General features: G+C 36.0%; 1 long non-coding RNA gene, 1 other non-coding gene and 1 pseudogene across 2 annotated transcripts; all 3 read right to left on the reverse strand.

Annotated features, from left to right (window-relative positions):
* Positions 1-22132: 22132 nt before the first annotated feature.
* On the reverse strand, positions 22133-22239 carry LOC128286379 (small nucleolar RNA R71). Its single transcript, XR_008276921.1, has one exon. It is a non-coding gene; the product is annotated as a small nucleolar RNA R71 (small nucleolar RNA).
* An 11232-nt stretch (positions 22240-33471) lies between these two features.
* Positions 33472-34860, reverse strand: LOC128285309 (uncharacterized). Its single transcript, XR_008275806.1, has 2 exons — positions 34790-34860; positions 33472-33628 (listed from the first exon to the last, which is right to left on the reverse strand). It is a non-coding gene; the product is annotated as an uncharacterized LOC128285309 (long non-coding RNA).
* Positions 34861-70697: 35837 nt separating this feature from the next.
* The window catches only part of LOC128279357 (choline/ethanolaminephosphotransferase 1-like), a 2200-nt pseudogene continuing 808 nt past the window's right edge, over positions 70698-72089 (reverse strand).

Raw genomic sequence — 72089 nt, forward strand, 5'->3', positions numbered from 1 at the left:
TCTTCTTCACAAACAATACAAAAGCGCCCCATGGAGAAAAACTCGATCGAGCGAAACCTCTATCATCAATTCTTGCAATTGAACCTTCAATTCCTTTAATTCCGTTAATGCCATACGACACGGGCTATTGAAATCGGCGTAGAACCCGGTACAACTTAGATGCCGAATTCCACTTCTCGAACCGGTGGCAATCCCGGTAACTCCTCAGGAAAAACATCTGAATACTCACAAACCACTGGTACCGATTCGAGTTTCCTTTCCGTCTCTTTACTTCCAAACACATACGCAAGGTATGTTTCACACCCCTTTTTCACATATCTTTGAGCGGTCATAGAAGATATTATCGCTGGCACTCCTTTTAAATCAGTAGACTCGACTCGGACTACCTCATTATTTGCACTCCTCAAATCAATGGTTTTCCTTTTGCGATCCACCACCTTGCATCATGCACGGTCACCAATCCATACCAAGAATAACATCAATTCATGAAATGGTAGAAGCATCGATCGGTAGGAAAACAGATTCTCGAATTATTAGGGGCATCTCTTGCACACTTTATCAACAAGCACGTATTGACCCAAAGGGTTTGACACTGAATTACGAACTCGAGAGACTCAACGGTAGAGTCTTCTTTGGATGCTAAGGTTTCACATACATATGAGTGAGTAGAGTCGGGTCAATCAATGCAATCACAATAGTATCAAAGAGAGTAAAAGTACCGGTGATAACGTCGGGGAGGATGCCTCCTCTCGTGCGCGGATGGCATATGCTCTAGCAGAGCACGGGTCTCGGATCGGACGGCCGATTAGAGGCTCCTCTCGATTACCACCCCTACCTCCAGAGATTCTCGGGGCCTACCTCCGGCCGTCGTTCCACTAGGTCTTGCACCTTGCGTCTTATTCCTCTCATCTAGCTCGTGCAATCTCTAATGAAGTGGTCCTTCAAACCGCATCCATAACAGGCCCTATTAACAGTCTTACCCCAACATTCACCTAGGTGTCGTCTTCCACATTGAGGGCATTCAGGTCTCTCTTGACGACTATTGCCCACACTAGCTATCAAGTAGCTCGGAGTCCGTCAATGGTCGGCCCTAATGGAAATTCCGCGGTCATCCTCGACTTCTTGGTGTCCTCCCCGAACCTCTTTACACCAAAGCGGAGCTTTACTCGTCGATCTTTTACGGTAATCTCTTGCTTCACATTCAGCCTTCTTCTTCTCCTTCCCAAGTTCTTCCGCCTTGCGTGCTCGTTCGACTAGTGTCACGAACTCCTTTATCTCCAAAATTCCACTAGTAACTTTAACTCTTCATTCAATCCTTCTTCAAATCTTTTGCACATCGCAACCTCATCAGCCACACACTCCGAGCATACCGACTAAGTCTTACGAACTCATGTTCGTATTCGATCTGATCATCCGGCCTTGCTTGAGTTCCAAGAATTCCTTACGCTTATTATCGATGAACCGTTGACTAATGTATTTCTTTCAAATGCGGATTGAAAGAAATCCTGTAACTCGTTCATTTGGGACTATGGAAATTAAAGTCCTCCACCAATAGTAAGTCGAGTCTCATAACAAGGATATAGCACACTTAAGACATTCATCGGGTGTGCATGAGTTCATCTAACACTCTAATGGTGTTATCGAGCGAACTCGGCCTTTTCGGCATCATCAAGTAACTATGGCCTTGAACTCCTCGGCCCCGCTTCCTAATCAAGTCCACGGTGGTTTACTCAGCCTCACGGGATCAATAACTGGAGGCATTGCGGGCTCTTGGGGTGGAGTATTTAAATTGGGAATGGTTGGACAGCCGGGTTGGTTCGGGCATATTCGCGACCCACTCATTCATCATAGTGAAGAAGGCTTGTTTCGCCCTTCATTTTGATTATTCGCGGATGACCGAGGCTCAACAGCGGTGTCCCTTGCGCAGAGCAGCCGCTACACTTTCAACGTCATCCGCCAAGGGTCTCTCTACCCGGGTTCCATCGCTAATCAAAACAAAATTTCAACCGTCAAGTCATCACATTATTAAGCACTATCAATTTGGCATGTATAGCTAGACTCACACGCCTATGGTAGTCCTAGAACCGACTAAACCATAGCTCGATACTAATAAAATTGTAACACCTAACTCGTGACCGACGCCGGTGTCGGACACGAGAGGTTAACGCCAAATCCTCTCAAGATACCAACCAATTTGACATTACCGGGTCAGGCTGGAAAACTGCGTCACCGTCGCCTTAAAATCATATCTCGAGTTTCAAAACTCGGAAACTGGTTTCGTAAATTTTCCTGAATTTAGACTCATATACCCATCCATGGATTTATTTTAGAATTTTGGTTGGGCCAATTGGTACAGTTTATTAGTTAAAGTCACCCATATTACAGGGATCGACTGCTCTGACCTTCATGCGTTACAACTTGGATATCTCTCTGTACAGGGCTTTAATACTGGTGCCGTTTGTTTCTAATGAAACTAGACTCAAAATGGAATCTGTACATATAAGGCATGACTCCTAATTCTTTCTGGATAATTTATGGGAAATTTTCAAAGTCGCGACAGGGGTCCCAGAAGCCGTTCTGGCCCTGTCTCACGAGAACTTTAATATCTCTCAATATTGTAACACCCCTAACTCGTGACCGACGCCGTTTCGGACACGAGGGTTAACGCCAAACCCTCTCAAGATACCAACCAATTTGACATTACCAGTCAGGCTGGAAAACTGCGTCACCGTCGCCTTAAAATCATATCTCGAGTTTCAAAACTCGAAACTGGTTTCGTAAATTTTCCTGAATTTAGACTCATATACCCATCCATGGATTTATTTTTAGAATTTTGGTTGGGCCAATTGGTACAGTTTATTAGTTAAAGTCACCCATGTTACAGGGACCGACTGCTCTGACCTTCGCGTTATAACTTGAATATCTCTCTGTACAGGGCTTTAATACTGGTGCCGTTTGTTTCTAATGAAACTAGACTCAAAATGGAATCTGTACATATAAGGCATGACTCCTAATTCTTTCTGGATAATTTATGGTAAATTTTCAAACTCCCATGTAACATTTTCTCTCGGAAAAATAGAAGTTATGGTATTCCACCACTGGTAAGTTGTGTCTTTCAATAGTGATACAGTACATTTTAAGCACTCAACTCGTGTGCATGATAATTCATCTAAAACCCTGATAGTACTTTCCAGCCAAAATTTATCCCTCCCCGAATCATCTTCGAAAGTAGCCCTAAATTCTTCTACCCTATACTTACGGATTTTATCTACTGGAGGCTTACTAGTTCTAACAGGTTCAGTACCTAGTGGCATGTCAAGAACTAGTTAAGGAGAATGAAGGGGAGGTTGTTGTACAACAGGATTTGTTCTCAAGTATTCAGTGAACCACTCATTCATCATTTGAAAGAAGGATTCTTTTACGTCATCACCTTAGCCCTTAGATACGAGACTTCTACTACAACTAGATGCAGCTCTTTGTACAAAAGCTTGAGCAGTGCTCTTAGCTTCCTCGGATTCAGCTCTAGCTTGCTTGGATGACATTACCTTATGAAAAACACATTTAAAATGGTTAGGACTTATCACACTATCGCAATTTATATAATGAAATGTATAACTAAACTTATACTTGCTATGTTAGTCTGAGAGTTGGCTAAACCGTAGCTTATACTAAAAAATGTAACACCTCTAACCCGTATCCATCGCCAGAACAGGGTTACGGGGCATTAACGAAGTTTACAATTCAATTACAATTAATTTATGTCATTTACTATTCATTTTCAAAAATCGATCACAATCAATCATAATGTCCCTTATATGGATTTTCAAGGCCCAAAATATATATTAGCATCGAGATGGGACTAAATTGGGATCACATAAATTTTTTTTGCGAAACCTCAAAATATTTCTTAGGTGTAGGGGACACACGTCCGTGTGGCCAGGTCGTGTGGCTCACACGGCCAATAACACACCTGTGTCCCAGGCCGTGTAGGCATTCGATGTAAAGCATACGACCGTGTTACAACCCGTGTCCTTACCCATGTAACTCTCTGACTTGGGTCACATGGCTAGTCACACGCCCATGTGCTAGACCGTGTGGACAATTTAATTTTCAACAATTAGATGCAGGGGTTAGATGGCCAGGACACACGCCCATGTGCTAGGTTATGTGTCTCACACGGTTGAGACACTCGTCCGTGTGCTCAATTTTAAGCATTCTGTTTTTCAATTTTTAAGATGCAGGGGCACACAGCCAAACCAGATGCCCATGCACATGGCCATGTGTCACACACGGTTGTGACACACGCTCGTGTCTCTACCTATGTGGCCAAAACAAAGCCATTTTGCAAACCTCGTTTCTCACCCTTTTTAGCTTGCACATACATAAACACTTCAATTTATTCAACAACCAATTCAAGGCATATAAATCAAACTAATATTCAAGTTTTATACATGTCATGTTGCTCACACTTTCAATTATTCATCTTACCATTTTCTCATAATATATTTACCTAAGTGTGATTATGTCAAAGTTACTAATCCAATCATATATACATACCAAACAAGATATAACTTGACGCATAAATATATTAAATATGTTGTCACTAGCCAGTCCAATGGCTAATTACAACCAAAACATTTACATACCCTTACTTGTCATCATTAGCCTATACATGCCATTATACCAAAGTAAGTTTCCTATTCATACCAAAACGAGCTGGAGGATAGTGTGATGATGCTCCGACTACTCTCCAACCTTTACGCGCTTTTGAGTACTATAAAACAAAGAAAAGAAAACCGAGTAAGCATTTAAAATGCTTAGTAAGTTCGTATAACAGAGATTTAACTTACCATATATTTTCATTTAAGATAAGCACACAAAAATCCATCCAAGCAATTTGGCTAATAGCCTAAAACACAACTTCATCAATCATGTTAGTCAAGTAATTCACATAATACCATGAACATGGATGAGCTCATCATTTAATGATTTTCATATTAACATGCTTTCTATATCATTATTCTATATTACAAGTACATTTCCATGAAAAATCATTTCAAATTCTTTTTAACAATGTCAGAACTTTACCTTTTGAATTTCTTTGAAATATCGATGGATACACTTATTTAGTACACTTAGAGTGTACAAAACGCAATTTATATCCAGGGGCACCCAATTAGGACATGTAATCAGGAAGCACACTCTCAAGCCATATATCAGGATGCTCAGATGAGCCATGTAACAAGATGTTTATCTGGGCTAAACAGGAAACTCCTAAGAGTTTAGAATAGGAAACTCGTTGCGCTTAACAGGTAACTCTGAAGAGTTATTAACAGATAGCTTCGGATAGCATAACAAGGAGTTCAAGTGAGCCATGTCAGGAAGCTCATAAGAGCCTGTATTAGGACATTCACAAATAGCTGCGTTTGTGTTTGCAATAAATGCTAGATCACAACACATGCAGAATCACTACCGATCAGGATGCTCGCATGAACTATATAAAAGGACGCTCGAGAGGGCTTATAACAGAATGCTCGTCTGAGCTATAATGTTCACAACATATGCAGGACTATAATTAATACAGGAAAATATTGTATCCATCGTATTTTATTATTCAAACGGAACATATCATTTATGGAGCAATATTGGGCATGTGATTAATTTCATACATTAAACATTAATGAAATTCACACAAATACAACATTTGATTCAGACATATTAATACACAGAATTAAGTTACACGAACTTCCTCGTTACTTGTTCGTATATAAAAATCTACTAATCTGACACTTTTTCTTTTCCTCGATCTAACTTCGTATTTGAGTTTTTTGGATCTAGATAAATGAATGTAACATCAATTTAATCCATTTCATGCTCAACTGAACTGGATTCATTTCCTAGGTAAAATTACTAGTTTTGCCCTATACTTTTCATAAATGACGATTTCGTCCTTAAGCTCGAAAAATGAAATTCATGCAATTTAATCCTTATTTCAAGCCAAAAAAAATTTCATGTTACAATAACAGCCCATGAATTTCACAAAAATTAGAATTTTTCCATGGGTTTTACTACTTTTCAATTTAGTCCCTAAATCATAATTTCATCAAAATTCTCTTTGTAAAAGTTGTTTATCTACTAACAACCTTTCATTTTCTACCATATATTTCAAATTTTCAGCATATTCATCCATGGAAAATTTTCAATATTTTCATAACTTTACACATTGATCCCAAAATAGCTAGCTTAGGTTATTCCGATTTCAAAAGTATAAAAATTACTAAAGACGGGACAAGATCATTTACCCAATTAGGCTTGCTTGACTTTCTTTCGCTTTCCTAGGGTTTCCATAGAATTTAGGGATGAATATGATATAAAATGATGATATTAAACATTTATTTAATTTATCATCTTTTATTTATTCCTATTTCCAATTTAGTTCTTTTCTTTTTCTAATTTTCCATGGATGAATCATAAAAAATATCTACTAACTTTTCTTAATGTTCTAATTACCATATAAGGACCTCAAAATTTGAATTCCATAGCTAGTTGATACTTATAGCTCCTAGAACTCAGCTTTTGCATTGTATGCAATTTGGTCCTTTCCATAATTAAACATGAAATAAGCAAAATTTTCTTAATGAAATTTTCATATGTCATTTCTATCATAATGCAATTCATGTAATAATGTTAAACTAGATTTTCTTTCTAACTCAAATTTGTGGTCCTAAAACCACTGCTCTGATTACACTGAAAATGGGTTGTTACAAAATGTTCTGACTTTTGAATAGAGAGTAAGTCAGAGTTTACTTGCATCTCAAATACCTGGATGTAAGTATCATGGTACCTTCTTCCAAATTATGAATGATACTTACATCTCAAATACCTGGATGTAAGGATCATGGTACCTTCTTCCAAATTATGAATGAGTGCTTTACTTAATTCATGCGAGCTAATCCAATGGCTCCACAACCCCACCTCATCCTGTGCCTCCCCCAACACCTATTCGTCCTCAAAATCTGAATTAGGTAACTATTAACCAACCTGCTACAAATAAGATCCATAAATGCAAAGCTGAAGAATTCCAAGGGTCATATAATGATGATCTAGAAAAAGCTGAATACTGGATGGAAAATACTCAACGTGTTTTTGACAAGTTGATTGCCCACCTAAACATAGTTGAAAGTGTGTTGTTTCATTGTTTAAAGAAGATGCGCAACAGTGGTGGATTACATTAATATCAGTAGTCCCGAGAGATTGAGTAACATTGGAATTCTTTCAGACCGAGTTTAGGAAATAATATATCAACAAAATGTATCTGGAGGATAAGAAATAAGAATCTATCGATCTAAAATAGGGGAACGTGACGGTTATTGAATATGAAAGTAAATTTTTTCATCTGAGTAAATATGCCTGGGAGCAATTAAAATTAGAGGCTGGAATGTGCACAAGGTTTGATTTGGGTTTAAATAAAAATATTCGAGCAATGGTAGGAGCACTTACAGTTAAATAATTTGTGGTGTTACCCGAATGTGCTCAAAAAATGGAAGCGATCTGGAATAGAAAGAAATGAGCAAAAGCTAAAAAGAAAAGCTCATGCAAGCGTAGCATGTCCAAAACTTTTTCGACTCCCCTACCTAAGAAATCAAGAGATTTCAAGAGTCAACCTATTCCTTCTATTAGGAATACGAGAAAGAGTACATTCTGACAAGCTCCTTCGAAGACTCAGGCTACTTCCGGCAAGCTCCTTCGAAGACTCAGGCTACTTTAGTAGTGAGTACAGCTAGCGTTCAAAATACAGACACACCTATTTGTGTTCATCATAAGCTTCACAAATTTGTTGAATAAATATCGTTTTAGCTTTTAATTCAACTAGAATCGAATTATCATCAGGCAAGGTTAGTTGTGTATTCATCGCTCGCAAAACGAATAATGATTTTCTACTCAGAGCATTCGCGACTACGTTTGCTTTCCCTGGATGATAATCAATCACCAATTCAAAGTCTTTCAACAACTCGAGCCATCTTCATTGACGCAAGTTTAGATCTTTCTAAGTCATTATATATTTCAAGCTCTTGTGATTGGTAAAGATATGGCACTTTTCACAGTACAAATGATGTCGCCAAATTTTCAATGCGAAAACAATAGCGGCCAACTCTAAATTGGGCATCGGATAATTCTTTCCATGCGGCTTCAATTGTCTGGAGGCATAAGCTATCACTTCGCCCTCTTGTATCAAAATACAACCCAAACCATTCAATGATGCGTCGCTGAAAACCACAAACTTTTTACCCGACTCAGGTTGAACCAACATTGGTGCCTCAGTTAACAACGCTTTCAACTGTTTAAACCTCTAGTGACATTTTTCGGGCCACTCAAATTTCACATCTTTCTGTAGCAATCTAGTCATCGATGTAGCAATCATTGAGAATCCTTTTACAAAATGCCGATAATAACCAGCTAACCCTAGAAAGCTTCTGACTTTGGATACATTTCTTGGTGGTTTCCAATCAACAACTGCAAAAATCTTTTTCGGATCAACACGTATGCTTTCAGCAGAAATAATATGTCCCCAAAATCCAACTTCTCGGAGCCAAAACTCACATTTGCTAAAACTAGCGAACAATTGCTTATTTTTCAAGGTTTGTAACACAATCCTCAAATGCTCAGCAGACTCAGACTCATCTCGTGAATAGATCAGAATGTCGTCAATGAATACAACCACAAATCCATGTAAATATGGTCTAAAAATTTGATTCATCAAATCTATAAAAACTAGTCAATGGTAGGACATACAGACCAGCACCCAAAACAATAATAACCCCTAATGACATGTCATTCGTATCCTAATCTATTCCTAAGGTTCAACCGGGATTTCTCATTTGCCGAATCATCGTCGAATATGTCTGCAAGGTTGTTTTACAATTTATGCAATATCAAATCATTTAAAACACAATTATAATAAAGCTTATTACATACAAACTTACCTCGAATGCAAAAATGGTGAATTAAGTCGATTAATCCAAAACTTTATTTTTTACACGATCTAAATTCGTATTTCGCCTTTCTTGATCTAAATATAATCAAAATTAACTTATTTAATATTCTCTCTATACATTTTAATCCAAAAACATACATTTAGGGAAGATTTACATTTTTTCCCTAATGTTTCAACATTTTTACAAATTAGTCCTTATTTCATAAAATCACAAATTCATGCAATTTAACCAAAACCCATGCTAGCAGAATTTCAATTAGGTCCCTAGCAGCCCATTTTTTTATTTATTTCATAATTTAACCACAAAAAATTTACACATTTCACAATTTAATCCCTAATTGTAAATTTTACTAAAAATCACTTAACAAATGTTGTTTATCTAACAACCTTGCATTTTCTACCATTAAACATCAAAATACATCAATATATATCAATGGAAAAACCCTAAACCTTTAACAATTTCGCAAATTAGTCCTTGGGCTAGCGAGATTAAGATGCAACGATCACATAGAAATCATGAAAAATAGGACAAAAATCATACCTTAATGAGCTATGAAACCTTGGTCGAATATCAAGCCCTAAAAATGCCTTTTCTTCTTGTTAAGAATCGGCTAAGAAGATGATAGCCTTAAAATTTTGGTTTTATTTATTTATTTTACTTTAATAACCAAATTACCTTTTTAACCTTAATTATAAACTATTAAAAACACTTAATACACATCCATAAAAGTCCACTCATTTTAAAAATGGGATATTTATCACATAAGGACCACCACAATTTAATTTCACATCCATTTAATACCTTTAACTAATGGAACAATACTTTTGCAGTTTATACGATTTAGACCCTTTTTATAAAATTAAACACTCAAACGATAAAATTTCTGAACAAAACTTTCACACAATCATTTTATTATTCTATAAACATTGAAATAATAAGAAAATAATTATTTTGACTTCAGATTTGTGGTCCCAAAACCATTGTTCTGATTTGACTAAAAACGGGCTGTTACACCACCATTTTGATAGAACAAATGCTTTTATTGTATGCGATTATGACAAAAAAGTCTATCAATGTTGGGAAAATTATTCTCAAGGAGATTCAAGACTGGTCTAGGAAAAAGGAGGGAAGTGCCTGCTTTCCATCATTGATTACTTCGTTTTGCTTAAGGGCCCAAGTAAGAACAAAGGCAAACCTAAATGACCATTATGTTTAAGGTTGCATAACAAGGCATGAACTTGAGAGGTTAGTGGAGAATGTTGGATTATTAAACCAAGTTGAACCAAATGAGCCAAACGAAATAGAATCAGAAGGGTCATCAACCAAATTTGAGCCAAAAACTAACTCAGTTGATGAGATAGAAAAAGTAGAAACTGAAGAGGAACCAAACAACCCTAAACCGAGAGTGGAACCAATTGTTGCTAAACTAGTGGAGCCAAGTTTGAGATGACTATTCCTACTTCCTCAAATACTATGAAGAATTTAGAATTTTCAACTATGATGGATATGCGAAAATTCATGTATAACCAACAACAAGCTTATTGGAGATATTCAAAAGTTAGAGATGATACCTTACAAAATACTTTAAAGAATATCTCTAACACTTTTGGCCCCGAGTTCCCAGATCATATCTTCGAGACATGGCAAGAAGAGATTGTGGGATCAAGTGCAACAAAGAATAGAAAAGGAAAAAGATGTGGACAATGACACAAATAAAAAGGGGGAAATTTTTTATCCTTAGTATTTATTTTTAGGCCTTTATTTCTATTCCTTAGTTAGTATTTTGCTTTCATATAATAAATATGATATTGCAAGCATGGATCAAATAAGCTCAATAGAAAAAAAAGCAAAATGATGTGGTAGTGAGAATGAACATGTCTAGGATTAGATTATTGAGAATGACTTGGTATTTAAGCAGTCTTTATGACTCACCTCTCTTTCTTACTATCCTAATTGGTATTCAGTTTTCATTCATTAATTCATTTTCACAGTGAGAACATTGCTTCTTTTTAAAGTGGAGGTAAGGAAAATATTTGCATAAACTTTTAAAATTTCAAGTTTGTTTCAATCTTTTTATATAAGTATGCTGAAATAAAAGAATGTTCAGAAAGAATTTTTGTTTTTAAGTTAGTCTAAATGCAAACATTATTTTTTATTTTATTTGAGTTTTTTTATGTTATCTTGAGTTATGGAATGCATGTGTATTCTTAGGTCTTATGTAGCCTTTTACCATTAAAATTACATGTAACATCCCTTAGGGCCTAGTCAGAACAGTGGTTTTGAGACCGCAAATCTGAGATAGAAATAATAATTTTATGATTATTATGATGTCTATGATATGTATGCATGCTAGTGTGAAAATTTCTTGAAGAAATTCTATGCATAAAATGTCTAATTAAACTTTAGGGACCATAGTGAATAAGATGCAAAACTTATGTTCTAGAAGCTTTTAGCATGAAATTTCTTTATATTAGAAATTAGAAGGTCCTAATTAGCAAATTGACCAATTTCTAAATGTTTGGACAAAAATGAACATGCATAGCAAAATTTTGAAAGAAAAGCCTTACGGGCATTTTGGTCATTTGGTAATTAAATGAATTAAAAAGGGAAAATCAAGTGAAAATATTGTCCATCTTCCTCCTTAGCTAGCGAAATTTTTGTAGAACCATAGCTAGGGTTTTCAAACTTTTCACGCTTAGAAGTAAGTGTTCCCTAGCCCCGTTTTTAATGTTCTTTACATTTTTAAAATACTCGTATCATGATGTACTCGTTCCTAACTATATTTTAAGCTAGGGTTCATGTTGGAATTTTGACCCATGCATGAGAATTTTGTATTTTGATGTTTAATGGAAGAATATGATAGTTTGATATGTGTTTAACATCTTTTACTAGGTGATTTTGCATGAAAACACCTAAAACGGACCATTTTGTAAAAGATGTAAAATAAGTGATAAAAATATAATTTTGATGAAAATATGGGATGTTATAAGTACAAAGAAAATTCAGCTAGGCTTGGGTAACAAAAAAAATGCATGCATTTCATTTTACGAGCCTAGGGACTAAATTATAAATAAGTGAAAAGTTAGGGATAAAAAGGTAATTTCATCAAAGTATGAATTATGAATTGATTTGGACAATGTTATTATTAAACAAGTTAAATTTGGCATTTTAGATCAAGAAAAGCGTGATACGGGTCTTGAACGAGGGAAGAATAAAGTTTTCGACGAATAGGCTCGTTTATCATCATTTTGTATCGAGGTAAGTTCATGTGTAAATAATGTAATGTGTTACATATTTTAATGCTTTAATGTTATATGAATTTAAATGCTTATTTTCTATCATGAATTATATGCCTTAATGTTCCATGAATATATGGTTGGTATTGTGGATATCGTGAACGACATTACAAGCAAGTTCGACAGTGATGCGATAAGCAAGGAAACCCCGTTTTAACCTTAGGAATAGTCTAAGATACAAGTGACATGTCACTAGGAATTAAAGAATCCAAACTCATTGAGTGGTCTGAGTTCATGATATATATGTGATATCTGAGTTTATTGAGTGGTCTGAGTTCATGATGTACGAGATACATGTAATTTAGTTTTGGGTATTGGTATTGTGTGTCCTACCGGTGGCTAGGTAGTCCTGAGTGGTTTGGATACCTGGCATCTTTTGTGAGCAGCCCGCGTAGTTACACCCTAATCGATATCTTATGCTAGCGAGCCCATGAGTAGCTCTATTTTGAGCGCTACATGTTATGAGGTAGCTTTGGCTGCGTAAGTATATGTGGCACTTATGTGCAAGTTTTCCGTGTATCCAATAGTATTCTGAGTGTTCAACGAGTAATACAATGGATGAGGTGATAAAAGTCCCAAAGAGGGCATGTTAAAGAAGGTATTATCATATCATATACTACGGGTACGTACAGGTATGTATGTTAAACTCATGAGCAATGCCTTGATAAAGGATGAATTGTGATGAGAAAGTATATATATAAACACTTGATAAATAAGTCAAAATGCTTGAATGATGAATAATCTTTATGGTTATGTTGTTATGTCTTTGTGTGATAATTGCTTACTATCATTGCATATTATTTGCATGTGGACTTACTAAGCTTTAATGCTTACCCCCTTTCCTTTCCATCCTTTGTAGTTCCGCCAAGCTAGCTCGAGGGATCGGAAGCTATTAGAGTATTCGATCACACTATCAAAAGAATATTGGCTATAGTGAATTTGATAACTTGAGTATGGCATCTATACGGGATTTGGTTATTTTGTGATATGTGTCACGCAATTTTGGCCAAATTGTAAGGGCCTCTAATGTTGATGATTCATTTTGTATCAGCCATGTGATATGGCTTATATTTGATTATTGGGTTGTAATCTAATTACCCATGCATGCATGTGCTAATGACATGATGATGTGATATGTTATTGCTTGGTGAATGTATGATGAGGTGTGGAATAGTTGCTGGAAGATAAGAAATGACTTAATGACTTAATATGATCATAGTCATGAATATGTATTATGGAATTTGGATAACAAATTTGGTTATGCATGAAATTGGTGTGGAATGCTTCTAAATGGTGTGACTGATTGAATATGCTTTAAGATGATAATTTAAAGGCATGAAAATGTTGCAGCACTGGATATTGAGTGTTTAAATATGCTATGCTGCATGCTATGAAACATGTTGGAGAATGTGGATGAGTGAGGATGGAAATTGGCTTAGAAAATAGCCTCTAGGTGGTCCACACGGGTAGACAAATGGGCATGTGTCTAGGCCATTTGAGACACACAGTATGCCCCCATGGGGGAGTTGAATGGTCGTGTGTCCCCTGCACCCTAATTTTTCAAGTTAGTATGCCCAGTAGTTAACACATGGGCTAAGACACGGGCGTGTGTCTTGACCGTGTGAGAAACAATGTGCGTGTGCTCTGGCCGTATGAAGTCTGCACCATTTTATGAAAAATTCATTTATTTTTAATGTACCACATGGTCTGGACACACAGGCGTGTGATACGGCCATGTGACATTAATTTGATGATGACGTTATAGTCAGAGAGTTACACGGGTTGAGGACATGGGCATGTGTGACCACACGGCCTACCCCCACGGGCGTGTGACTCTCCAAAACAAGAAAATTTGTTAAGTTGCCCAAAATCTTCTAAAGTTCTCGATTTAGTCCCGAACCTCTTCCAATGGATGTTTTGGGCCTCGTAGGCCCATACAAGGGATAAATTGCTTATGTATGAATGAAATTGATTTGAAGAAAAATTTTATAGCCCATTTTGCATGAATATCTGAGTACAAGTTCGGTAATGCCTCCTACCTTGTCCTGGCGTCGGACACGGGTAAAGGGTGTTACATTAAACTTGTTTTGAAATAATCATGCATGAAGGTTTAAGTTCTTAGAATTGACTTAATAACTTTCTTCAGGCAAAATCCTAGGAGGCATAAGAATTTAAACATGATTTAGGCACATTTTCTTTGGATCATTTGAGCCTTTCAAACCTACGTTATACAAATTTGACCCTTGAAACCTTAATTTGAGCCTTAAAGCCTATTTTATTGTTATTTACCTACATCATAAGCCATGCTACCATCTTTTTGAATTTTATCTTATTTTTGCACCTATCTTAACTATACTTGTCTTGATGAGCAAAGATCGAGGAAAAATTCAAAAAGATGTACATGTTCTTCATATGTTTAAAAAAAAGCTTTATTCAAATGTCAAGAAAAAAGAGCAAAATAAATACTCAAAGTATTGAGAAATATTGGGCATATGTTTCAAAATTAAGTTTGGGGGGGGTAAAAACCCATTAATAGGAAGGATGTACCTCGAATTGATCCAAGGAAAAGATAGGGCTAAGATTACTAAACCTAAAACTTCACTTCTCTTTATCCCTACCATAATCCTAACCTCATTACAACCTTATAAAAAACCTATTGATTGGGATGATTATACCAACTACATTAGAGGAGATGAAGTGGTAAGTTCAACAAAGTTCAACATATAAGGACCATTAATTATACCTTGTGATTGCATTGTTTTATTGATAAGGAAACTTTGATCGAATGGTGAATGTTATGTAAGATCTTGAAAAGCATGCACTCTATAACTTATGTTAGCATTTTCCCGCACTTAGAATAAAATTTTGAAATAATGTTTACATATGAGTGACTTATCAATGAAAAGAGTCTATGAGCATGATTTTGTTGATGCATGGTTATGTACAAAGATTAATGATGCTTAATCTTATTACAAAATTACTTTAGGAAAAGTTGTGCTCTACATGAAATATTACTCGGAACGAGCAACGGATTCAGTTTGGGGGTGTGTAAACCCTAAATTGTATAGGGTTTTTCTAGTCATTTTAACCATGTTTTTACCTAATAATAACATTAATATCGAGCAATTGTTAATGAATTTAGTGAACTTTCCTTAAATATCAATCATGGATATGAATTTATCAAATATGCAAATTTGTGCTTTATTATATGAATTTCGTGCATAAATTAAATCATTTTCACGTTACGTATTAATGTGCTATGTTTTAATAATGTAGTGGGATCATGAGGAGATATAATATGGAGCTCAATGCAATTCTTGCATGGACATGAACAAATCCACCCTACTTAGACGACAAAACCATGCAAAATTGGGTCATAAGGATGTTAATTTGACCTAGTTAAAGTGATTTTACAAGGTGGACATGTCTAGTTATTTATTAGGTCATCAAACTGTCCAACAAGTGGGAGTCAAGCCCAAATTCGGCACAAGCCTGTGGCTGCCCAAAAATAAACTTTGAGACAATTATTTGGAGGTCCCTACATTGTGAAAATCATTCAAACTCAACACATGAAGATTCCTCAAGAAACCGTCCACCCCATGGCTAAATTTAGCATGATTCCATGCTTAAATCAAGCAACCAACTCACCCTCATTTCCACTTGTTATGGTCGACCATTAATGGGAGAGAACCAAGGGATCTTTGACTCCATTTTTAGTAAATTCAGCCACTAACCTCAAGTATAAATACCACACTCCTCTCACACTTTCACTCATTCCTTCATTCCTTAATCATCCTTACATCCCTCATTCAACTATTCGCTCGTTTCCTCTCTTCATTCCTATGCATAGCATCTTATTTCCCTTAGGCAGCAAAACCTTAAGAAGATAGTCTCTTGATTGACCACTTGAGGAGCCATTAGGAAAAGAGCAACACAAGGATCAAAGGAGAACATCTTCAATTAGAGTTCATGAGACTGTTGATTCGACAGAGTTTATTCTTCCTTCACTTTGTTATTTTATTTTAATCATGTTTGCAATGTGCTTTGTTATCTTTTCATCAACAATGGTAGCTTAATCTGTTGAGCTAAGATGATTGCACTTATTCAATGAAGTTTGTTAAATCATGTTTATAATGTTTGTGCCTCAGTCAATCATATTTTCAATTAAACTCAAGTATGTATTTCATTCATGCATGATTGGATGCATTAGAATTAGCTGAGCGATCTTGAACAGACGACGGCTAGTGGACACAATAATTGAAAAATGCATGCTTAATTTAGATCCTGATTCGACTAAATTAAAGGTTCATGGTAACTTTGACGAGCTCTATTATCTTGCATAGTTTTTAGATTTATGTGATTAAATTGTTTCAAACATGATTTGTCCCTATTACACATGAATTCTAAGAAACCCTCAGTTTAATATGGTTAGTAAAATGCATATTTCACAAAGTAAAAGATTTTGAAAGGAGTTAATTAGGTTTCTAAAGTCATGAAAGATCGAGTTGCCATGGAATGTTTTCCGACACTGTTAAGCATGAGAAAAATAAACTAAGTTGAATACTATAATTATCCTAACATATTCATGTTATTGATTGTTGAATTTTGTGTTTTTGCTTCTAAACTCATCTCATACATTTCATATCATATTTTGCATTTAGATTAAATTGCATTAGGATCATCTTGCATTTGGATAATTCAATTTAGTTTAATCATCATCACTCAAAATATTTTTATCACCAAATTGTTAACTTTAATTTTACAATTACTTGGTTAGCATTCACAGCCCCTATGGAGACAATAACTCTTTTACTTACTTTATTACTTGATAACGACTGTGTACACTTGCACAAACTTGAGCGTTATAGTTATATGTGTGATTGAGTTCAAAGCCTTATATGTTTAATGATGTTGTTTGAATCTTGATAGGTATACTTTTGTTATATAATGATATTATATGTGATAAGAAATTGACGTAAGTAATTGTTATATGTATGAGCTTACTAAGTATTTTAAATACTTACTCGTGTTACTATTTTGGGATTATGCATGTGAATTGAATTGTGGTATGAAATGGTGTAAGGCTTTGGATTGAATTGTAATAGATTTGAGTTTAATGCATCGTTGGTGCCAATGAGGGCATATCGCTTATATGTTTATATGAATATGTGAATTGAGGTTTTGGTCTTCAAGTAGGTATGATTTGGAGTAAAATTGAATGGTATAATATTGTAATATAAGTCACTAGGTATGGATGGTAGGTAACTTGCACAATAAGGGTCTTTTATGTTGCACATGGGCTACCACACAACCGTGTGTTCAACACATTCAAGTTAGTTTTTAATTCACTTGGTCACAATTAGTTACACGGCCTAGTGATATGGCCCTTTGACTCTGAATTACACAACATTAGTATGTTACACGGTTTGGGGATGCGATTGTGCGATAGCACCACACTGCCTCAACCTTATCGCAGGACCATAAGACCCCTATTTTACTCTTTTTACCTATCTTTTCGTAAATGTTTCAAAATTGTCCTAATTTGGTTCTGAGTCAGTTTAAGGGTTTTCGTTAACTCGATTGTGACTCAAATTTGTTTGCAATGCATGTCTAACATGGAATTAACTCGTATATATTGATTTATTGAATTTTGTTGAGTAAATTGTATGTGAATATTTCTGTTTACTGTTGTAGCATCCTGTAACTTGGGTCCAACAACTGGATTGAGTATGGGGTGTTACATTGTTGGCATTTTGAGCCGATCAATCCTGTAGGAGTATGGCTTATCATGGAAATTTTATTATTTATTCCTTGTACTTTCTAATCTTTTCAATTTGGTCCCAAAAGTGATTTCTATCACACCATTACATTTTCCAACTTATTCTAATGCCAATTAATCAAAACTAGCCGTTTTCTCATTTTAGTCAAATTTTCACTGTAATACTCAAATTTTTTTGAAATTTTCACTTCAGTCTTTTTTGTGACACATTCTCACTTTTAAAATTCTTTTCATTAATTTCCATATCCAATAAAAATATTCATTTCATAAAAATTCTTTATCGACTCATATTCTAACTTTCTCACAAATTCACTATATTAGATCTCAAATTAATGCCATGTGTCTTATTGAAAATTTTGGGGCATTACAAATTTAAAGAGTAAATTTTTCAATAATAATTCTCATAGTCCTAGTAATAATGAAATAATATTAAATTGTTATAATAGTAACATCAATAAAATAGATACATTACAATTGTGATAATTTTAAGAGTAGAAGCACTTCGAACTTTGAAATCTATAATTATACTCAAATAAAATATGGTGTCTATAGGTGTGTATAAATAGATTCAACTGATGTAATACAAGTTTAATTGTTGAAAGAATATATAACTCAACTCTTGATTTATTAGTTTTTGTTCATTGGTTTCTTTTATTCTTAGCTTTATTTATTTATAAATCCATTCATGGAATTACAATTCTTGATTTTTTTTAGCAATCTTACATGATGTCATCGTGTCATGATCTCATAATTTGGTTTTCAAAATCCATGGATTTGGTTACATCTTTATCCAATCAAGAAAAGGGATATTCCTCCATTGCAATCAAATTCATCAAGCACCACAATGGTGCTCTTCAACAAAAAGATTACTCAATTGATTGATGATAGCAATTATTTTTTTGTGGAGAGGTAACCTTGATTCTAAAGACACATTGATTGTAGAGTTATATAGATGGAACAATTACTATTCCTCATTTTTTCTTGGCATGTGAATAGAAAGGCTCAACTCTTGCTTCTTGGCTCATGTCAGCAAGTCCCTCATTTTATAGTCGCATTATAGGGAAAAACTCTGCTTATGGGATCTAGAATGTGTTGACTCAATTTATCTCATCACACTCTTGTAGAAAAAAACACATTTTTGATGTTTGTTGCATAATACCAAGAAGCATGATAAGCTCATGAAAGTATATTTTGCAAGAACCAAGATGTTTGTTCTAATCTTTTGGGTTATAGTTAATTTATTTATTTTTTATTATAAGTATCAATCAAATATCTTAAATAGGTTACCACTAGGGTATAGAAAAGTATTATCAATTATAAGAATGAGACAATGACCCTACAATCTATAAGTTGTTATATTATATTTGTTAGATGTAGAAGCTCACCAAAATCATCTAGGTTCTCAAGTGAGCATTTCAAAAAAAAGTGGTCATACAACGATCTATTCCTACCTTGAATATAAAACAACCTATTCTAATATTGCAAAAATCAATCTACCTCACCACATTGGTGTGCCTCTTCACTACAGACCACCTAGACCATATTCCAATTTGTTCGTGACAAAGGAAGGGGAAGGTTTGGTGCAACCTTAGACCCTAATGTCAAATATGTGGAAAAATTGGCTATAGAAACACCAAATATTTTTTAGTTTTTGATCATTTAATTATTCGCTCATATCCTTAACCAAGTCAACCATCCTTTAGTAACGTGCAACTATATTAGAGCTTGTGTCCTATTATTTTTCATATTCAGGGGTTTGTATACCTACCATGAATTAACCTATCATTCCAAATGTCAATTCTAATTTTCCTACACATTTGTTGAATCCCAATTGCCTTCAATTTACACCTTCAGCCTACTCTATAAATCCATCATTTTTAAAATATACATCTCTTACGTTTTTCCCTAAATCATCTTTTTATCATTCTTCATCTTCTTTTGCCCTATACCCTTAACACAACTCTCTTTACATCCAATACTGTTGCAGGTAACAATACAACTATGGCTAGTGTTCCTATCTAGTACCCTGAGTCTATGGCTACTGATAAACCGTAATTTATACATATTTTTCCCCCATGTTTAACGCATTTTATGGATGATTTTCCATTAGAATTGGTGAATTCGATGCTCCTAATGCTTTAATTTCATGTTTTACACTTAGGAGAGCATAGGAGAGTGAAAGGAATGAGAAACGGGCCAAAAATGGAGAAAATGAACCAAAGTACGAAATCAACACAGGCAGACCACACGGCCGTGTCAATTTGGCAGGCTTGAGCACGACCTGAAGTAATCGCACACGGGTGTGTCACACAGGCGTGTCCCTACCGAGCCCAAGTTGAGTCCAATTCGGAAAAGGCTAATTTTGAGGGCTTTTAGGCATTCCAAAGCCTATAAATACACCCGAGAGAAGGAAGAAAAGAGGACGGAGGATGGGAGAAAGGAATTACTCCAAGGAAATCGATTGATCCATCTTAGAAGCCGGATTCATCATCAAGACTGAAAATCTCTCCTCAATTTCCCTTCAGGAGTTTTGGGTTTTCTTTATGTTTTGTATTCTTTATCATTCTGAGACATCTTCTTATTTAGTAATGAACTAAATCCCCTAAATAACTAAGGGGAATGAAACCTAAGACGAATCTTGTTATTATTTTTTGAATTGTATGATAAATATTTAACTTGTTCTTAATTATGTGTTCTTAATTCTTATTTTGATATCCCAGGATACTGATTCATGATAAGCTCTTATTCAGAGGAGGAATAGACCCTGTTTAAGAGTACATTTGTCATAATTAAGCAGAGTTGATTATGCGTCTAGCCATAGGGTGACAAGATTTTGCAGGATTAGGGTGAAACCTAATAAGGGGATCCATAGATCGAGTTAATGCAACACTAGAGTGTTAATTAGAGAAAAGTCTCGATTATTAAATCTAGGGGTTAAACATTATTAGTCTTGAGTAGGGATAATAACATAACTTAGGGATCTCTACGAACAAGTTAAATGAATAAATCATCCGATTCGGAGCCAGAATAACAAGTATAGTCTAGGTGGATTTTTCCTTAGGTATTGTCTTCATTCAATCAATTTTTCCAAAAGCAATTCCCCAATTCCATTCTCTGTGCGTTCTTAGTTTAGATAATTAGTTAGTTAAAACAAAAACCTCTTTATTTTTAGGCTAGATAATAAAAAAACATTCATTACTAGTACTTTTAGTTCCTTTGGGTTCGACAATCCGGTCTTGCTAATACTATACTACTGTTCGATAGGTACACTTGCCTACATCGCGATAATAGTTAGTTCAAGAACGAGTAATTATAAATATTTAAAAACCTATCACGAAATCACACGATCAAGTTCTGGCGCCGTTGTTGAGGAACTGAAATATTAGGAAAACTCAATTTTTATTACTTTAGCCATTTATTTTTCGTGCACTTTAATTTATTATTATTTATTAATTTACTTTTTCCTTCGCTGCAGATTTTTATAGTTTATGACTAGAAGAAATCCGCCAGGACCATTACTTTTTGATGAAGAAATCGATTGTACAGTTCGTAGAAATCAAAGAGAAATAAGGCGAAGCTTAAGATACACAGAGAATGAGCAAGAAGACGATACTCAACCCCCAACCGAAAAGATGGCTGAAAACCAAGGCAATCAGCTACTTCCTGCAATTGCGGTTAATCAAAATCCTGCTCCACGCACTATGTATGATTATGCTAAACCTTCTTTAACAGGAACTGAATCGAGCATAGTTAGACCTGCTGTAGCTTCAAATACTTTTGAATTAAAACCTAACACTATTCAAATGATACAGAAATTTATTCAATTTGATAGTTTGCAGGATGAGGGTCCCAACGCTCAGTTAGCCAACTTCTTAGAACTATGCGATACATTTAAAATTAATGGTGTCTCTGATGATGCCATTCGTCTTCAATTATTCCCTTTTTCATTGAGGAACAAAGCTAAATAGTGGTTAAACTCATTACCACGAGAGTCAATTACTACATGGGAACAAATGACCGAAAAATTTTTACTAAAATATTTTCTACCGGCTAAAATGGCTAAATTACGTAATGATATCTCTTCTTTTGTGCAAATGGATTTAAAAACACTCTACGATGCATGTGAGAGATACAAGGGCCTTTTGAGAAGGTGCCCTCACCATGGGTTACTACTTTGGCTACAGGTTCAAACGTTCCATAATGGCCTGAATCCTTCGATCGAAAAATGGTTGACGCAGCTACTGGCGGAGCCATCAATAATAAAACACCTGAAGATGCCTATGAGTTTATAGAGGAGATGTCACTGAATAACTATCAGTGGCAAGTCATGAGGACAAAGCCAACGAAAACAGTCGGCGTTTATAACATCGATTCGGTCACCATGCTCTCTAATCAGGTAGAACTCTTGAATAAAAAGATTGATGGTTTTCTTAGTTCTTTGCAGGTTCACCCAATAATGCAGTGTGAAGCAAGTAGAGGTGGAACAAGCCATTCAGAATACCAACCTTATGGCCACAACATGGATAACGAGCAATTAAACTACATGGGTAATAATCCTCGACCTTAAAACAATCCTTATAGTGACACTTACAATGCAGGTTGGAGGAACCACCCCAATTTCTCGTGGAGCGGTCAAGGAAATCAAAGACCACAACCACCTCCAAGCTACCAACAACCACCCTACAAATAGGAAAAGAAGCCGAACCTTGAAGAGAAGCTCTCAAAGTTTATTTCAGTGTCAAAAAATCGTTTCCAGAACACCGAGGCAACACTTAAAAATCAGCAAGCGTCGATCCAAGGGCTCGAAACTCAAATAGGCCAGCTTTCCAAACTAATTTCCGAACGACCACAAGGTAGCTTGCCAAGTAATACTGAATCCAACCCAAGGGAACAGCTAAACGCAATTAATATTCAAGATGAAGAAGGAGTTGTTGAGCTTAAACCAGAATCGGGGCAAGAAACTATGGTAAGAAAAGGTCAAGGTGAGGTAGGTAACAATAAAAACAAAATGGTGAATGTCGAATATAAACCTCGTGTGCCATACCCCAATGCGACAAGGAAAAACCGCTTAGATGAACAATTTGGTAAATTCCTTAAACTCTTAAAAAAATTACATATTAACTTATTGTTTATTGAAGCCCTGTCGTAGATGCCAAACGCAATGAAATTCTTAAAAGAGCTTTTAGCAAATAAGCGAAAGTTGGACGAGGCGTCGCATGTGGAGCTAAACATAGTGTGCTCAGCTATTCTGAAAAATAAGCTACCAAACAAACTAAAAGATCCAGGGAGTTTTATGATTCCTTGCTTAATTGGTAGTTTAGATGTTAATAATGCATTAGCTGATTTAGGGGCTAGTATCAACTTCATGCCTTATAAAATGTTTAAAAAACTAGGTCTCGGGAAACCCAAACAGGCTAGGATGAGCATTCAAGTAGCAGATAAAACTATAAGATTTCCTAGGGGTATTATTGAAGATATGCCAGTAAAAATCGATAAATTTATATTTCCCGTTGACTTCATTATTTTAGACATAGAGGAGGATAGCAACACTCCTTTAATTCTGGGAAGGCCCTTTGTAGCAACTGCTAAAACGACTATTGATGTTGACATAGGTGATCTCACACTTCGCGTAGGAGACAAAACACTCACTCTTCAAGCTTGCAATTCTGACAACACATCGGAAATTGAAGGTGATCGTCTAAACCATTCTATTAAAGCTGACCACATGATACAACCCACTTTGCAGGAGATAAGTCTGAAGGAAGTACATGAGCCACTCTCAAACAATAGTAAAGGATCTATTCATGAAGAACGAAGGCTGCAAATAGAGGAGCTAGATGAATGGCGAACACATAAATCAAGAACACACGATAAACTGAAACTACGCTAGAACGAGCTTGATACCTCTCCAAATCAACTTAAAGTTGGAGAGAAAGTCTTATTAGATGCCACAGATCCCCACATTGTCACTACCACACCGAATGAAGATCCCTCTTACGGTACTCAGCATTTTTCCATTCGGTACGGTGGAGGTGAGTCATTCCAAGTTTGGCACTTTTAAGGTAAACAACACCTGTTTAAAACCTTATTTTAAGATTGATAGCATAAATGAGGAATATAAACTCCTCGAACCACCATAATCATTCAACAGAGAGGTAAGTCGAGCTTAGACTATAAATAAGTGCTTCTCGGGAGGCAACCCAAGCACTAACTGTATTAACTTCTTTAAAAATTTAGTCTTCAACATCTAACTTACTAACGGAGCTCTCGAAGCATAGGTTCCCAACACCACACGGCCAATCACACGGTCGTGCTTAAGGCTGTGTAACCAACACGGACGGAAACACGGCCGTGCAATACGGCCATGCCAAAATAGGGTAAAAGATTTCCCCAAACATGGGCTGCGATAAAATGCCACGGCCATGCGACATGGCCGTGGCCGAATCTGCCAAATGAAAACGGGCATGCGACACGTCCGTGTCTAGCACCGTGGACAACACTATCAAAATAACACGGGTGTGTGCAGAGCTACACGACCGTGGGAGAAGCGAATCACATCACACATGGTCGTGTAACATGATCATATAACCACATAGCCTATACACACGGGCGTGCCAGAAGGCCGTGTGATGACACCTTAATTTACGACGAACACGACCGAGCCACGACCCACACGGGCATGTGCACCGGCCGTGCCATTTGAGAAATTAGAATAATTTTTTTTTTCTTTCATTAAGTTTTTAAGATTCATTTGTTTTCCTTTTAAATAGGGCTTATCTTTGTGACTACTATCAAGATTAATCCCCTCACTCTCTTTTTATCATCCAGAATCATGCTTGACATCTAGATTAATTCCCAATACTCGATCTTGCCAATCCAAGAATATCATCCATTCTTAATACAGGAAGTTTCACTTCTCCCTCTATCTTATTTTTATACTTTAATATATAGCTTTGTACATTGAGAGCAATGTACATCTTAAGTGTGGGGGGGATATTTATTTCATTATCAAAAAAATCCCTAAATGATTGCCTTGTTCTCTTGAAAAGTTTTCATATCATATTTAGGATAAATTTTAATTGATTTATGATTTTGATTGATATATCTTGAATTAAAACATAGGCAATTATGCATTGATTGTTTAAACTTTAAGACATTAGAGAATCAAGCATGATGAGTTGATTTTTAAGAATTTAAAATCTTAGGCTGTTTCCCCAAGGTTTAGGTATTACTTTGAGTTGGGATTCACAAGTTTTAAACATCAAAAAGCCATAATTTTTGTGAGATTTTTGAGCCTTTTGAGCATCTATTAATTCTTTCATTCTCACTTTTATTATTGCTTTGAGTGCGTCAGTAGTGAACTGTTATTCTAGAACTTGCTTGATTATTCATGTTGAGACCGCACCATTTGATTTGATATGTCAAAATGATTAAGGCAGTTAGGATTAACCTACTCATGCCATGAAAAGCCTACCTCCACAATTAACCCATAGTGAACCCCCTTGAGCCTAACAAGCCATTTCTTGTATTACCCTTAATATTAACATTTAACCCATTATTATTGAAATCCCCTAAATTAATTTAAGCCCCATTTTTTGTCGAGATTTGAATTGAAATAGTTACTTAGCTATGTTTTATTCTACTCTGTAATTTGACTTGTTCTTAAAAAAAAAAAAAACATGTATACATATTAGTAGTGATCTTTTGTTTGTAAGCTTCAGAAGTTAAATTTCTTAGTCTGAGAAGAAGCTCTGTTGTACGCAAGTGATGATGAACTCTTTTTCTAATTAGGTAATTTTTCAATTCAATCTCGATTTTAACCCTTTCTTTCAGCTTGTGACCACACCCCCTAACCAAACCTCATTACAACCCTCTAAAAACCTTTTGATTGATGTATCATCTTAAATTATAGTGGTGGAGATTTGATTTTCATGCAAGCCTATGGTAATTACTTTTCATTATTGACTATTGAATGCTTCATTTATTGTCCTTAAACACCTCAAGTGACTTGAGTGAATCTGTAGTGAAGATGTGAAACTCTGTGATATTTTGAATCAAAGGTAATTACTTAAATGAGGAGAGACACCTATATTTTCATGATTAAATACTCAACTTGGAATGTTTGAAACTTTTATGTTCTTTTAGTTGAATTCTCAATGTATGATTACTTATGGATTATTCTGAGATATTATCGATAAAAATTATAAGTTGAGAAGAATTTATTTTGATTATGAGTTGAGAATTTTGCTTAAGGACAAGCAAATGCTTAAGTGTGGGGATATTCGATAAACCTTAATTTATACATATTTTTCCCCCATGTTTAACGCATTTTATGGATGATTTTCCATTAGAATTGGTGAATTCGATGCTCATAATGCTTTAATTTCATGTTTGCACTTAGGAGAGCATAGGAGAGCAAAAGGAACGAGAAACGGGATGAAAACGGAGAAAATGGGCCAAAGTAGGAAATCAACATGGCTGGACCTCCTCACATGGGCAGACCACACAGCCGTGTCAATTTGGCATGCTCGAGCACGGCCTGAAGTAATCGCACACGGGCGTCTCACATAGGCATGTCCCTGCTGAGCCCAAGTTGAGTCCAATTCGGAAAAGGCTAATTTTGAGAGCTTTTAGGCATTCTAAAGCCTATAAATACACCTAAGAGAAGAAATAAAAGAGGACAGAGGAGGGGAGTAAGGAATTACTCCAAGAAAACTGATTGATCCATATCAGAAGCCGGATTCATCATCAAGACTGAAGATCTCTCCTCAATTTCCCTTCAGGAGTTTTAGGTTTTCTTTATGTTTTGTATTCTTTATCATTCTGAGATGTCTTCTTATTTAGTAATGAACTAAATCCCCTAAATACCTAAGAGGAATGAAACCTAATACGAATCTTGTTATTATTTTCTGAATTGTATGATAAATATTTGACTTGTTCTTAATAATGTGTTCTTAATTCTTGTTTTGATATCCTAGGATACCGATTCAAGATAAGATCTTATTCAGAGGAGGAATAGACCCTGTTTAAGAGTACATTTGTCATAATTAAGCGGAGTTGATTGCGCGCCTAGACATAGGGTGACAAGATTTTGCCAGATTAGGGTGAAACCTAATAAGGGGATCCATAGATCGAGTTAATGCAGCCCTAGAGTGTTAATTAGAGAAAAGTCTCGGTTATTCAATCTAGGGATTAGACGTTATTAGTCTTGAATAGCGATAATAACATAACTTAGGGATCTCTACGGAACAAGTTAAATGAATAAATCGTCCAATTCGGAGCCAGAATAACAAGTACAGTCTAGGTGGATATTTCCTTAGGTATTGTCTTCATTCAATCAAGTTTTCCAAAAGCAATTCCCCAATTCCATTCTCTGTGCGTTCTTAGTTTAGATAATTATTTAGTTAAAATAAAAACCTCTTTATTCTTAGGCTAGATAATAAAAAGACAGTCATTACTAGTACTTTTAGTTCCTTTAGGTTTGACAATCTGGTCTTGCTAATACTATACTACTGTTCGATAGGTACACTTGCCTGCATCGCAATAATAGTTAGTTCAAGAACGAGTAATTATAAATATTTAAAACCTATCACGAAATCACACGATCAGCTACCAATCATATAACCAATGATGTCAACAATCTAACAAACAATGCTCCTTACACTGATTCATATATTGTTCAAGTAGGAAATGATGCCAATTTACATATTTCTTATATAGGTTAATCAACTTTGTTAACTTAATCAAAGGTGTTACATGTCAATAATTTGCAACATGTTCCTCGCATTACTAAAAGTATTCTTTAAGTGTTTAAGTTCATTAGAGATAATGGAGTATTTGTTGAATTTGACCTCAGTCATTATTATTTTAAGCATAAATCAACACATCAAGTTCTTATGCAATGAGTGAGAAGAGAGGTCTATATCACCTTCAAGTTCTAGAAACCTTGATTGATTGTGGAATTTCTCAACCAACAGTAGTTCTACATTCTAATTATCGTTAGTTCATGTGATAATACTTAGACTAGTGATGTTCAGGGTTGTGGTTATCAACTTTGGCATCAGAAGCTAGGTTATCATTTCTTTAGTATATTTTCCAAAGCCTTATCTTCTTGTAATATTCTTTTTTTCCAATGAATAAAGATAAAGTTCTGTGAAAAAGTTGTTAGTTTGGTAAAAGTCATATGTTTCCTTTTCAGAAGTCTAACACTATTTATTATGCTTCTTTGTAGTTGATTGAGGCCAATTTATGGGGACTCACTCTTTTTCATTCATCTGTGTTTGAGTATTATATATATGTATATATCTTTTTATGCCAATTTTAGGCATGTTTGGATTTGTTTTTTCAAGATTAAGTTTGAAGTTCGATGGAGGGGATGAATTTCTTAGTTTCGTTTTTCAGTTTTAAAACTTTGGCATCAAATATCATTATACATATAAGCCAAATGGCTTTGTTAAATGAAAAAATAGACACATTTTTGAAATTGGCTTCACCTTGTTGGCACAAAAATCATTTCCACTTTCGTATTGGTATAATACGTTTTCTTCTTTTGTATTTCTTATCAACTGGTTACCTAATAAAGTGTTGGGTGGATCATCACCAATTGAAAAAATCTATCATAAAAGGCCTAACCTAAAGTTCCTTAAAGTGTTTGGGTGCTTTACTATCCTTTTTTTAACTTTTTACAATAGGACCAAGTAGACTTATAGATATGCTCCTTATACCTTTCTTCATTATAGTGAGCATTATAAGGCTTATAAATGTATGAATTCCACTGGTAGGGTGTACATTACTAGGCATATTTAATTTGAAGAGACCATATTTCCAAAAGGGCTACTATCAGTAACACTAGAGTAGCTGCTTTAGTCACCACACAACTTTCTATTGTTTCTAGGATATCTCCTTTGGTAGCTTTTTCTTTAGAAACAAGAGAAGTTCCTACTGCTATTCAAAGAGTTCCAAGTATATTAAAGAATGTTCTAGCTAAGTCTGTAGATAGCTACTAGGCTCCTCATGAGTGTACTACTTTTGTAACACCCCAAACCCGGCCCAGACATTATGGCCGAATCCAACGTGTCACATTGAAGTTTTTAAGAAATCCCATACCTCCTTCAACGTCCTTCTTAGTGTTTTAAAAGATAGTCTTTGCTAAGTTAATAAAGTGAATGGAAGCTGTGCACCAGGTAGGTATCCGAAACAGAGGAGGTGAGCCATGAAGGTTGCTTAAGTACCAAGCTCTTGATTGGATCCAATCCTAGACATGCCCACAACCATTGCCACACTTTGGTGCTAGGTTAGGTTTTGAGAAAAACGAGTTGGAATTCATTTAAGTAGATATTTTTGATAAACCGATTAATTGTATCGTTGCGTTATTTTGAAAACAATTATCATTTTGGAAACGCGCCCTAGGTTTAACTCATATTGTTATCAGAAAAATATAGGGTATAAGATAAAATAATCCCAAAAAAATAATTAAAATGGCCTTATTACAACCCAAAACCAAATAATAATATTAATAAGATAAAACTTATAAAGAAATAAATTGGCTACTTATTGCAATTAAAAGAAATAGAAATAGTAGTGTGGCCATCTCCGAGTCCCTCGCAGCTCCAAACCATCTAAGCTTAGGGATTACCTGTACAGTTACAAACAGGGTGAGTTTATGAAAACTCAGTGTGTAATCCCCAACAACAAACAAACAGTGAATAACACAGTGTCAGTACAATCTGGGCCAAAGCCCTATTTAGTCTTGACATATACTAGGCCAAAGCCTTTCCATAAATCATATCACTGGGCCGAAGCCTTTTCATAAATCATATCACTGGGCCGAAGCCTTTACTGTAAATGGTATGGCCCTTAGGCCTATTTCAATGTCACATGTAATGTCAATGGATGTATGCAGGCCCATTTGGGGAGACTACTCGACCCACCATCCGCAACTCTCCACCCGTACCAACCAACACACCATGTGGGGAATAACTCAACCCACCCAACCAAACTCTCCACTGGCAGCATAGCTGCTTTATCATATAACTGGAGGCCTAGCCTCTTTTAATAACTCGGGCAAAGCCCTTTTTGATAAACTGGGGCAAAGCCCTTTTCGGTAAACTGGGGCATAGCCCTTTTAGCACTTCTTCCATTTATAAAACCCAACCCATGCAACATGTCATGTATGCAGAATGTCATGCCCATATTTGAATCAAACAATCACAGCCAAGTCATTCATATCATCAACATATATTCACAATCAAATCCATCAACCACACAGTCCAAGTCAGTCATTTGCCCACAAGGGCAAAACAGTCATTTTTCATATTATAAGGGTAATTTTGTAATTTTACCAAATATCAGGGTTTTCCATGTTCATTAACAATTATCAATATTTTCGAGTGTTTAAACAATGATCTTTAACCCACTTTATCAAATTCAGGCTTTTGGGCCCAAAACCTCTAATGGGCCCTACGAATGCTAATTTAGCCCACTAAGCTTGGTTAATCCAAATTTTACAACAGTACTAACCGTGTTATCGTGCAACTTTTCCAAATTCCATTTTCCATCAAATTTACCCAAATGGGCCCAAAAGCCCATTTGGCCCAATTCCTGCCCATTAAGGCCCAACTTACCATCGTACACAAAATTGAGTCCTTACCCGTTCCATCGATCCAAACACCAATCTTATCGTATTTATCGCATCTATACCCACACGCAACATTACAAGTTCTTGAAATGCCGGTATTTTAGCATTTCGGCTTCTCAGCAAATATTAATCTGAGCTACTACGATGGTTAGTACACACTTATTATGGGTTGAAGTTGAAACGTTTCCATAATCGATCACCTATGATAACCACCACCTATCACTCAAACTTAACTAATCCAATATCAATATATGTAAATCCTAAGCACATCACTCATACGGGACATAAGGGCATATTCGTCATTTTACCATACAAGGGTATTACGTTCACTTACCCTAAAGGGGCTTTACGGTCTTTTTACCTATTAGGGGTATTTTAGTCATCTCATCCTACAAGGGTGTTTTGGTAAATCTACAAGCCAAGGGTATTTCAGTAATTTTGTAAACCAATGGTATTTCTATAATTTTTAGAAAGTCAAGGGTATTTCTGTAATTTTGTAAATCAGGGGTATTTTGGTAATTTTACAAATTGAGGGTATTTTGGTAATTTCACAAACCAATGGTATTTCGGTAATTTTACAAACTAGGGGTATTTTGGTAGTTTTACAAACTAGTGGTATTTTGGTAATTCTATCCGACAGGGGTATTTCAGTCATTTCACAATCGAGGGTAAAACGGTAATTCTGTAAACTGAGGGTAAAATGGTAATTTTGTAAACTGACGGTAAAAGGGTAATTTTGTAAATCGAGGGTGAAACGATAATTCTATAAATCGAGGGTAAAATGGTAATTCTACAAATCGAGGGCATTTTAGTAATTTGGTAAACTAAAGTATTCTAAACAGGGATAACAATACAAATGGGCCTAAAGCCTATTCTCGACCCAAATGGGCCCACACACTCGTGTGGCCCTTTTAGCCCAAATCTAGCCACAAATATGAGATTCACCTAGCCTAGTCCAATATTTACTACACAATCAAACAACTTATCCAATTGGGCCCGTAGGCCCATTAGGCCCACATGACCCCTTTCCACCCATCGCACTCAAGAAGCCATCCTACTGCCTAGAGTAGCGAGAAAACACACACGATAGGAGATGGAGTTAATCCACGCCCGAGCACTCTTAGCCGACACCCAACCCAAACAAGCACGCCATACAAATGAAAGGGATCACCAAGAAAAGGTACCTTTACTCTCCTCATGGTTCCTCTATTTAAAGCCGACCGCAACCACTCTTATGTTAGCTTCCCGATGTGGGATCCTCCAACATCGAGTTTAAATTCAACACCAACTCTTGCCGCCCCCTGTTAGCAAAATTAATGCTCCTTGCTTGCCATGGGATTCGAACCCATGCCTCCCCTCAGATGCTCCACATGCTACTTGCCACTAAGCCACAAGGCTTTTTGTGTCATATTTCATCCCCAATTAATTATAAGGTCTAAAGGCCAAAGTCCAGGTTCCCTTAAAAAAAACCAAAATAAATTGCAAGAGCTAAGGCTTGAACCCAGGCTCCCATACAACCTTAATGACGTCACAACCACTAGACTACAAGCTTCCTTGTGTCATTTATTTAACACAATAATTTAAAAACCCTCATCCAATCATCCGTGTTTTTTTTTCACTTAATACCAAATTTTTGCTAAAGCCCAAGTTTGAACCCAAGATTTTCTAACACTTCTCGGGCCATTAACCACCAAAGCAGACATTTAATTGTGTTATTTCATTGCACAATTAAATACCTATATACAACCTCCTAACGGACCCGCACTCAAGGCTCAATACTTCTAGGCCCAAACTCGGGGTGTTACAATTCTACCCCCTTAAAAAAATTTCGTCCTCGAAATTTTCCACTCTCAGACTATACCACCACATTTCCGCTGCGCACTCTGATACTAATAATACTAACATACACCCAAAAAATTTGTCCATCGGAGCGGATAGATTTCACATGCAAACAATTTCTACATTTCCAGAATGCACACCAAATAAATACTAAATCTAAATTCAAGGGTTACAGTTTACTCTAACTAGAGAGTTCCAGTATTGTGCTACTATCTATAGTAGTTTGTCAATATAACATTTCAATCTATAACAGTAAACAGAGTTAGAGAACTTACAAATTTGGTGTCGGAGACTCGGTGTGCCGTACCTCCAATAACATCTTTTCAGAAACAAGTCAAGTTTCATTGAGAGATTTCAAAATAAAATTTTTGAAAAACCCTTTTCAAACCCCAATTTCAAAAAAAGAAAAACAACAATAATTCTCTGTTACCCATACCACAGCCGAGTTTTGCAACCTGACTCTAATACCACTAAATGTAACACCCCAAACCTGGCCCAAACATTATGGCTTGATCCGACATGTCATATTGAAGTTTTTAAGAAATCCCATGCCTCCTTCAACGTCCTTCTTAGTGTTTTAAAAGATAGTCTTTGCTAAGTTAATAAAGTGAATGGAAGCTGTGCACCAGGTAGGTATCCGAAACAGAGGAGGTGAGCCATGAAGGCTGCTTAAATACCAAGTTCTTGATTGGATCCAATCCTAGACATGCCCACAACCATTGCCACACTTTGGTACTAGGTTAGGTTTTGAGAAAAACGAGTTGGAATTCATTTAAGTAGATATTTTTGATAAACCGATTAATTGTATCGTTGCGTTATTTTGAAAACAATTATCATTTTGGAAACGCGCCCTAGGTTTAACTCATATTGTTATCAAAAAAATATAGGCTATAAGATAAAATAATCCCAAAAAAATAATTAAAATTGTCTTATTACAACCCAAAACCAAATAATAATATTAATAAGATAAAACTTATAAAGAAATAAATCGGCTACTTATTGCAATTAAAAGAAACAGAAACAGTAGTGTGGCCATCTCCGAGTCCCTCGCAGCTCCAAACCATCTAAGCTTAGGGATTACCTGCACAGTTACCAACGAGGTGAGTTTACGAAAGCTCAGTGTGTAATCCCCAACAACAAACAAATAGTGAATAACACAGTGTGAGTACAATCTGGGCCAAAGCCCTATTTAGTCTTGACATATAATGGGCCGAAGCCTTTCCATAAATCATACCACTGGGCCGAAGCCTTTTCATAAATCATATCACTGGGCTGAAGCCTTTACTGTCAACGGTATGGCCCTTAGGCCCATTTCAATGTCACATGTAATGTCAATGGATGTATGCAAGCCCATTTGGGAAGACTACTCGACCCACCATCCGCTACTCTCCACCCGTACCAACCAACATACCATGAAGGGAATAACTCAACCCACCCAACCAAACTCTCTACTGGCAGCATAGTTGCTTTATCATATAACTGGAGGCCTAGCCTCTTTTAATAATTGGGGCAAAGCCCTTTTTGATAAACTGGGGGAAAGCCCTTTTCGGTAAACTGGGGCATAGCCCTTTTAGCACTTCCTCCATTTGTAAAACCCAACCCATGCAACATGTTATGTATGCAGAATGTCATTCCCATATTTGAATCAAACAATCACAGCCAAGTCACTCATATCACCAACATATATTCACAATCAAATCCATCAACCACACAGTCTAAGTCAGTCATTTGCCCACAAGGGCAAAATAGTCATTTTTCATATTATAAGGGTAATTTTGTAATTTTAATAAATATCAGGGTTTTTCATGTTCATTAACAATTATCAATATTTCTGAGTGTTTAAACAGTGATCTTTAACCCACTTTATCAAATTCAGGCTTTCGGGCCCAAAACCTCTAATGGGCCCTACGAATGCTGATTTAGCCCACTAAGCCTACTTAATCCAAATTTTACAACAGTACTAACCGTGTTAACATGCAACTTTTCCAAATTCCATTTTCCATCAAATTTACCCAAATGGGCCCAAAAGCCCATTTGGCCCAATTCCTGCCCATTGAGGCCCAACTTACCATCATGCACAAAATTGAGTTCTTACCCGTTCCATCGATCCAAACACCGATCTTATCGTATTTATCGCATCTATACCCGCACGCAACATTACAAGTTCTCGAAATGTCAGTATTTTAGCATTTCCACTTCTCAGCAGATATTAATCTAAGCTACTACGAGGGTTAGTACACACCTGTTATGGGTTGAAGTTGAAACGTTTCCATAATCAATCACCTATGATAACCACCACCTGTCACTCAAACTTAACTAATCCAATATCAATATATGTAAATCCTAAGCACATCAGTCATATGGGACATAAGGGCATATTCGTCATTTTACCATACAAGGGTATTTGGTCACTTTACCCTACAGGGGCTTTACGGTCTTTTTACCTATTAGGGGTATTTCAGTCATTTCATCATACAAGGGTGTTTGGTAAATCTACAAACCAAGGGTATTTCAGTAATTTTGTAAACCAATGGTATTTCTATAATTTTTAGAAAGTCAAGGGTATTTTTGTAATTTTATAAATCAGGGGTATTTTGGTAGTTTTATAAATTGAGGGTATTTCGGTAATTTCACAAACCAGTGATATTTCGGTAATTTTACAAACTAGGGGTATTTTGGTAATTTTACAAACTAGGGATATTTTGGTAATTCTATCCTACAGGGGTATTTTAGTAATTTCACAATCGAGGGTAAAACGGTAATTTTGTAAACTGAGGGTAAAATGGTAATTTTGTAAATTGAGGGTAAAACGGTAATTTTGTAAATCGAGGGTGAAACCGTAATTTTATAAATCGAGGGTAAAATGGTAATTCTACAAATCGAGGGTATTTTAGTAATTTGGTAAACTAAAGTATTCTAAACAGGGATAACAATACGAATGGGCCTAAAGCCTATTCTCGGCCCAAATAGGCCCACACGTTCGTGTGGCCCTTTTAGCCCAAATCTAGCCATAAATATGAGATTCACCTAGCCTAGTCTAATATTTACTACATAATCAAACAACTTATCCAATTGGGCCCATAGGCCCATATGACCCCTTTTGGCCCATCACGGCCCGAAGTAGCCATCGTACAACTAGAGTAGCGAGAAAATACACACCTGATAGGAGACTGGAGTTAATCCACGCTCCGAGCACTCTTAGCCGATGCCCAACCCAAACGAGCACGCCATACAGCGAAAGGGATCAGCCAGGAAAAGGAACCTCTACTCTCCTCATGGTTCCCCCTATTTAAAGCCAGTTTCGCAACCACTCTTATGTTAGCTTCCCGATGTGGGATCCCTCCAAAATTAGAGTTTAAATTCAACACCAACTCTTGTCGCCCCTTGTTACCAAAATAAATGCTCCTTGCTTGCCATGGGATTCAAACCCATGCCTCCCTTCAGATGCTCCACACGCTACTTGCCACTAAGCTACAAGGCTTTTTGTGTCATATTTTATCCCCAATTAATTATAAGGTCTAAAGGCCAAAGTCTAGGTTCCCTTAAAAAAAACCAAAATAAATTGCAAGAGCCAAGGCTTGAACCCAGGCTCCCATACAACCTTAATGACGCCACAACCACTAGACTACAAGCTTCCTTGTGTCATTTATTTAACACAATAATTTAAAAACCCTCATCCAAGCATCCAGGTCTTTTTTTTCACTTAATACCAAAATTTTTGCTAAAGCCCAAGTTTGAACCCAAGATTTCTCTAACACTTCTCAGGGCCATTAACCACCAAAGCAGACATTTAATTGTGTTATTTCATTGCACAATTAAATACCTATATACAACCTCTTTACGGACCCGCACTCAAGGCCCAATACTTCTAGGCCCAAATTCGGGGTGTCACAATTCTACCCCCTTAAAGAAATTTCGTCCTCGAAATTTTCCACTCTCAGAATACACCACCACACTTCCGCTACGCACTCTGATACTAATAATACTAACATACACCCATAACATTTGTCCATCGGAGCGGATAGATTTCACATGCAAACAATTTCTATATTTCCAAAACGCACACCGAATAAATACTAAATCTAAATTCAAGCGTTACAGTTTACTCTAACTAGAGAGTTCCAGTATTGTGCTACTATCTATAGTAGTTTCTCAATATAGCATTTCAATCTATAACAGTAAACAGAGTTAGAGAACTTACAAATTTGGTGCCGGAGACTCGATGTGCCACACCTCTAGTAACATCTTTTCAGAAACAAGTCAAGTTTCGTTGAGAGATTTCAAAACAAAATTTTAGAAAAAACCTTTTCAAACCCCAATTTCGGAAAACTAAAAACAACAATAATTTTCTACTACCCATACCACAGCCGAGTTTTGCAACCTGACTCTAATACCACTAAATGTAACACTCCAAACCTGGCCCAGACGTTATGGCCGGATCCAACGTGTCACATTGAAGTTTTTAAAAAATCCCATGCCTCCTTCAACGTCCTTCTTAGTGTTTTAAAAGATAGTCTTTGCTAAGTTAATAAAGTGAATGGAAGCTGTGCACCAAGTAGGTATCCGAAACAGAGGAGGTGAGCCATGAAGGCTGCTTAAGTACCAAGCACTTGATTGGATCCAATCCTAGACATGCCCACAACCATTGCCACACTTTGGTGCTAGGTTAGGTTTTGAGAATTAAAAGAAACAGAAACAGTAGTGTGGCCATCTCTGAGTCCCTCACAGCTCTAAACCATCTAATCTTAGGGATTACCTGCACAGTTACAAACGGGGTGAGCTTACGAAAACTCAGTGTGTAATCCCCAACAACAAACAAACAGTGAATAACACAGTGTGAGTACAATCTGGGCCAAAGCCCTATTTAGTCTTGACATATACTGGGCCGAAGCCTTTCCATAAATCCTATCACTGGGTCGAAGCCTTTACTGTAAATAGTATGGCCCTTAGGCCCATTTCAATGTCACATGTAATGTCAATGGATGTATGCAGGCCCATTTGGGGAGACTACTCGGCCCACCATCCGCTACTCTCCACCCGCACCAACCAACACACCATGTGGGAATAACTCAACCCACCCAACCAAACTCTCCATGGCGGCATAGATAGCTTGATCATATAACCGAGGCCTAGCCTCTTTTAATAATCGGGCAAAGCCCTTTTTGATAAACCGGGCAAAGCCCTTTTCAAGAACGGGGCATAGCCCTTTAGCACTTCCTCCATTTATAAAACCCAACCCATGCAACATGTCATGTATGTAGAATGTCATGCCCATATTTGAATCAAACAATCACAGCCAAGTCATTCATATCACCAACATATATTCACAATCAAATCCATCAACCACATAGTCCAAGTCAGACATTTGCCCATAGGGGCAAAACAATCATTTTTCATATTATAAGGGTAATTTCGTAATTTTACCAAATATCTTGGTTTTCCATGTTCATTAACAATTATCAATATTTCTGAGTGTTTAAACAATGATCTTTAACCCACTTTATCAAATTCGGGCTTTTGGGCCCAAAACCTCTAATAGGCCCTACGAATGTTGATTTAGCCCACTAAGCCTACTTAATCCAAATTTTACAACAGTACTAACCGTGTTAACATGCAACTTTTCCAAATTCCATTTTCCATCAAATTTACCCAAATGGGCCCAAAAGCCCATTTGGCCCAATTCCTGCCCATTGAGGCCCAACTTACCATCGTGCACAAAATTGAGTTCTTACCCGTTCCATCGATCCAAACATCGATCTTATCATATTTATCGCATCTATACCCGCACGCAACATTACAAGTTCTCGAAATACCGATATTTTAGCATTTCGGCTTCTCAGTAGATATTAATCTAAGCTATTACGAGGGTTAGTACACACCTGTTATGGGTTGAAGTTGAAACGTTTCCATAATCAATCACCTATGATAACCACCACCTGTCACTCAAACTTAACTATTCCAATATCAATATATGTAAATCCTAAGCACATCAGTCATACGGGACATAAGAGCATATTCGTCATTTTACCATACAAGGGTATTACGGTCACTTTACCCTACAGGGGCTTTACGATCTTTTTACCTATTAGGGGTATTTTAGTCATTTCATCATACAAGGGTGTTTGGTAAATCTACAAACCAAGGGTATTTCAGTAATTTTGTAAACTAATGATATTTCTATAATTTTTAGAAAGTCAAGGTTATTTTTGTAATTTTGTAAATCAGGGGTATTTTGGTAGTGTTACAAATTGAGGGTATTTCAGTAATTTCACAAACCAGTGGTATTTCGATAATTTTACAAACTAGGGGTATTTTGGTAATTTTACAAACTAGGGGTATTTTGGTAATTCTATCCTACAGGGGTATTTTAGTAATTTCACAATCGAGGGTAAAATGGTAATTTTGTAACTGAGGGTAAAATGGTAATTTTGTAAATTGAGGGTAAAACGATAATTTTGTAAATTGAGGGTAAAACGGTAATTTTGTAAATCGAGGGTGAAACGGTAATTCTATAAATCTAGGGTAAAATGGTAATTCTACAAATCAAGGGCATTTCAGTAATTTGGTAAACTAAAGTATTTTAAGCAGGGATAACAATACGAATGGGCCTAAAGCCTATTCTCGGCCCAAATGGGCCCACACGCTCGTGTGGCCCTTTTAGCCCAAATCTAGCCACAAATATGAGATTCACCTAGCCTAGTCTAATATTTACTACATAATCAAACAACTTATCCAATTGGGCCCTTAGGCCCATTAGGCCCACATGACCCCTTTCGGCCCATCGCGGCCTGAAGTAGCCATCCTACTGTTAGAGTAGCGAGAAAATACACACCTGATAGGAGACTGGAGTTAATCCACGCTCCGAGCACTCTTAGCCGATGCCCAACCCAAACGAGCACACTATACAGCGAAAGGGATCAGCCAAGAAAAAGGTACCTTTACTCTCCTCATGGTTCCCTTTATTTAAAGCCAGCTTCGCAACCACTCTTATGTTAGCTTCCCGATGTGGGATCCCTCCAACATCAGAGTTTAAATTCAACACCAACTCTTGTCGCCCCCTGTTAGCAAAATAAATGCTCTTTGCTTGCCATGGGATTCGAACCCATGCCTCCCCTCAGATGCTCCACACGCTACTTGCCACTAAGCCACAAGGCTTTTTATGTCATATTTTATCCCCAATTAATTATAAGGTCTAAAGGCCAATGTCTAGGTTCCCTTAAAAAAAACCAAAATAAATTGCAAGAGCCAAGGCTTGAACCCAGGCTCCCATACAGCCTTAATGATGCCACAACCACTAGACTACAAGCTTCCTTGTGTCATTTATTTAACACAATAATTTAAAAACCCTCATCCAAGCATCCAGGTCTATTTTTTCACTTAATACCAAAATTTTTGCTAAAGCCCAAGTTTGAACCCAAGATTTCTCTAACACTTCTCAGGGCCATTAACCACCAAAGCAGACATTTAATTGCGTTATTTCATTGCACAATTAAATACCTATATACAACCTTCTTACGGACCCGCACTCAAGGCCCAATACTTCTAGGCCCAAATTTGGGGTGTTACAGCTTTTAGGGATGATTCTTGAGTTACTACTCTTCCTTGACTCATTGCTCTTAGTGGTAATACTCACTAAAAGTAGGTTTCTAAACCCAAGTTATACATGGTCTCAACTTCTAAAAGAGAACTAATGGACATTTATAGTGCTATGCAACATTCTAAATGGTAAGAGGTTATTCAAGTAGAGTTGCAAGCTTAGAATGATTCTCAGTTGTTAATGCCATGGCCTAATAGAGTCAACCAGTAGGTTGTAAATGGGTGTTTAAGCTCAAAAAAGAATCAGATGGTGCTATTACCAGGTACAAAGCTTGCCTCGTAGCATAAGGCTTTGCATAAGAAGCAGGAGTTGATTTTCAAGAAACTTTTAGTTTTGTGGTCACATATACAATAAGAATGGTATATGCTTTAAAAGTAACAAACAAGTTGGCTCTTTTGAAAATTGATATGAATAATACATTTTTAAACAGAGACTTGACTGAGGAACTGCTTATGACTCAATCCCTTAGCTTTGAGCAGTTTGATTATTCAAACAACCACTAGCTTGCAAGTTAAACGAGGTTTGGTTTGACAAGTTCAAAAGGGTTTTAGTACAAACAGTTCACATTACAGCTTTTGTTACATATCATTCTTTGTTTATGATGAGAACTCAACATTCATTTGCCATTTTGCTAATGTATTTCGTTGATGTCATAATCATTGGTGATGATCAAAGTACAATGGATATACTTTTTCAAATATTGCATCTGGTGTTTTCTATAAAGGATCTTGTAAGTTGCATTTGTTTTTTGGTACTGAGGTCACAAGAGTAAAAGAAAGTTTACTCTTAAGTCAAATATGCTTCAGAGTTGCTTCACAAAACTGGAATGCTTAATACAAATCTTGTTCCGACTCATATGGTTTCAGCTTCATCAACAATGGATAGTGTTCCAATAGAAAATGTCAAAGGACATTATAGTATTGTAGGTTCCTTCAATATATTTGTCTCAAATGACCGGATTTGGTGTTTAGTGTGAACAAAGTGAGCCAATTTATGCATGTCCTCTTAAGAAACACTTGGCAGTTGAATGAATCTTAAGGCAACTAAAGGGTACAATGAACCATGAACTTCTATTTAAACCAAGTCCTTGTTAACAAAACAAGAGAATTCTGTATGAAAATTGTGTACTAACAAAATAAGAGAAATTTGTATTTCTTTCATTGAGTACTTTCAATTATATAGCACCGGTACAACATATTAAATTCCTTAACTATAGCAAATTAACTCCCTAATCATATCCTAAAAAATAACAAAGGAAAGTATCTAATCATATCCGAAAATACAACAACCTATTCTTAGGAATGTATATACCTACAAGATATTTGATACCTATGCTTGACATCCCCCCTCAAATTGATGCAGGTGAATCAAGAAGCATCAATTTGTGTACAAAAAACTGATGCTTGGAGAGGCTTGATGAGGATATTAGCAATCTATTGATTGGTAGAAATAAGAACAAACATAATCTGATTATCAAATAATTCCAAAATAGAATGACAATCGACTTCAATATGTTTGGTACACTCATGAAAGATGAGATATGCTACAATCTAAATAGTAGTAGTATTGTCAGCATGGAAAGAAGTATGATCAATTTGTTGGTAACCCAGTTCAAAGAGCAGACCATGCAACCAAGTAATTTCTGAGCATGTGGCAGACATGGCATGATACTCCACTTTAGTTGAGGATTTTGGAGACTTGTCTTGTTTCTTACATTTCTAGGAAATTAAGTGTAACAGCCCGATTTTGGGCCTAGTCGGAATAGTAATTTTGAGACCACAAATCCAACGTAAGAAAATTTATTTTTATTATATTTTTATGGTCTACAATTTCACAGAATGATTTCATGAAAATTTCATTGAAAAATTTTAACGTTTGGGCACTCAATTTAGTTAAAAGGACTAAATTATAAAAAGTGCAAAACTTGAGTTCTAGAAGCTAGAGGTGTCAAATTGCTATGAAATTTTAAATTGGAGGTCCTTATATGGTAATTAGACCATTGGTTAATTTTTAGACAAAAATGGACATGAAATAGGTGAAACAGAATATTTTTAATTTAGGGGCATTTTGGTTATTTAGTAATTAAAATGAATTAAAAACAAAATTAAAAGCCAATTTTTGTCTATCTTCTTCCTTGGCCGAATTTTACATGAAGAAACCATTTCTAGGGTTTTCCAAGCTTCTAGGCTCAATTGTAAGTCTGTTCTAGCCATATTTTTAATGATTTTCGCATTTTTGAAATCCTTGTAACATAATCTACCTATTTCTACCATTTATTTGAGATATGATGAAGGTCTGGGTTTTTACCCATGTTAGAAATTTGTGTATTTTAATTTTTAATGGTATATATACATGTTTGATGTGTGAGAAACGATTTTTGCTAAGTGATTTTCGGTAAAAATGTCAAAAAGGACTAATTTGTAAAAGTTATGAAATATGTGTTAAAAATCTATTTTAATGGAAAATTTGGGTTGATATAAGCATGAAAATGATTCAGCTATGCATGGGTAGTAAAGAAATTGAACACATTTCATTTTTCGAGCCTAGGGGTAAAATTGTAAATATGTCAACTTTAGGGAAAAAATGTAATTTTTCCATAATATGATTTTTGGGTCACATTGAATAATGTGACTAATAAATAAGCTAAATGTGATGTTATAGATTAAAGAAAACGAGGTTCGAACCTAGAACGGGGAAAAATGAGAAATTGACAGTTAGGTCCCTTTTTGCCTTTCTTGGTATCGAGGTAAGTTTGTATGTAAATAATACATCGTTTTTACTTACATTATCACATTTTATTATCTTTTATGAAATGTGGATGAATATTGAATGAAATTGACATGTATCGAAAAGTGAGAAATTTCCCGGTTGAACATTAGGAATAGAATAGGATACAAGCGACATGTCACTAGTGACTCAAGTGTGGTACTATGTGAAGGCCACTTTGAGAAGAGATAGCTTGGTGACAAGTGTGGTACTATGTGAAGGCCACTTTGAGAAGAGATAGCTTGGTCACAAGTGTGGTACTATGTGAAGGCCACTTTGTGAAGAAAGATAGCTTTGGTCACAAGTGTGGTACTATGTGAAGGCTACTTTGTGAATAAGGTAGCTTTGACTATAAGGGTGGTACTATGTGCAGGCCACCGGGTATCCATTATTATTCTGATGTGTTCAATGGGAAATGACTAGGTGTAACTGAATGTGACTATGTGATGAATATGTATAGGTACGTGTGTATAAACTTATGAGCAATATGCTCAATATGTGATCGAACTTTGGTAAGATTGATATGGAGTAAGTGTTACAATGAAAGTTACTACAGAGAAAACATGAAAGAGTGAAATTTAGTAATAAAATAGTTTTGGATAGCAGCAGTTGTGTGACTTTGAAAAATCACCAAAAATGGTGGAATCGAATTAGAGGTTGAATAAGATATGAAATTAAAGCTTATTGAATCTATTTTCATATAAAAGAAACAATGTAAGCAAAAGAATTTCCTATTATGATATATTTGAATTTTTGCGAGACAGAGTTAGAATGATTTTGGAATCCCCTATTCTGATTTGGGAAAATCATTAAAAATTGTACAAAAATAATTATGGGTTATAATTTATATGCCTAAAATCCTTAATGAGTCTATTTTCAATAAAAATAAACGAGAATATTGAATCCTGCACTAAGAGATAATTAATTTTTAATAATGAAAGGTCGAAACTGTGAAATAGCAGAACAAGGATGAATTTGAAGAATTAACTGTAATTATTGGCTAATCCATAAATTCTGGGAATTTTATGGTAGAGAGATATTTGAGTCTATTTTTGTAAAAATCAAGCAGATCTTTATTTAGAATTCTGTAGCTCAAGATAAAAATAATTTAGTGACTATGACTCAAGTTGACAGTTTTGTTACGAATAGTAAATATCACAATAATCCTTAATTGTTCTGAAATTTCTATGATACTTGCTGATATTGTGATAATTTTACATTATGTTATGAGTATGATATTGTATAATTAATGTTGCTTACTATTTACATGCCAACTTACTAAGCTATATCCCTACCTTTCTTTTTCCTATAGTGTCACAGATGCTAGCTCAGATTGGAGATCGTCGAAGATTTTATCACACTATCAATATATTGAAAAGTATAAACAAAATTGAACTTTGAGTCTATGGCATGTATAGGGACTTAGTCATTTGGTGTATGAGTCATTGTGATTTGGCTAAATGTATTAGCTTGTGATGGCTAAAGGTTGGATGTAATTTGTAGCCATGCAAGTTTACTTATATTAGCAAATTGATTGTAAGCCCATATAATTATGCATGCGCATATGTCAATGTTTTGTGATATGGTTTATATTTTCTTAATATATAATGGATGTGAGTTTATTCATATGTTAATTCCTTTTGAATGTGAATTTAGCATGAAAGGATTTGGTAAGGCATGATGTTATCATGTATGTTGGATGATGGTGTGAAAATGATATGTTATTGCTTGATTGTAGTTGTCTCAAAGGCATTTATATGCCATGAATTGTGTCATGTGATGTTGTGTGAATGTGTGCAAGTGAGGGTGGCAAAATGGCTAGGAAAATAGCATTGTATTTGTCCACACGGGTAGACACACAGCCTACCCACACTGGCGTGTGACTCTCCAAAGCATGAAAATTTTACAAGTGTTGTAAAAGTTCTGAAAGTTTTTGGTTTAGTCCCGAACCATTCCCAACGTATGTTTTGGGCCTCATGGGCCCATATAATGGACGATAGGCATATGTATGAATGGTTTTAATTTGGACGCATTTTTATGACCCAATTTTATATGTTTGCCTATGTTTAAGTCTGGTAATATCTCGTAGCTTGTCCCAGCATCATACTCGGATAAGGGGTGTTACATTAAGCATCACTCAAGCATACACACCATCCTGTTGTAAAGCGGAACGTATCAGGAAATCCCACCCTATCAACATCACTATAAGATATAAGATTAAAAGAATAGCAAGCTGGAAAAAAGAGACCACGATGAGGGGTACCATATAGATAGCGAATCATTTGCTTTACAGCAGCCATATGTAAATGTCATGGGGAACCCATAAATTGACTCATCAAGTTAGCAAAAAAGATATATTTGGTCGAGTGATTGTCAAATAAATGATACTCCCAACTAGATGTCGATACAATGTAGGATCTTGGAAAAGAGCACCTTCATCTTTACGAAATTTGACATTTAATTCCATGGGGTTATATACTGAAGTAGTATTTTCTAATCCAACTAATTAAATGATATCCTTGAGATACTTATGCTGATTAACAAAAATCCCTTTCTTGTTTCTGTGAATTTCCAAACCTAAAAAAATATGTAAGAGAACCCAGACTTTCATGTGAAAAAAAAATGTTGAGATATTTTCAATTCTTGAATTTTCTCAATGTCAGAACCAGTAATTAAAATATCATTCACATATACAAGCAATAGAACAATTCAATGAGGGGTCTTGAATAAAAAAAAGTGAAGGATCATACTAACTTTGTATGAAGGACAAATTAAGCAGAGCCTTTCTAAATTTTGAAAACCAAGAACGAGGAGCTTCTTTAAGCCTATATAAGGAACATTTCAAGTGACATACCTCATTTGCAGTAGTTGTTAAATTAGGTGGAGAATGCATATAATATTCTCTATTAAATCCCCATAGAGGAATGTGTTTTTTACATTCATCAGATTAATGGACTAGTCTTGACAAGCTGCTAAAGCCAAGATTTTACGAGCGGTGGTCATTTTGGCAACTGGATCAAATTTTTCTCCTTAGTTAATCCCATATTCTTGTCGATTACCGAAAGCCACCAAGTGAGCCTTACACTAGTCAAGTGATCCATCAGATTTTAGTTTTATTGAGAAGACCCATTTACTACCAATGGGAGTAACATCAAAAGGAAAAGTGACAATGTCCCAAGTTTGATTATGGTACAAAGCATCAAGTTCCTCTTGAATAATTTGTTGCCAACATTCATGTTGGATTACTTCTGAGTATGATCCTAGTATTTTAATGGAGGAAAGTGTAGCAATCATAGATTTTTGATACCCAAATCTTTTAGGAGAATAACCATATTTGTCTGGTGGAAGTGAGCTATGAGCAGATTTCTTAAATGGAAGCGGATCATTGGCAGGGGTTGGTGGCAGGGAAGACATAGGTGGTGATAGTAGCAAACTAGTTTTAGGGACTTTCTCATGAGAAAATTTAGGAACCAAATCACTGTGTTAGACATTATCCCTATTTTGTCGTGTATAAAAAAATATGAGGTTGGAATCATGTGATAGAAGGAAAAGAATAGGAATGAGGTTTAGGAGACATATCCTCAAAAGTAGGAAGAAGAGAATTATTAGAATCATTAGAATGGACATTAAGTAAAAGATAAATGTACTAATGGTCAAAGAAAATAACATTACGAGAGACACAAATCCACTCAAAAATAGGATCAAACACATACAACCTTTTTTATGTGAGGCATAGCTAAAAAAAACACATTTGACAAATTGAGGAGAGAGTTTCGTACATTCATGAGAGGGAAGAAAAACAAAGCAAACACACCCAAATGGGTGAAGATGATGATATGTAGGCTACTCTTAACAAAGAAGGAAATATGGTGTTTGATTTTGATGTGTGGGTGTAGGAAGATGATTTATTAAGTGGACAACCATAGACAAGGGTTCCACCCAGAATTTTGATGGAACACAAGACTCAATGAGTGAGGAATGAACCACATAAAGAAGTTGTCAATTTTTACGTTTAACAATGCCTTTTTGATAGGGTGTATAAGGATAATTTCTTTGAGAAATAATGTCATTCTATTGAAGGAAATCTTGGAAATGCTGAGACATATATTCCCCACTCAAATCAGTTTATAAAATTTTAATATTTTTGGAATTTGATTTTAACACCCCAACCCGGCCCGGACGTTATGGCCGAATCCAGCATGTCACATTGAAGTGTTTTAGTGAAAACCTTTTCTTCATTGAAAACCCTTCCTTAAATTTGAAAACCTTCATTACTTGTAAAATCTCTTTTCAGTTGCAGAAGCTTTATTTAAAATAGATGATTTATGAAAACTTGTCATTTAAAAATTGAGGTACGGAAATGTAGTATTCAATAAAAACAATTAAGGTTTAGGAACCCATGTTCAAAAATAAATATAAAGCATAAAAATAATAGTCCTAATTTGGAATAATAACCAGAGGAAAGGCCTTATTACATTTTGGTCTGAAATAACTTAATAAACTAGAAACTATATAAAAAAAACATGTCCAGGTCGTCTTACTAGCTGGCCACCTCAGAGTCCCTCCATCCGTCGAACCTCCTACTGGCCATCACCTAAGAAAAATAAAAGAGGGGGTGAGTTTACGAAAACTCAATGTGTACAACCCTCGAAGAGTCTTAAGCAATCATCAATCACCATAATGTCATATATGCAATGCTATGCAACCCACCCTAATATTCCAACTGCTATACACCAACTCCGTCCCCCGGTACACATCATGTGGGGATATAAATATCAACCCACCCATCCGATACACATCAATGGTAGCCCGATTGCAGTACTACCTTCATTACAGCAAGCTGCTAATCACATATTGGGCTTAATAGCCGTCGGTGGATCCACGGTTGTCAAGCAACCATGCGATCCTCATATCTTCCTCCGTTCCGTAATTCCCAACCCATATGAAACCTAAACAGAATATCATATGAATGCAGCAGATATACATGTAACATTCGTAAATCTTACCTTCAACACATAGGGGTATTTTGGTCATTTTTTGCCCTTAGGGGCATTTCGATAATTTCTCTTTATTATGGGTTTATTACTTACCTTGGCCCTTTAACAAGTCCTCGTTGGCTAAAGTGAGCAGATACTATGCACCAGATAGGATTCCAAAGAAGAGGAGGTGAGTCATTAAGACCGCTTAAGTACCAAGCTCTCCCTAGATCCAATCCTAGACATGCATATACCCATTGCCACACCTTAACCTTATGACTCGTCCACAGTCGCAATTAATTAATTAAGTTTTATGTCCATTTAAGCAGTTTCAGATACTAGGCCCATAACCCCCTTACAAAACCCAAACAAGTGTACATACATGTATATGGCCCACTAGGCCCAATCTCATTCATATGCCCCATTAGGCCCAAATCACATTCGTATGGACCATTAGGCCCAAATCACATTCATAGTCATGCTTTCATACAATTTCTCATCACTTTGTATCAAGTTACCAATTTTGCCTATTATGGCCACTACAGCCCATCAGGCCCATTTAGCCCATTCTGGCCCGATTGGCCAAAACACGACCCAAGTACATGGTATCGCTCATGGGGCCTCTGATAACCTATCAGTTTCCCCTTACGAGTGTTCACGCACTTGCAAGTCTATTGTAGCTGAAATTTCGGCTTTTCGGCATTTCGACTTTTCGGCATTGTAGGATTTGCCGATCTACTGTGTGTGTAGTGTATGTACACAGCTGGTAATAAAGCGTGCTGTGATCTCCCTATCCATGGACCTACAATCGATGTCGCTCAATGATTAATCACACATACTTATCGAATACTTTTACCAAAAGCCGGAACCTCACCTTAACCTTACCTGAAACGCCAAGCCTTAATAGCTTTTCTTTGATCACTAATCACGAGTACTTCCCAGATCTGCATTAACCTTTATCATTAAAAAAAACATAATGGGTGACTTGTATCCAACATAAGTCACCCTTCTCTACTAAAGCCGAATTGGCCAATCCTTACCAAAGTGAAGAACACTTACCAAAGTCCCAACACCTAAGGAGCAATTTGGCAGAGATCCAAAAGACTGAGATTCGATACTAATCCCCTGCCAAAATCGATTTAGCAAGAGTAAGGGACAGGAGTAATTGATACTAGCAAAAATTGACTGAAAGAGCAAGTACTTTTACTAGTATTGGCCGAAGTGGAGGGAGTAGTGGCGGCAAAGAAGGTTTTCGGCTTTTGAGATTTGTATGATGAAAAAGGATATTCGGGACAAAAAAAATAGAAGAAGGAATCTGCTAAACCAAAGGTGAGTCAAAAGAGAATTGAGAAGAGAAAGGCAAGCAAATAGCAAGGAATTCGGCTTCTTAGCACTTAGACCAAAAAGTGTTTTGGCAACACAAAATGAAGAATTCGGCTAAAGAAAGGGAAATAGTTTCGACACCTACATATATAACAGCCGAATTTCCTATCCCCAACTTCCCAATTCGGCTCCACCTCTCTTCACATCTCTCATCCCTCAAATTTTCTCCCTGATAACTCCTTAATCCCTTCCTTAAATTTCTCCTTTTATCACTCCCTACAGAGTTCATATCCAACGCCACTACTGACCATCTATAGAGCAAAAATAAATCCTCCTTTTGAGCAAGGAGGGATTCGAACCCCAAACCTTCTTGTCATGCATGTGACGCCACTTGCCACTCCAACACAAGGCTTTCTGTGTCCAAATCCTCAGTTATTTATTTATAAACCAACCCACTAGCTAACAAGGTTCTTTTGGTTAATAAACTATAATTTCCTTCACCCCTATGTTCGAACCCCAAAACTAACCCAGGCCTAGTAACACATAATTAGCACTTAACTAGGCATATTAAGCACACATTTTATCAAAACTGAAATAATAAGAAATTTTGGGATTTTAGGGCGTTACATTGATTTTTAATCATGGCCAGGAATTTTTAGAACAACTCAAAAACTTCAGATTTGCGTCTCAAAAGATAAACCCAAGTAAAACGGCTATAATAGTCAATAAATGTCAAAATATTTATAATGAGCATGAGAAACAACTAGTGAAATTCCCCCAGCATCACTATGAATTAAATCAAAACAATAAGAGACATGTGTATCGCGAGAGGGAAAAGGAAGATTTTTACTTTTAGCCAATTTATTGGTAGAATAATCAAAGTAATATCCTTAGATGAAATTTTATTTCCTAACACACTAGATTTTAACATGAATGAAAGAGTCTTATCATTTGGATGGCCTAACTTCACATGCCAAAATTTGTGCTCAAGTTGGACAAAACAAGAAATAAAAGAAAACACATTTATGGGCTTGGCTAATTCATTAAAATAGAGAGGAAAGAGTCTGCCCCATTTAGGTCCCTCAACTACTGTCTTCCCTGACGCTAGCTCTTGCACAACATAACCATAAGAAGAAAAGGTAACTTTGCAATTATCATTTACCAGTTGTCTAATGGAAAGTAGATTAGCAAATAAACTAGGGGCAATGAAGACATTTTTCATAGATGGAGAAGAAGAAATATCACCAATAGCAATAATTGGAATATGATTAAAGGCTTGGCTGATTCATTAAAATGGAGAGGAAAGAGCCTACCCCATTTAGGTCCCTCAACTACTATCTTCCCTGATTCCAGTTCCTGTATAACACAACCAGAAGAATAAAAGGTAACTTTGCAATTATCCTCTACTAGTTGTCCAATGGAAAGTAGATTAGTTGATAAATCAAGGGCAATGAAGACATTTTTCATAGATGGAAAGGAAGAAATATAACCGATAGTAATAATTGGAATACGATTACTACTAGCAGTCTCAATTTTCAAGTGGTCATTATATTTTTTGACATTAAGCAAATTATCAGATGATGAAGTCATATGGTTTGAATCAGTTGAGTCAAAAAGTGAGGTTTTAGATGGATTTATTTTTACTAGTAATTCCAAGAGTAGAAGGGGCTAAAACAATCACCTACTGAATATTCTCAAGTGTAACAGATGATTCTGATTGTTGAGGAAGAGCAAACTATGGATGTTTTTTAGTCACTATGCTAGTAGTTGAGGCATGAAAAGCACTCGAATTATGATTTTGTAGACGCTTCCTACATTTAGAAATAATATGTCCCTTCACTTTGCAATAGTTGAAAAATTATTTGGAACATTGATTCGCAATGTGTTCAAATTCCTTACAGTTGTAACACTAGATGTTGGTCATGTTTGGAGTTTACTGTTTATTTTGTGCAGCATATGATTGAGAACATTGGTAGAGTTCCCTTGTTGCTTTAAAATATTCTGTGTCATAAAACGCTGCTCTTCTCGAAGTAGTTTGTTCAGACAGTCATCCACAAATAGAGGAGGTGTTATGAGCAACAGATTTGATCTCAAAACTTCAAACTCTGGTCAGAGTTCCATTAAGAATCGATCTATTTGACTGGTCTGATGAAGAGTGCTAACAGTTTTAAAATGTGTCTAGCACTGAAGCATATACAATGTTTATATATTCAGTCCACAACGTCACAAAACCAGAATAATAGTCCTAAACAAATAATTTTCCTTGGGCATAATTGGACATTTCATATTTCAATTGAAATCACCTAACCGAGCTGTTTTGAGCATAAACTTTCTTGAGATGATCTCTCATAACTTTGGTTGTCTTATGAGGTCTTAGATTGACGACAAAAGAAGAATCCATAGTCTATAACAACTAGTTCTTGACTGCGCATCCTTTGTTGTCCACTCAAGTGCCTTTTCGAATCAATAGGTTTGTTTTTCATACCGTCAATGATGCCCTACAATTTTTTTCCCTGAACATAAATCTAGAATGAAATTCCCAAGAGAAATAATTCTTTATAGAAAACTTGGCACAAGTTATCTTTGTTTTCTCCATGAATACAATATCAACAGAATTGCAAAAAAATGTTTCACAAATGATAAACCAAGAAGAGGATGACAAGAGGAAGAACAAGAAGCCCTAATGGCTCTGATACTATAACAAAGCAAGAGAATTCTGTATGAAAATTGTGTACTAACAAAACAAGAGAGTTTTTTTTCATTGAGTTAAACATTCAATTATATAGCACTAGTACATCATATTAAATTCCTTAATTACAGCAAATCAACTCCCTAATCACATCGTAACGTACAACAAAGAAAGGTATCTGATCATATCAAAAAATACAACAACCTATTCTTAGGAAAGTATGTAACAGCTTGATTTTAGGGCTAGTTCTCAATAGTGGTTACAAAACCACTATTCTAAAGCCATAGAAATTCTTTTAATATTATTTTATGTGTGATTGCATGATTATAAAGATGCATGAAAAATTTGGTGAATTAATTTTAACATTTAAGAGCTTAATTGCGAAAAAGGACTAAATCGCATAAAGTGCAAAAGTCCTATTTTGATAGCTAAGGGTGTCAAATAGCTAGAAAATCAAAATTGAGGGTCTTTAAAGGGAAAATAGACCCTAGGATGATGCTTGGCCAGCCTGGAGACAAGGAAATTAATCTAGTCAAAGGGTTAGGTGAATTGATGACTTAATGTTGTCTAGAAATAACATAAAAGAAAAATGTTGTCATCTCTTTTTACCTTTCTTTCTTCCACAAAAACTTTCATCAAGAATAGGGGTTTGAAAGCTTGAAAATTTCAGTCACTTAATCTTCCTACAAGTAAGTGGTTTTGATGACTTTTCTTGATAATTTTTGTATTTTTGGAACCCTTGTAGCATGATCTTCCAAATGAGGGCACTATTTTGCAAAATGGTTGAAATTCTAGGGTTTTACCATGAGTGTGTTCATATTTTTTTCTGAAATTTTATGGAAAAAAATGAGTTATGGTGGTGTAATAAACAACTTTTGTGAAGTAGTTTTCATAGAAACCATAATTAAGGACCATTTTGCATAAGTTGAAAATTAGATGATAAATGTGAGAAATAATGGAAATTTTTGGTTTATATAAGAGTAAAAAGGGTTCGGTTAGGCTTAAGATATGAAGAAGTTCGATAAAAATCAATTTTTGGACCTAAGGGTAAAATGGTCATTTTGTAAAAGTTTAGGGGCAAAAAGGTCATTTTGCCCAATTTTTAAATTGTTGAGTACCTAGATTAGAACATGATTAAATGTGTGAATTTTCATCATTATAGATCAAGAATTACAAAATCTAGGCCTAGACGGGGAAAAGCAAAGCAAGTGGACTAAACCGAACTAGTCGTCTACATTTTGTAATTCAAGTTAAGTTGTATGTAAATTATACAACTATATTGTTATTATATGCATTTGAATTGATATAGCATAAATTTCTTTTTTTTGGAAATGATTATGTATGTTGAATATTGAGATAGTAGAATTCTCGTTTGAACCTTAGGAAACAAATCGGATATTCATGCCATGACATTCGGGTTATTTATGTGCTAGTGTAAGACATGTCTGGGACATGTATCGACCACATTATGAGAGCTAGTGTAAGACCATGTCTGGGACATGGCATCGACATTGAGACGAGAGCTAGTGTAAGACATGTCTGGGACATACATCGGCCTCGAGATGTAAGCCAGTGTAAGACATGTCTGGGACATGTATCGGCTACGAGATGTGTCAGTGTAAGACTATGTCTAGGACATGGCATCGGCATATATAGATGTGTCAGTGTAAGACTATGTCTGGGACATGGCATCCGCACGGATATGTGAGAGCTAGTGTAAGACCATGTCTGGGACATGGCATCGGCCTCGATTTCGATAGTCAGTGTAAGACCATGTCTGGTACATGGCATCAGCACTATGCCCTATGTTTGAGGTGTGGTGAATATTCGATAGCTTTCCAAATGGTTCAATGGTGAGAGTTACAGTTTAAGTTAAACGAGAAATATATAACCATGTTGTGAGTGGTACAGGTACCTATTTGAAATGTATGAGACGTGAGCCCAATATATATATGCTATGTGAATTGTATTGGTTAGTGACGAGTAAGTTGTGCTTATGCCTACTTTTGTACTATAAGCATGATGATGAATGGTAAAGTTGTTGTTATATTTATTTGCATGAAACTTACTAAGCTTTATGCTTACTCCCTCTCTTTTTCATTTTCTTATAGTGCCACTTAACTAGCTTGAGGATCAACAAACGTCGGAGGCATCGATCACACTATCAGTTAAAGCACTCGGTATAATTAGATTTATCATTTTGAATTTGGCATGTATAGGAACTTAGACTTTTGAATTTTGTGTCTTTGTTAATTGGCCAAATGTAATGGCTCGCCTTAGCATTTGATTCATTTTGTATAAGGCCATGAAAAATGGCTAATATTGAAAGTTATTATATGAATGCAAGATAGTCTTTCATGAATGTGAAATTGTTGACATGGTTGAATATATGAAATTTATGTGGGCCTTAGATATGATTGTTTGGTTGAGAAATCATTATAAGTTAGATTTTGATAGGTTGGTTGGTATTAGATTGTGTTTCAGGGTGGCAAAAGGCTTAGTAGATAGCCTTCTTTTGTCCATACGAGTAGATACATGGGCATGTGTCTAGGCCGTGTGTGACACACGGTCTACCCCATGGGTGTGTTGCTAGGCCGTGTGTCCCCTGTACATAAAAATTGCAAGTTAGTATGCTTGGTAGTAAATAGACGGGCAGACACACGGCCGTGTGTCTCAGCTATGTGAAGGGCACGACCTAGCACAAGGGCGTGTACCTTGGCCGTGTGACCCTTAAGGGTTGCTAATGTCAGAAACAGAATGTCAAGGTTTTCGAACACGGGCTGAGACATGGGCATGTTGAGGTCGTGTGAGGGACACGGGCCATGGACACGAGCGTGTGCCAAGCTGTGTGAAAATCCCTCTAGGTTCAAATTGAAAAATAAATCTACACCGGTATAAGACACAGACGTGTCCCTAGGTGCTTAGGTCGTGCGTGTCACACAAGCCATCAGCACGACCATGTTCAAGTTCCACACGGGCATGTTGCCCATCCACACGGGCATGTGTCCTGTTTCAAAGGTCATTCTCCTAGTGTTGGTTAAAGGACCTGAGTTAGTCTTGAGTAGCTTCCAAGTGGTGTTTTGGGCCTTGTAGGCCCATGATAAGAAGTTTTAGACAAAGTTTGAAATTTTTTTATGTTTTAATGGGCTCATATAATCTGAGATCTGTGATTTGTGAACGGTAATGCCTCGTACCTAGTGTCGGTGTCAAACCCAGGTTAGGGGTGTTACAAAGTATATATCTACAAGATACTTGACAACTATGCTTAACACTTGTATATCCTTGGTGAGTGTTTCTTATGTGGATTGAGAAGTTCACCGGATGATAAAAGATCCACTTCTAGTTTTTGTTTGTATTTTGGTGGGAATTTGGTTGGCTGGTTATCTAAGAAGTAGCCTATGGTTTCTAGATCTACGTCTAAGGCTAAATATCGAAGTTTAGCCAAAACAATAGCTAAAATATCATGATTTACTTCTTTATTAGAAGAACTTGGTATTTCTTTGGCTCAATCACCTGCCACTTGGTGTGATAATGTAAATGCTGTGAATATATCTCCCAATCCAGTTTTACATGCTTGTATGAAAAATGTGTAGTTTGATGTGCATTTTATCTGAGAAAGAGTGAGTCAAGGTCAACTAGAGGTTAGTCATGTTCTTGCTGCAGAACAGGTGCATGTATTTTTACCAAACCACTGGCAACTTCTTAATTTTCTCATGTTAAAAGCAAGCTACTTGTTTTTACTATTGATCTGGTCATAGTTGGGACAAATTTGTTGGACACTTTTGTGCTTTTACTTAGAGAAGAAGAGACTAAGGGGAATATTAGCGTATGTACAAGTAGATTGTTAGAGCCATTTAGTAAATAACTATAAGATTGTTAATTGGATATAAATACAGTTGGGCTTATAAACAAGACGATGTTCTATTGTGTGTTGGTTTGACGATAGATGAAGGACGATGGCTAGCTAAAACTTAGAGGACTATTCCTTTAGACAAATCAAAAGGGAAGCAAGTAAAATAGTTCATTCGCTACACAAGGTTTTTATTACAATCTAATGACTTTGTACTAGAGTGGGCAAAAGACTACCCATCATCCATCCATTCGGATATTATTTCTAATCCTCTATATTCTTCAAATACAATGAAAGTTTGTTAGGAATAGCAGAAGTTAGTTAAAGAGGGTTAATAGTTTGTTAATCAGTTGGTTAGTTATAGTTAGCCAGCTAATCATTACTCTCTAAAATGTATTATATATTCATCTTTCTTCATTAATAAAGCAAGTCAATATTGTATTTTCCATGATCTTAACATGGTATCTGAGCTATGGTTTTTCTTGGGGTAGCTCATTTTCTCTTTTATTCTTTTATTTCGGTTTACTTTCTCATGGACTAAAACTATACCTCTGGGTGATATACCTCATCATTCGTCTAATGTTGAAGGCGTGCCTCATTCACAAGGTCTTCACAACCCGTCTCTGTCGAGTATTCATTATTTTTCTAAACAGGATGCCATCAAACTCAAGGAGCACAACTTCTTGTCATGGAAACATCAGATCTTATTGATTATTGAAGGCTATGATCTTGAAGGATTTGTGCTTGGAACGACTCATGTTCCATCCACTCATCTCCTTGGACCTGACAGACAGTAGGTCAATAATCCATTATTTTTTATCCATAAAATACAGGACAAATTCCTAGCTTCTTGGTTGCTTTCCATAGTCACAGATGATGTTTTGGTTCATCTCACGTTGGCCAAGACCAGTTTTGATATCTACTCTAGAATTGAAAGTAGATTTGGGGCGAAGTCCAACGTTAAGTTGTCGAGCATGCAACGTGCACTGTACTATCTCAATAAAGGGAGTCTTACTATAAAAGAATATTTGACTAAGGAGAAAAATCTTAGTGAAAGTCTCAATGCTATTGGTAGTCTGCTCATAGAGCAAGAACAGGTGAGCATCGTACTAGCTGGTCTTTCATTGGAGTATGAATCTGTCAGTGTGGTTGCCTCTGCCACACCGATATCTCCTGAGCTGTTAATAGAAATGCTTCTTGATTGTGAAGCACGACAGTTGGCTTCTCTAACTGAGGTCTCATTGTAAGCTAATTTGGCGTCTCACCAGAAGTAGGATGGTAACGTGACTTCTAAACACACTAATTCCTCTCATTGTTGTCATCAAGAGTATAAACATAGCCATAGAGAGCAAGGCTGTGGTTGGTCTCATGGTAGGTCTCGTGGCCCTGGTAGAAGTTGGTCAAGATCACGACCACAGTACAGTTATGTGGCAAGATATGAAACATTTTCGGGCGTCAACCCTAACTAGAATATGACGGTTAACTATCATCAACTCAATGATTAGGGAGATTCCTCTACTTGTATTCCTTCATGTTAGGTGGCTATTGCCTCTTCTCATTCCTCTCCTCGACAATTGTCCTCTACTGCTCATGATCAGGTCTGGTATCCAGACTCTAGGGCAACCAATGACATCACCCCTGACATGGAAAATCTTTCAACAGTCTCTCCTTACAGAGGTACGTAGCAAGTTTCTATGGGTAATGGTGCTTTAGTTTCAATTGCCAATATAGGCTCATCCAGTATGCAGGCTGGTTCTAGGCTTCTTCGCCTAAAGAATGTACTACATGTTCCTACTGTGTGCAAGAATTTGCTATCAGTTGGCCAATTTTCCAGGGATACTGCTGTCTATTTTGAATTTCACCTATTACTTTGCTTTATGAAGGATACTCAAACCAGGAAAACCCTCCTAGTGTGCCGCATGCATAATGGTCTCTACAAGTTCGATGCTTCTGGACTGGTTTCCAACAAACACGGTGCAACTTCTCTGCCTAGTTCGACGTGCTTGTACATAACTCAACTTGTGCCTTCATCTGCAGTGTGGCATAGTCGACTAGGTCATCCACGTACCAATGTTCTTGTTGATGTTTTATGTAGTTGTAATGTTTCTTTTTTACATAGCAATTTATCTACCATTTGTTTAGCTTGCCAGTTTGGCAAAGCTCATAAACGGCCCTTCAGTTCATCGAAATCTTTGTATTCGATGCCTTTTTACTTAGTGGAATCTGATGTTTGGGGCCCTGCTCATCTCAAATCAAATGGTTTTGTTTATTATGTCTCATTTGTGGACATGCATAGCAGGTACACCTGGGTATATTTTCTACGATCAAAGTAGAGGTCTTCTAGTGTTTTCTCCATTTTAATTCTATGGTTCAAGTTTAATTTGGTTGCACTATTAAGAGACTTCAAACAGTTTGGGGAGGTGAATATCAGTCTCTGTCCAAGGAATTGTCTCATCTTGGAATTCAAAATTGGATCACTTGTCCTTATACTTCCAAGCAGAATGGGGTGGTTGAAAGGAAGCATCGTCACCTTGTTGACATGGGGTTAACACTTCTTACACAGGCTTCGCTACCCTTGGATTTCTGGACTTATGCTTTTGCTTATGCTGTTCACTTATTGAATAGACTTCCTACTCCCCTTCTGCAGAAAAAGAGCCCTTATGAGGTACTCTACAAAACTCGACCTACCTATTTTTATCTTAAGGCCTTTGGGTGTGCTTGTTTTCCTTGCTTAAGGCCATATCAAAATCACAAGCTGCAGTATCGGTCCAGACAATACGTGTTTCTTGGCATTGCTACAAATCAGAAGGGTTACAAATGTCTTGATCCAGATTGCCGCATCTTTTTCTCTTGCCATGTTACATTTGATGAAGCCTTATTTCCTTTTCAGACTAGATCCTTATTAAATTCTGGTTCTGGCTCAACCAACTCTATTCATCACAAGTCTCGGCTTCCCATGGTGGTCGCCCCAGATACTGTCAATTCCCTAATTTTCAACCAGTCATCTATTCTCACGTTGCCTAGTCACTCCATCCTTTTGGCCTACGGTCTCCTACTCACCGATCTGGTTCTGGCTGAACCAACTCTATTCATCACAAGTCTCGACTTCCCATGATGGTAGCCCCAGATACTGTCAATTCCCCAATTTTCAACCAGTCATCTCTTCTCCTGTTGCCGAGTCGCTCCATCCTTTTGGTCTACGGTCTCCTACTCACCAATCTGGTTCCTCATCTTCTGATGTCGACCTTCCAACTGCAGCTACTCAGTCTTCTCCTAATCAGCCTGTTTTTCTTGTGAATGTTCATCCTATGAAAACTCGATCAAAAAATGGCATCTTCAAACCTAAATTCTTTACTTCCATCTTAACAGAAATGGAACCCACCTCTATTCTGAAGGCTCTTCAAAGTCCTGCGTGGGTAGCCGCTACCCACACTAAGTATGAGGCTTTACTTGCAAATCATACCTAGGATCTTGTTCCCTTACCTAAAGGTCAGAGGGTTATAGGTTACAAGTGGATTTTTAAAGCTAAAAGACATGATGATGGGTTTGTGGCTCGGTGTGAGGGTCTGCTAATTGTCAAAGGCTATCTTTAAGAGGCAGGTGTTGATTTTTAGGAGACTTTTAGCCCTGTGGTCAAACCAACAACCATTCGAGTAGTTCTGGCTTTAGCAGTTTCTATGGGATACCTTCTTTGACAAGTAAAAATTAACGATGCATTCTTGAACGGTGACTTGCAGGAGGACATATACATGGTTCAACCACCAAGGTTTGAACAACAAGGAAATGGGGGTCAACAGTTGGTCTACAAACTCAGGAAAGCTCTCTATAGACTTAAGTAGGCACTACCAGCTTGGTTCCACAAGCTCAGGGATTTTCTTGTCACTGTTCATTTTGCTGTTTCAAAGGCTAATAATTCTCTATTTATTCATCGGTCAGGATCTCAACTACTCTATCTCCTTGTCTATGTTGATGACATAATAGTCACTGGAACAGATTCCCAAGCTATAGATTAGTTTGTGAAGGAGCTTGATGTCTAGTTTTCTCTTAATGACCTAGGTATGTTGAGTTATTTTCTCTGTATTGAGCTCATCTATACACCAAATGGAATTTTCCTTAGTTGAAGGAAGTATATACTTGATCTTCTTACAAGGGCATCCATGGACAAGTCAAATGACTCACCCATGCCCATGACAATAACTTGTCATTTGACAGCTAATGTAGGTACTCTCGTTGAAGATACAACTTTGTACAGGAGCATAGTTGGTGCCTTACAGTATGTCATCATTACGAGGCTTGATATAGCATTTTTAGTTAGTAAGGTTTGCCAGTTCATGCATAAACCATCAGACCTACATTTTAAAGCTGTTAAACGTATATTACGATATCTAAAAGGGACTTTGGATTATGACGTCAAGTTCACTAAAAGTCTAAAGCTTCTACTTGAAGGGTTCTCCGATGCTAGTTGAGGGTCTGACAGTGATGATCGTCACTCAACGTCCAGTTACTATGTTTTTCTTGGAGGTAATCCCATCTCCTAGAGCTCTAGAAAGCAACAGGTGGTCTCGCATTCTACAGCTAAAGTTGAATATTGCAGCCTTACTCATGTCATGGTTGAGATGGTTTGGATTCAGTCATTGTTGTCTGAGTTAGGTGCTTCTACTAAAGGCAAAGCGCTGATATGGTGAGCTAGCTCAGCTGCTGTGGCAGTTGCAGGAAATCCAATAATGCATTCGAAGTTTAAACACGTTGAATTGGACCTATTTTTCGTATGAGAGAGTTGCTCAAGGCGCGTTCCAAGTTGGACATGTTCCAAGTCATTAACAAGTTGCTAATTGATAAAACCATTATCTACCGGGTCGTTTCGCAAGTTTAGGGATCGGTTGAGGATAGTCTCTCACGATGCTGAAGTTCTAGACAAGGAGTTGAGAAGCACAGTGTGTAACATCCAGAATTAGGGCCTAGTTGGAATAGTGGTTTTGAGACCACAAATCTGAGATAGAAATAACTATTTAATGATTATTATGAGGTTTATGTTATGAATGCATGCTTGTGTGAAAGTTTCATGAAGAAATTCTATGCATTAAATGTCTAATTGCATTTTAGGGACCAAATTGAGTAAAGCACAAAACTTGCATTCTAGAAGCTTTAAGCATGAAATTGCATTAGATTATGAATTAGAAGGTATTAATTAGCAATTTGACCAATTTCTAAAATTTTGGACTAAAATGGACATGCATAGAAAAAAATTGGAAAGAGAAACCCTAAGGGCATTTTGGTCAATAGGTAATTAAAAGAATAAAAAGGGAAAATAAAACCAAAAATGTGACCATCTTTCTTCTTAGCTGCTGAAAATCACAAAACACCATAGCTAGGGTTTTGTTCAACATTTCCAAGCTCAATAATCAAGAAAAAGTGAATTGGGACTTGATCGAGGAAAAAATAAAGTATACGATGACTAGGCTCGATTATCATTATTTTGTAACGAGGTAAGTACATATGCAAATAATGTGGCATTGTGGTATGTTTTAATGCTTTAATATATTGTAATAAATGTTTTATTGTAATTATGAGTTATATGCTTGCTGATTATTTTGAAAGCATGAATATTATTATGGTCGTTATCCTTGACGTTATAAGCAAGTATGATAGAGATACTATATGCAAGAAAGGAAAAACCCCGTTTGAACCTTAGGAATAGTTTAGGATACAAGTGACATGTCACTAGGAAATAAGAAGTCTGAACTCGTTGAGTGGTCCGGGTTCGTGAGGTATGTAGCATCCGAGCTCGTTGAGAGGTCCGAGTTCATTATGGATGCGAGCATCCGAGCTCATTGAGTGGTTCGAGTTCATGATGGATGCGATTCATGTAACATCCAAGCTCGTTGAGAGGTCCGAGTTCATTATGGATGTGTTGCATGTTATGTGGTAGCTTCGACTACGTTTGAATATGTGGCACTTATGTGCAAGGTTTTCGTGTATCCAATAGTATTCCGAGTGTTCAACGGGTAATGTAACAATTGTAATGAAAGTCCTGAGGAGGGCATATGAAAGAGGTATGGTTATTGATACTCTACAATGAGTACATGTACGTATGCTAAACCTATGAGTAATGCTTCGATAAAGATCGATTTAAGAGGAGCAAGTATGTATATGCATATGATGAATAAGCAAAGAGGTTTGAATGAAGAATAATATTTATGTATATGTTATCATGTTTTTGCATGTTAATTGTTTACCACTATTGCATATTATTTGTATGTGGACTTACTAAGCTTTAATGCTTACTCCCCCCTCTTTTCCATTCTTTATAGTTCTGCCAAGCTAGCTCGGGGATCAGAAGCTATCAGAGTACTCGATCACACTATCAAAAGACTATTGGGTATAGTGAAATTATTATTTTGAGTATGGCATGTATAGGAAACTTGGTCATTTTGTGATATGTGTCGTGCTATTTGGCCAAATTGTGAAGGCCTATGATAATGATGATTCATTTTGTAATGGCCATGTGATATGGCTCATACTTGATCATTTGCGTTGTAATCTAATTACCCATGCATGCATGTGCTAGTATTTTGATGGTAGAACATGTTATTTCTTGGTGAATGCATGATAATGATGTGATGTGTGGTTGATCTATAAATGTATGGTAAAGTATAAATCTGGTGCTAAAGGATAAGAGATGACCTAATATCTTAAAATGACTATGTACATGAATACACAAATTGAAGTTATGGTAACAAGTTTAATAATGCATGAAATTGGTGTGGAATGCCTCTAAATGGTGTAGCAAATGAGTGTTCAATAAAATGACATTATGAAGATTTGAGAGTGCCATGGTGTGGAATGTTTAAGTGCACAAATATGTCATGTTGCATGTTATAAAATGTGTTTGAATGTATAAGTGATTGAGGGTGACCATTGGCTTGGAAAATAACCTCCAAAAAGGTCCACACGGGTAGACACCCGGGCATGTGTTTAGGCCATGTGTGACACACGGTCTGCCTCATGGGCGTGTTGAATGGCCGTGTGTACCCTGCACCTAAAATTTCTAAGACAGTTTGCATGGTAGTAAACACACGGGTAGAGACACGGCTGTGTGTCTCAACCGTGTGAAGGACACGGCCTAGAACACAGGCGTGTGTCATAGCCATGTGGCCCTAAATGAATGACAGAATGTCCAGGTTTTTGGACATGGGCGAGGACACAGGTGTGTCTAGGCCGTGTGAGGGACACGGGCATGTGCTCGGCCGTGTGAAAATCCCTGTAGGTTTAAAATGAAAAATAATTTCTAGAGATCCCACACGGGTAAGGGACATGGGCTTGTCCCAAAGCACATGGGCGTATGAGGCTCAACCCTAGAAATTTTCTTAGAGTTCTGTTAAGTTCTTGGATTAGTTCCAGATTGTTTTTAATGTATGTTTTGGACCTCGTAGGTCCATGGTAAGGACAATATGAATTTGTTTGATTGATTTTAATTTGGAGTAAAATTTTATGACCCGTATTTTCCAGAGATGCCTTGTTTATATTCGGTAATGCCTCATACCTTATCTCAGTCTCGGGTACAGATAAGGGGTGTTACACGGAGAATGTTAAGAATAGCAGAAGTTAGTTAAAGAGGGTTAATAGTTTGTTAATCAGTTGGTTAGTTATAGTTAACTAGCTAATCATTACTCTCTAAAATGTATTACATATTCCTCTCTCTTCATTAATAAAGCAAGTCAGTATTGTATTTTCCATGATCTTAACAAAGTTTTATTTCTCTAAAAAAAAATTGTGTAATTTATACAATCTAAAAGTTCAATTGAATGAGATTTATGTTTTCCTTTTTTTTATGTAAAATAACTTGACGAAAATAATGAATGCCAAATAATTGTACAGTGAAAGCCTGTGGTTAGTTTGATGATATTTGAACATATCCCATACCACCTCCCCCACATGTGCGTTTCCATTTCATAGAAACAAAATGAAACAAACAAAACCCAGTCTTCAAAAAGAAAATAAAGGAGAATTCATTAATAAATATTATCCCAAGGCAGTGTTGTGAAATAGAACAAACATTTATGGTTCCAACGGTCATTACCACCGTCACCATCCACCACCTGCACCGACCGTTGGTACGTTCACATGCCATGCACCGCCATTCACGTGTTGAACCATATTTTTTTCCCACAGAAACAACCTGATGTGCACAGTGCATACATATGTTTGATCTGGTATGCAAATGCAAGAGAAGAAGACCATTTCAAAAACTGGGACATGCTTACGTTGGTATTTTTTATCAAAGAACAATTGGCCTTTTAGCCCTTCAGTTTCTTCATCTATTAACATTTCTCATAACACTTTTTTTTATTAAAAGAATTAAGTATCATATATGGAACCATTGGGCTTGATTTGAATTTTTTAGAATGAAAATAATTAAATTGTTTCATATATTGGATTTAAGATTAATCTAACGTCTCTTATGAATTGAGCTTCTCTATTTTCGAACATGTATTCTCTTTATGGGGCAAGACCACTACCACTAGATTGAATGCTCTTACTTAGGCCAGTACAGGGGCATTTATTTTGGAGGTAAAAGGGGTTGAATCTGTCATTGTGCGCAGAAATGTGGGATAGTGATGGTGTTTTAACTTCCATTTTCAAAAAAGGGAAGATTGTGATTGGCGAAATGGGGTGGCTTTTTGTCATGCAAAAGGAGACAGTGGAAGGCCTGGTGTGGATTTTAATGCCCTATATAAGTAGATAGATAGGGCAGATGGATATAAAGATAATGTTGCATAGAAATGGACGGTGATTCAAGCTTTGAGATTTGTCAAAAATCTCACCCATAGTGACCTTACTTACATTGACACTAAAGACGACAGGATAGGGGAGAGACTTTGAATTGTTTTGTCAAAAGTGTTAACTATTGTAGGGCATTTGTCCTTCATAGTGTGTTTTTGAGTCTCATTTGTTTGGGAAGGGGAAGCGCAGATGCTAGTTATCAGTAACTGTGATGATAACTTATTTCTTTTGAGGAAAATTACGATACTTTTAACTTCAAAATGGTCAGTGGCAAAAAATGGGACAAGTTACATCCTTGCATATGCGTGACATGAGAACTGTTCACCTACGTTAAAAGAAATTCGGAGTTTGGGACCAATCTGTCGGTAAATTATTTCCCAGTAATTATGTGGTCTAATAACAACTTTACTAGTTTTTTTTCGAAAATGACTCAAATAAAAAATCATGAATGAGAATGATCTAAAATTTATAGTGTCTACCAGTGTCGTCACATTTATTAGTGCTACTGTCCCCAATGATAGCCCAATCATTGCATTTTAAAAAATAATTATAATTTTTTGGGTGCCACCACTAGGATAGGAGGTACTAGTATGTATTTTTAAAATACTTCTATTTTTATGATATTAAAGGAGAAAAAAAGAATTAAAAAATATCTTTTTAATAGGTGTCGCCAATCTCTCAGGCGGCACCAAAGAAATTTTTAAAACAAATTATTTTGTCAAATTGAAAAAAAAAATTTGTAAGGAATTTTTTTTGGTGCCATCAGGCTATCTCGCGGCACCGGTGTCGGCAAGTAAAAAGTAATTTTTTTGTGCTGCCGTGCTATTTGGCGGCACCGGCATCAAATAGTTTAATTTTTTTTTGTATCATTGTGCTATATGATGGCACCGATGTCAGATAGTTAAAAAAGTTTTTTTTTTTTTGTGCTACCATGTTGTCTGGCAACAAAGGTGTCAGATAGTTAAAAAATTATTCTCTTTGGGTGTCGTCGTGCTATCAGGCAATATTGGTTCCAAATACAATATACATACTCTCACTAGTTCGTCCAAACCTATATCAATTTTGGTTTCTGTTGAAGTTTTCATAATCTGTTAAAGAGAAAAAAAAAAAGAAAGGGGGGAAGATTTTTATTTAGTAAGAGAAGAGAGATTGTATCGAAGATGAATAATAAATTCTTAGTATACATTAAATTCGATGGAGTAATTTTACAAAGAGCAATTGGTGTCGTATTTGAAAGTCATCAGAAAGCTGGGATGAGATTTAACAAGAATCTAAAGGTCAAAGAAATGAAAAAAAAAAGAAGGATTAGTGCCAAAATAGCTTTCTGTTGTAAGAGGACGATGTCTAGACTATTTTACAATTTCCAATTTCCTCAAATCTGTGCAAATACGAGGAGATGGAAATTTTAGATGATGATGAAGACATGGGCACTATGATCGCAATTTATTGCTCGATTGGGAACTTCAACGTCAAACCAGTTGAGTTGTTTGCAGGGTTAGTCGATGTGGAGCCCATTGAAAATGTCACTCTAATAAGTCAACAATATGCGTTTGAATTTGATCTTAATATCAATTTGGCAAAATAGTCAAGTTGTGGAGGGACATCGACAAGGGCCGAAAATCCTCACTATGGTGAGATTGCGTATAGCAACCTTATTTTGGGTCCCTGTCTAAAGATACATCTGGAGTTGATGGGCACCGATGAAGATGGTGAAGAAGGGTCCCATAATGATTGTCATTCTCCTCATGATAGTGCCCCAGATCTAAATGAGGTCTCAAAAGATATCGATGGTGAAGGCGCGGAGGAGGCTAGAGATGTACACCCCACTTCAGTCAAGAATCTGAGTCGCGGCTTGGTTATACGAAATGACCTTAGGGGTTCACATGTTAAGTGTAGACCTTGATGCGGCCCTTGTATCTGAGTTTCATGAGTACCCAAACATAATACTTACTCACCGATTGGCATTAGATTTCAAGTTGAAAAAGTTGTTCATACAGAAACAATTCGTAAACAAGGAGGATTGTCACTACAGCAAAATTAACTTTTAGCGGCGTTTTTTAAGGTCTTTAGCGGCGCTTAAAACTATTTGCGGCGTTTTTACAAACGTCACAAAAAACGCCGCTATAGATAGCGCCGCAAAAAAAACGCCGCTAAAGGCCATGGCCTTTAGCGGCGCTTTTCCCACAAACGCCGCTAAATGTCATGGCCTTTAGTGGCGCTTTTCCTACAAACGCCGCTAAATGTCATGGCCTTTAGCGGCGCTTTTCCCACAAACGCCGCTAAAGGTCATAAAATTAAAAAAAATATTATAAAATATTATAAAGGTCATAAAAAATATATAAAAAGCTTAAAATTCATTATAAAATTAAATTTTCTATTAAAATTTTAACTTTAAAACTACATACAAAAATTAAAGAATTTAAATTTAAAATTTAAAATAATAAATTAATAACACAATTAAAATCCAAAAGTTAAAAACTCAAGTTATCTTAAATATTATAATAAAAATAAAAATTTTGAATCAAAACTAAAATAAATAATAAAATGAGATTAAATATAAAGATATCAATAGAATAAGGTATTATAATGAAATTACTTAAATGAAATAAGGACTTAAATCATAACCATGTAAAATATAAGATTTGAATATCCATTCCCATGTGAAATATCAACATTGATTATTTAAATTGATTAAGTCGCTAATGAATATTCTCTTTTCTAAGTCAAAATTACAATTGCTTTTTTTTCTTTTTCAACTCAAATATAAATAAAAGTTGAAAACAAAACAATTAAATAAAAATAGAATAATTAGTTGACACGAGATTATTATTAAATATATGCAAATATGCAAGTAGACTATTACAAAACTAGGCGTAGTTTTTGATCAACTAATTAGGTAATCCTACTGCAGATTCTATCTATAATCTGCTTAACTAACATACAAACATAAGGCACTCTAATACTTTTTTGCACATAAAATATCTGAAACTCACACCTGAATTCGGATTTAAAGCACATACGGTGTCAACTGCATGTTGATCAATATCATTCTTATTCACTGCTGCAATGCCTCCCACATGCATTTGTAGAGGTAGGAGCCAGCCATTATGTGCCTTCTGCAAATTGTTCTTGGACCGCAATCTAGTGTAGTTGGTTTTTCCTGTTCCATTTGCCACCAGTCAAAACATAAAAGAGCTATATTATGGTAACTCCATCAGCTTACACAGTAAATTATAGCTCGCATGTTTCAAAGGTATGATTCAATCAGTGGGGATTTTGGTAAAATAATAGTCGTTGAGAAGGCAAATTGATGATAAATTAGATAGGAGAGCAGAGAATATATACTATATTTTATCTGAACAAATGTTCCTTTCTTCAAATATATTGGAATGAATAATGATTAATTTGCATCATCAACGCTAGTGAAAATCCATAAAGAACAAAAAAATGATAGTTAGAATGTAGCATAAAATTAGCTTAATTCTGCTGGGCAAAATTAGACAACTGCATCCCAAACACCATCACTAGAGATAATCATCCCACCACTAGCAGTAGAAAACTACAGAAAATAGGCTAGTTGGTAAAAGAAAACAATTAATAACAATCAAGAAAATGTCTTCTAATTTTAGATAAAACACTAACTCGTTCAAGCAGTCCCTTTTAAAGAAAACTAATTAAGAAAGAAAATTCCAAATGCAAAAACACTTCAACGTGCAAGTATAGGACACATGAGGATACGGATATGAAATTAATGGCTCTACTATGGAGTTAATGATCACAAATTCAGAAATGTTACTGGTTTAGAAGTTCGAGGAACTCCATTACGGGCAAGTACATATCCAATCTCTTAAAACAGTGGCAAAAAATTAACATATAAAACTTATGCCAAGATGAACAAGGGTTGTTGAGTATTTCAATTTAAAATCTGTGGAAGACCAAAATGCAACAGCTGATAAAAGCAAATCACATTTTAACGAGGCAAAGATGAAGCATAAGCAGTACCTCTCTTTCCTTGATTTCTTCCTTGAGAATAAGCTGCACTTGTATTTTGAAACAGGTAGCAATGAAATAAGTTCTTGGGTGAGACCCGACTTTGTGTTCCAACACTCTCCCTAACTCAAGTAATTCCTAAAGAGATAAATATAATCATGAATGATTAATAAAAAAATAAAGAAACAATTCACAAATGCTAAATTATTGTGTTTTAACCTAATAAAATTAAGCAACGATTTCAGCTAAGTCTAAGGATGAGTATGGACTGGTTTGGATTGGTTTTAAGGAATAATCACATCAAACCAAAATATTTTAGTTTCCGAAATTTTGAATTCAAATCAATCTAAATTATAACAAAAATCAAATAAGCAAATCAAAATATTTAAATGAGATTGTAAGGAACCTATAATGAATAAAGAGGATGATCATGGAACAGGACCAGTATATAAAATAAAGCAGAAATAAATAATGTTTATATACAATGAAAATTAGACTTGATCCAAAAGTTGTAAATTAAAGAAAGTTTATATACTCAATTACTCATGAACAAGCATGAATCAATGGTGAAGCTTGGAGAGTACTGGTTTGAAAAAATGTCAAAAGAGTTTTGAGTGTCAGCATATAGGAAAAAATGTCAATTGTTGTTAATCCATTCATGAATCCACTGATCTTTATTTACAAATAAAAGATTAGTAAGCTTGCAACATATATTAAACTCATAACCATACAACGATAAGAAAAGAAAAAATTTACTTCCTAGTTTCTCACAATAACTTCTCTTATATATTTCAATCTTTTAAATATCTTTGTGATTATTTTATGAATCAATTCGCATGTTTAATATAACATTAAGAATGAAAGCGGGTAGATATAACAAGACCTACCATTTTTGGATGTGTCCTGCCAATCCTTCACCCAAAATTTTCCTAGTCTAAATTTCTAGAATTTAGTAACATTAGGGGAATAAATGATAAACCCTCATAAGGAAGGTTGGTTTTAAGGGCTAAAATGGAAACGCGTAAGTTAAATATAAGCACTTACTTGTAAATGACTCTTAACATGGTAAAGATTGAGTCCATCTAAATCCATCAGGTCCAGAATAGTCTTCGGTGTTGCTTCTAAAAATAAGATTTATGGTCAGTTCTATGGATAATTAACAGTTAATTCACTTACCAGCAGCAACGGTAGAGCCCCACAGTAACTCTAAGAATTCAGTACTATTGAGAAAAATATATACACAGTTGAGTTTCAGAGACCAGAAAGCACAAGCCAAAGTTCAGTTCATGCATGAGGACTACCTGGTAACACATGTCATCCAAAACAGAAGAAACAAGCATGAAATTCTCTAGTAGCAACTTACGAAAGAGCCTGAACAGGATCCAAATTTAAATCACAAAAGAATATGGAAATTACATATAGGCAATTACACAAACAACGACCATAAAAGCAATAAACTAGTAGTTAAGAAGAGGTGAAAGGGTAAAAGAGAAGCTTAACATACCTGAAATAGAAGAAGAAAACTGTGAAAAATCAGTTTTAGTGCTTATCGACTACCTGTTGAGTTTGAGACAGGAAAGATTATTAGAAGACCAAACTTTATACAAAAAAGAACTTAATCAAAGTATATAAAAGAGTACCAAAAAAAGCGACAATTAATTTATATAGCTTGTTATGACCTGATTTTGTTTCTTTTCTGTCAAATAAATATTTAATAAAATGAAAATCTAATTTCTATATTCAATCCATTATTTCGATTTTTAGGATTCATTAACTCAAATACTACTTTCTGCACTTCAAATTTTATTATATTTACTACTAATATATAATAAAAGGCTGCATTCTGTAATAACCCTGTAAATTAGAGAACCATCAGAACAAGAACAAAAATATATACTGCATAAAAGGCTGAATCACTTCAGTAAATAAAGCATGCCTTTGAATATTTAGAATTAACAGTCAATTGCCTTAGTAGCATCTTGTATGGCACTACCATACTCTTCCAATTTGGTGTGAGCAAGTGAGCGATTAGCCCAGTACACTACATTCTGACTATTTAGCTCTATCGCCTGCGTGTACAAGTCAATAGCCTAACCATATTTGTGTGCTGAATAAAAGAAAAAAGGTGAACGTTGTTATAAGAAAAGAGGACAAACTCAAATTACCAAATGAGCACTCCTCCCACGAGTACAACAAAAGGATAAAGCTGACAAGAAAGAACAGAAAACACCGATTAATCATTTAAGCATACATGGAAGGAAGAAAGAAACACAATGAATTTACAGAATTACCATTGCTAATGCCAGTAACATGCTTCCTTTTCTTGCCTTAACGATCTTATGGACATTGCTTATACTGCAATAGCAACCATACAAGTACATAAGAGAAGCTTATGCGGACACTAAAAGACAGCAGTACTATGAACAAAAAATAAATGTAGGATGGACTAAAATAAGGTGGTCTCATGCATGGAAACCTTGGCCTCTGCATTACACATGAAGCTATGAGTTGAAAACAAAAAGGGAATTGATAATGAAAATGCAATTAGATCATTTAACTCAGCCTAATATTCCATAGCTCTAGTATAAGGCTACAAGCCAACAAGAAGCCAAAAATGAAAGCATGAGAAGCTTCAGCTCTCACATTGGACTACTAAAGTGGACAATTTTCCACTAAAGGTCAAAGAATAAGTAATTCAAAGCACTAGCATGAAACTACAAGAGTGCCAAATAGAAATTATAAGAAGCTTCAACCATGAAAGTTGAAGTAAATTTTGACCATTTAGGATGCAGATAACCACTTACTTAGCAAGCCACTGTAGGTAAAATAGCAATTGGTGTCAACAAATACACAGCAGCTTTATATGTTGGAAGTTCTGGAAAAAAAAGGTGAATAAGTAATAAAATAGTCAAAGAAAAATGGCAAAGCAACAAGAAATCCAATATAAGGTGCTAACCCTTTCTTAAACAAAGAACTTACCATTAACATAAGGTATCCAACTCAAGAAGGGTATCGATTGCTGAAATGGCTGAGCCCACCACTGGGCACCTTGAGGGGAAAAAGGTAAGCAATCATAAAACGTGAAAAACAATAATAATAGAAGAAAAGAATTCAAAAGAAGTTTCAAATTTTTTATACGTGGAACACAAGTAATATAAAGGTTTAGTACAAACTGTCAAAGACACCCCTATAACATCGAGTGAGGAAACATACCAACAATTGCTGTCATAAAGAGCAATCCATATATCAGCGCAAGACCCTCAGTCGGCCCATTGACAATAGGAAGGATAAGTGCATTGGTGAAATAGCTGCAGAAAATGACACAACAGAAGTATCAGCATTGGTAAAAGAATGTTCCACTGCATGCTACAAAAAACCACATTAGAAACTCCCTTCTAAAATTTTATGTAGAAAGGATGGAGACATTCGAGAGGAATACATATCAAACAGAATATTTAGAATACCTCAAATATACATCACGAAGTTATCACAAAATCCTTTCAAAAAATTACCTAACATTGAATAAAGTTTGATAAAAAGAGATTGAAAACAAAATTTATAAACCCT

The sequence above is a fragment of the Gossypium arboreum genome, chromosome 12, assembly GCF_025698485.1.
Source record: "Gossypium arboreum isolate Shixiya-1 chromosome 12, ASM2569848v2, whole genome shotgun sequence".
Taxonomy (NCBI): domain Eukaryota; kingdom Viridiplantae; phylum Streptophyta; class Magnoliopsida; order Malvales; family Malvaceae; genus Gossypium; species Gossypium arboreum.